We start from the raw sequence: 68,487 nt of genomic DNA on the forward strand, positions 1-68,487 counted from the left end.
GGTTGCCCCTCTTCCAGGCCAGCCCTCTGCTGTGGCCAGGGAGTGCAGTGGAGGATGGCCCAGGTGCTTGGGCCCTGCACCCCATGGGAGACCAGGAAAAGCACCTGGCTCCTGGCTCCTGCCATCGGATCAGCGCGGTGCGCCGGCCGCAGCGCGCCGGCCGCGGCAGCCATTGGAGGGTGAACCAACGGCAAAGGAAGACCTTTCTCTCTCTCTCTCTCTCTCACTGTCCACTCTGTCTGTCAAAAAAAAAAAAAAAAAAAAAACTACAACTAGTTGGTACCACAAACTTAACCATCAAATAATCCCATGGAGAAAAAAATAGTCTTTTCAACCAGTGGTCATGGAACAACCGGATATCCATGTGCAATAGAAGTGAACGAAGAAACAGACCTCACCCGCTTGTCCACGGAAACAATCAGGGTCTGGCAGGAGAATCAAAGCTGCAGTTTCTACAGTGAGTCACACTGAAGATTAAAGCCATAAGCAAGTAGCCAGCTGGCTGAGTCGGCTGTTCCACAAGCCAGAATGTGTTACAGGTTTAATACGTTTCCTTTTTTTTTTTTTACAGGCAGAGTGGACAGTGAGAGAGAGAGACAGAGAGAAAGGTCTTCCTTTTTGCGGTTGGTTCACCCTCCAATGGCCGCTGCGGCTGGTGTGCTGCAGCCGGCGCACCGCGCTGATCCGATGGCAGGAGCCAGGAGCTTCTCCTGGTCTCCCATGGGGTGCAGGGCCCAAGCACCTGGGCCATCCTCCACTGCACTCCCTGGCCACAGCAGAGAGCTGGCCTGGAAGAGGGGCAACCGGGACAGAATCTGGCGCCCCAACCGGGGCTAGAACCCGGTGTGCCGGCGCCGCAAGGCGGAGGATTAGCCTAGTGAGCCGTGACACCGGCCAGGTTTAATACGTTTCTTATGGACAGATGCTGAATCAGAATTAAACACGATTTATGTGTGGTTATCTGTCCTACTGAAAATTAAGGAACCCCTGGTGATAATGAACAGACCTGATTATTGATTACAGGAGGGTGCACTGCCTCCCCGCATTCAGTGTTGCCTGCGTGCAGGGAGAGGGGAACTCTGGGCTTACTCATCCTTCCTTTAACAGCCCTCAGACACAACGCTTGCATCTTAAAGCTCAGTGGGTGTTTCCTGGGGTCCAGCTGAGGTCCCTTGGAGGATCCTGTTACCTGGGAACTAGCTCCAGGGCGTCCTCACTGACCCAGGTGCCTGCAGTCACTATTCCATTCCCAAGTCCACACCCTTCACAGAATAAACTCTAAATGGATCACAGAATGCTTTCTCCCTAAGGTCGGAAGCTAGTGTGGTTATCACTGCTGCTGCTCTTTGTTTTAGCTGAGGTCCTAGAGTCGTAAGACAAGAAAAAGTAAAATACAGAAATATTGGAAAGGAAAAAAGCAACTGATCACACATCTAAATGCAAAACTATAAACTCCTAGAAGAAAATCTAAAGGATCTTGGATAACATTTTAGATGCACTTAAAAGCACGAGCCATGAAAGAGAGACTTGATAAGCTGGCCCTCACTGAAAATTAAATCTTTCAGCTGGAGCTGTGGCGTAGCAGGTTAAGCTGCCACTTGCAGTGCCGGCATCCCATATGGGTGCTGGTTTGAGTCCCGGCTGCTCCACTTCTGATCCAGCTCTCTGCTATGGCCTGGGAAAGCAGTAGAAGATGGCCCAAGTCCTTGGGCCCCTGCACCCACGAGGGAGACCTGGAAGAAGCTCCTGGCTCCTGGCTTCAGATCAGCTCAGCTCCAGGCCGTTGTGGCCAATTGAGAAGTGAACCAGAGGATGGAAGACTCTCTCTCTCTCTCACTCTCGCTCTTGCTCTCTGCATCTCCTTCTCTCTGTGTGTAATTCTGACTTTCAAATAAATAAATAAATCTTTTTAAAAAATGGGCCAAAGATCTTAGTACATCTCACCATAGAAGACAGGCAGATGGTAGAAAAGTCTATGAAGGTAAGCTTCATATCATGTACCATCAGTGAAGTACAAGTTAAAACAGTGAGGTGCCAGCATGCATATACCAGAGATGACCCAAACCCAGAACACTGACAATACCAGATGACAGCAAGCATACGGAGCACCTTAGTCATTGTTGATGAGGATAGAAAACCACAAAGCTACTTTGGAAGACAGCTTTGTGCTCTCTTAGCACTTAACATACTTTTTTTTTTTTTTGGACAGGCAGAGTGGACAGTGAGAGAGAGAGACAAAGGTCTTCCTTTTCCGTTGGTCCCCCCCCCCCATGGCCGCTGTGGCCGGCGCACCGCGCTGATCCAAAGGCAGGAGCCAGGTGCTTCTCCTGGTCTCCCATGAGGGTGCAGGGCCCAAGCACCTGGGCCATCCTCCACTGCACTCCCTGGCCACAGCAGAGAGCTGGCCTGGAAGAGGGGCAACTGGGACAGAATCTGGCACCCCGACCAGGACTAGAACCCGGTGTGCCGGCGCCGCAGGTGGAGGATTAGCCTAGTGAGCCGCGGCGCCGGCCATACTTAACATATAGTTCCACAGTCAAGTTTCCTGATGTTTACCCAAAGGAGTTGAAAGCTATGTTCACGCAAAAACCTGTACGTGGATGTTGATAGCAGCTGTATTTGTAATTATCAAAACCTGGCAGCAATGGAAATGCCCTTCAGTCAATGAATAAACAAAGTGTGGTCCAGTATCCAGTACTGGAAAGAACCGAGTGAAAGGTGTGGAGGAAACTTCAATGATATTAGTCTTTCAAATAAATAAAATAATGTTTAAAAATAGAGGTTTATTTATTATTTGAAAGTCAGAGTTACAGGGATAGAGAGGTCTTCCATTCGCTGGTTCACTCCCCAGTTGGCTGCAACGGCCTGAGCTGCGTCAATCCAAAGCCAGGAGCCAGGAGCTTCTTCCGGGACTCCCACACCGGTGCAGGGACCCGAGGACGTGGGCCATCTTCTATTGCTTTCCCAGGCCACAGCAGAGAGCTGGATCGGAAGTGGAGCAGCTGGGACTCGAACCAGCACCCATATGGGTGGGATGACAGCCCCAATAAATAAATCTCTAAGAAAATGTAATCCACATGGAATTTATAAATAATTTAAGCAGGGGAATAGGAATTTGCTGGACATGGTCTGTTATGGGAGGTGTAGGTAATTAGCCATTAAGGCTTTTCAGTTGATACGTAGGTGATACTGTTATTTACTGATTCACTAATCCAATAAATCATACATGTTTATGTATTTATTCAGTAAGCAGGTACTACCTTACACATCGATGATAGTGAATGATACAGACTACAGTCTCTACCTTCAGATCACATACATTATCTGAAAGAAATCATGTCAAGTTTTGTACGCAATAAATTTGATGGTTTGGGTGAAATGGTCAAATTCCATTAAAATTACTTTTTACCAAAGCTGAAAGAGGAGGAAAAAAAAAAAAAAACAGAAAGGTCACATAAAAGTTGTAACTAAAAGCCTTCCCAGAAAGAAAACCCAAGATCCAGTCGACTGAACTAGAGAATTGTATGAATATTTAAGATGTAACATCAGAGAGCAGACTCCGAGAACTCCCTTCCCAAACCCTTCTCAGAGATCACTATAAATTTGATGTAAAACCTGACGATGACATTCAAGGTAGGTACGTAGTAGAGTCATTTTTATGTAGACACAGAAACTCTGAAGAAATCCATTAAAACCAGTTTATAGGCCGGCGCCGCGGCTCACTAGGCTAATCCTCCGCCTAGCGGCGCCGGCACTCCGGGTTCTAGTCCCGGTCGGGGCGCCGGATTCTGTCCCGGTTGCCCCTCTTCCAGGCCAGCCCTCTGCTGTGGCCAGGGAGTGCAGTGGAGGATGGCCCAGGTGCTTGGGCCCTGCACCCCATGGGAGACCAGGAAAAGCACCTGGCTCCTGGCTTCTGCCATCGGATCAGCGCTGTGCGCCGATCGCAGCGCGCCGGCCACGGCGGCCATTGGAGGGTGAACCAACGGCAAAGGAAGACCTTTCTCTCTGTCTCTCTCTCTCACTGTCCACTCTGCCTGTCAAAAAAATAAAAAATAAAAAATAAAAAAAATAAATAAAAAAAACCAGTTTATAAGCACGTGAACTACATCACAACCATGAGTAGTTTGTTCCAGGAACATGAGGGTGCTTGAACACTCTAAAACTAGTCATTGTAATTTATGATGATGTACATAAAAAGAGTAAAATGGTATAATCCTTAAACAAATGTATTTGACAAAATCCAACATCCATTCATGATTTAAAAAAAAATAGAATAGAATCAAGGAAAACTTCCAGAGTCTGATTTTCTTTAAAAATTGCTACAAAACCCTGAATAGTTTACTTAATGGTGATAATAAAATAATAACTAACACAGTTTTTGCTGCTTATATACACTATCTTATCTAAGTCATAGAAATCCCATTATGCTTTCTCTTATGTCTGCTTAATCCAGGATCCGAGCTGAGCTCTGAAACCCAAAAATGACACCAGTGGTAGCACCATCGTCCATTTTGACCACCCAACCAGGGGGGCACAGAAGGGTTTTTCTAGACATTTTTCAACGTTCTCCAACACTTCAGCCACTCACACCTGAGTAACCCAGGGTGACTCACGACAAGATGAAGCTGGAACTAGGGTCAACTTGCAATGAGACAGAGCTCAAAAATGTGCCTGAGCCCCCTTCCTCACAGCACCTGTAACTCAGCCTCAGTAGAAGGTGAGGTGGAGTTGGCAGCTGTGTCATTTGCTGGGGCCGGGTCCTCACTCAGGGCCCTCTCCAGACTGGCGGGCAGGGAGTGGATGAGCCGCTCTCGGAAGTCCTGGCCCACGAAGACGTAGAGCATGGGGTTGAGGCAGCTGTTGAAGAAGGCCAGGGAGCTGGTTGGGTTAACCAGGACGTTGAGGATCTGGTACTTTCCAGCAAACAGCATCTCTTTGAGCCAGACCGTGCTCAGAAGGGCGATCAGTTGAAAGGGGAACCAGCAGATGAAGAAGGAAGCCACCACAGCAGTGAGGACCCGTAAGGGACGGCTGGATTTAATCATGCCTTTTTTGTGCATCCTTGCAGCAATGAGCCCGTAGCAGATAGCGACGATGGACATTGGCATACTGAAACCGATAACAAAGCGGATGATACCTCTGACCGTCAGTATGGTGGTGGCCACCGTCACTCTCTTTTCAAAGGTGTCACCCCAGGACTTAAAATTGAAAGTGCAGTATGTGTTCCCTTTCTCATCCTCAACTGTGGTCAAGAACATGAAGATTGGCAAGGTCAGGATTAGGGCAAGAATCCAGGGTCCAGCGATCATCTTCCTGGCTAGGTTTACAGTGCGGTGATTCTGAGCCCAGATTGGGTGCAACACACAGATGCAGCGGTCGAGGGCAATGAACGCTATCAGGAAGACGCTGCCAAACAAGTTTATGTCCACCACAATGTGAACCAGCTTGCACAGGAACAAGCCAAAAGGCCATTTTTCTCCCATGGCCATTGAGACGATGAGGAATGGTAGGGTAGCAGTGAAAGAGAAGTCAGCCAAGGCCAGGTTCAGGTAGCAGATGGTGGTGACTGTGTGTGCCATCCGGAACCCCGCCACCCAGATCACAAGCCCATTGCCCAGGATGCCCAGGACAAAGGTGACCCCAAGTACAATCAGCGGGAGGATCCGCAGAGCAGTGTAGCCGGCAGACTCATAGAGCATTTCTTCAGATCCATTCAGAGGGATGGAGATGTTGCTTTCCATCTTGCCCACACCTGAAACATTTAAACATTTATTGGTTGTGTAACCATCTTATAGAATTCCCACTCGTGCATCCACCATCAACCCTGTGGCCCGAGATACTATACAATTGGCAGTCTCTTCATTGTTCTTTTGGGAAGAACAGTTCTGTATATGCCCATAATTATTAAAGTGCATTCCACCTAGCCAGCTGATCACTTTACCAAGAGAATTCAAGGCTCCTTCCACCAGCAGAAAAACTGAACCGGCCGCATGGGCAGTGAGCATGGGAAGCTTTGGCAAAGTGAGGGAAGCACTAGACTCAGAGTCAGTAGGTCCAATTCTGTTTCTGCCCATGACTCACTGCAAAACTACTGGCCGTCTCTGCAACCTTTATTCAATGCCAGGTTCCCTCCCAGTCTCCTGGCTCCCGTTCCTCCTCACCGTGAGAACCCTTGATCTGTGATTTGGTTGGTGTTTTAGCTAAGTTTTCGGGTTTGGCTTGGGTTTTTAGTCGAAGAGACTCTTGGAAAGTGACTGTAATGAATAGTAATGTGTCACATCCTGTGCTACAGGAAGTCAGTAGAGAGGGAATCCTCTCTACTTTCAATCCAGTGTTCTCACTTCCCCCTGCGTGAATCAGAGTTCTTACCTTGAAGGCAGAGAACTTGTCCTTATTGTATAGTTCTAGTGTTCTGTGGGATTAAGAGTAGTAAAATTTGTTAATATTTGTGGGATTTATAGAGACCAGCATTGTGTTATTCCTACATGTGAGATCCTTTGCCCTGCATATCTCCTTAATGTTCATTATTTTATGCTTTAACAAGAATAAGTTGATGTTCCAAGTAATTATGAAATATGCCAGAAGCCAAGTAAGAAGTAGCAGAGGGAAGACTTCAACCCAACTTGGTCTAACTTCCAATGCTTCCTCCACTACACCAGTTGCAACAAATGTTGCTGGTTGCCCACTGCACATCTGTTCCCTCATTCCTGTCTGCCAACCAGATCACAATGTTTAATTCATTCATCCCTCAGGAAAGATGTCCTTTCTCTACCTTTGGAGTAAATCCTGCTTAGTCTATCCAGTAATTGGAGTTCCTTTGGTGATGGACACATAACTAAATTACGGATGAAAACACTATGGGAAGATGCTTGAGGGGGGAGATTCTGGGATGTATTTCCTTGCTCTGAAGAGCCCCTTCCTCTGGAGCAGGTCACACCTGTGGCTATTGCATCCAGTTCAGCTCAGGGGTCTCTATGACCCTCATGTCCATGCCACCAGACCACATTTCCTTTTACCGTGTTATATGGGCAACATCAGAAATATCTAGGGTGTCTATATTAAAATGCTTGTTCATAAGCCCCATTCTAGAATATTCTGCAGTGAAAGCAAGGATGGTTTTCTATGGCCATGAGAATTTAAGAATCACCTTAAACTATTCTTCCTCTTTAAAGGAAATAGTAATTCCTGGGCACATGTCCACAATTAATACTCAGAGTGATATTGTGAGACAGTCACCATCATCATCCTTCTCTTACCAGGAAAGCCATGGCCAGGGGTTTCAGTAGTTTCTCCAATATCATCTCCAGCCACTCAGTGGAAGCATCAAGCTTTGAAAGCCAGGCTTAACCAAGTCCAAGGCCACGGCTTCTGCTGCTCTAAGGTGCTTCCTTTGAAAAAGTCCTCCCAAGATTTCTTGAGGATGATCAGATACCAGAGTCATGATTTTATTCCCCCTCTCCCCTTCTCACTTCCTCCTTCACTTCCTGTCTTTACCCATCACTTTCGCTGAGGTCTTCTATGAAACACTGTTTCACATAAAGCAGGGTTTCTCAACATCGGCACTGTTAACATCTGTGGCTGGAAGATCCTTTGTTGTGGGCAGCTGTCCTACCCGTGCCTTGTAGCATGCATGTTCAGCAGCACCCCTGATGTTTGTCTTCTACATGCCAGTTAGGAAAACCGAAAGTGTTAGTACACATTGTCAAATGTGCCCCGGGTCTCCTACATGGGTGGCAGGGGTCCAAGCTCTTTGGCCATCTTCCACTGCCTTCCCAAGTGCATTAGCAGGGAGCTGGATTGGAAATTGAGTAACCAGGAATCTCCAACATGGGATGCTGGCATTGCAAGCGGTGGCTTAACCCTCTGTACCCCAATGCTGGCCCCAGTGACATCTCTCTGAGCCTCAGTTTCCTCCTCTGCAGAAGGGAGGCACTGTGAAGACCGACTTTCAGGGAAAAAGTAAATGAGGACGGGGGGAAATCTTCCAGGATAGACCACAGGCGTATCTAGCAAACAGGGACACTGGGTCTTCACCGGGTTCTGTGCTATGTCTTGGGGCTCCATGCTTGGCCATGCATGTAGAAGCACAAGGACGGGCCAAGAACAGTGCTCACGACCACAGTAACCACCACTGATGAATATTGTGCACCTGCCAAGAGCTGCTCTTTTAACCCTCACAACAACTCGTCCCACAGGCTCTTGTCAAGTGCATGCATTTGACATGCATACTCTGAGACATTGCCCATACTGAATAGTGTTAACTAGCTAGCATAACCATTGCATAGATGAGGAAGTTGGGCCGTACCCTTGCTACGTGCATTGTTTAAATTCCCCAGATGGAAAGAAGTAGAGCCCGAATCTGCGCTCTGACCGGTGTCTCCCAACCCCTGTTACCTCAACAGGCCCAGGTTGTCTCTACCTACCCACCAGACATCCTACAAGGCACTCAGAAGCTAAACCACCAATGTTAAAATGTCCATATAGAAAGGAAAGACAATGATAGGTGCACAACAGGTAGGGACAGGCAAGGAGGCAAATTATCAGGTTACCCCAGCTGCATGGTGGGAGCCACATCTGATGTCTGCACTGCCTATGAGGGCCACTGTTTGGTGAAACCCCGATGTGTGCCAGCCACTGTGCAGTTTGTCGTCTCTACTTACAACACCCTTGCTCTGGGACAAGTATCGTTGTGGTGTGACACAAGAGGAAACTGTGGCTCAGAGGAGGGAAATTACTTAGCTGATGTCACAATTGTTGAAGGGTGCAATTGAATACAGGACCACAGATTTCAAACGAAAGCTCAGTGCTTCCTTGCTAGCTCATTCTACTCCTCCAGCGTATCCGCTTTCTCATCTTCACAGCTGTGAAACAATCTGACATCCTCTATTGCTGCAGCTCCCAGCCACCGCTCTGGACTGATTCCGTAACAAGGAAATGGTAACAAGTAGACCTCTCAGCCTTTTCCTTCATAATCCCTCAAACCAATGGCCTCTTTTCAGTTCTCCATCCCAGTGACATAGGACCCATTAGACTTCTATTCCTTCCTTTAAAAAGCAATTTAAATTTATTTGAAAGGCTGAGTGACAGAGAGAGAGAGGGAGGGAGAGAGAGAGATTCATTCCCTAAAACAATGATCAGGGCTGGGCCAGGAGCCTGGAACTCCATCCATGTCTCCCTCATGGGTGGCAAGGGTCCAAGTACAAAGGCCATTGTCTTCTGGCCTCCTGGGCATCTTAGCAGGGAGCCAGACCACAAGAGAGCAGCTGGGACTTGCACAGGCACTCCTGTGGGGGATGCCAGTGTGTCAGGCCACAGCGTGACATACTTTGCCACACTGCGGGCCCCTCTTCCTCCCACTTAAGACACATTTTATGCCTCAAGATGGTAAAATATATACAATGCATTCCTGGTTGTCTTTAAAGCTCAGTCATCTACCCCTCTTTTCAGTCTGATTTGCTAGATTTGTCTCCCTAAATTTGAATCTAAATTCTGGGATGTCCCAGGACTGGTACCTGCTCCACCTCCTCACCCTCTCTGGTCTTTCTCTACCATGCTGTATCAGGGATTAAAACATTGTAACTCTCAATCTAAATCCTCAGCCTCAGCCACTCCCCAAAACCTTGGCCTAAATAATCAACTGACTTCTCAAACATCTTCCCAAGGAGTCCTAACATTGCCCAAGCCAGACTCTTGAATGGCCCATCCTCTCAGACCTACCACTCCATCAGTGTCCAGAAACAGCTGGGAGCTCAAACATTCCGTGGTTAAAGCTCCAAATCTAGGCCCCACCTTGGACTTCCATGTTCCTTACCATTCAAACCCAACCCAAACCCTCCCAGGTCCATTTCTAGGATAAGTTGAATGCCAGAATCACCACCCTGGCCCCTAGCCTGTGCCTGGCCTGTGCCTTTAACCTTGCAAATAGCTTTTTTTTCCCCTGGCACCTGCTGTCCCCTAGAGAGAAGCCAAAGGATGAAGGAGACCAGGACGCTGTCCTGTGAACACCCTCCACAACCTTCTACCCTCTTCACTTTCCAGACACACCTGCACCTGCCCTGCTGACCCTTCAGGCCTCCCAGGTCCACTCTTGGTGCTGTTCTCGGTCCACCTGGTGGCCTCTGGGTCCTTGGCCAGGCAAGCTCATTGCCGCTCCTCTTCTTAAGTTTCCCCCACCTGGCTCGTTCTGAATTTTCATATTTCAACTTCAATATTGCAGACCGCACAGAGGTCCAGCTTGGTCCACAATGCAAAACAAAGCAGTTGTGCCAGGCCCCGTCTATCTCACCAGTTTATGTTCCTGTTTAATCAATCCGTTCACGCATTTGTTCCCCATCCTGAACACCCTCCACACTAGGACGTAAGCTCCAACAAGACTACCCGTTTTCTCTGAGTCGCACCGTCCAATAGAACCGTCACACATGCCACATGTGACACTCAGAACGTTCGAGTACCCATGTTTCTGAAAACGTTTTTAGATTCTGGGGAGACCGGTTTCCATAACACATTTTATTTAACTCAACATATCATAAAAGGACACCATTGGAACCTTTAACCAAAATGCAAATCATTCGTGAGCTCATTTACATCTTTTCCTACTAAGCCTCCGAGTCTATGAAGTGTGTGTCACACTCCCAGCACACTCCGGATCCCACTGGAAACTTGGCCAGAGCTCAGGAGCTGTCCACGGCGAGTGGACCCCATGTGTGGCGGCCCTGCCCAAGCATACAGGAGGTGTCTGCCACATAATCAATGCTTGAGGATTTTCTAAGCTGTCAGGACCTCCCCCCCACCAGCACTCACCACAGGCTGAAATCCTTTTCCTGTGCTGGTGTCTGGCTTCCTGTGGAGCAACTCAGACCTGGGCACTTCTGCAGGGACTTTAATGAGGGGGGAGGGCCCGCGGAGCTGGGAGGGGCAACAGAGCTGGAACGAATCAGGTCACAGAAGCCCAGGGCTTCTAGCAATGTCCAGAGGCTCTGGACTCTTCTTACAGTGTGGCCGGCCGCTCCTCACCACCAGGCTTCCGTGGCAGATGGGAGTTTCCATCCTCTAAAAGTTAAGGGTCGTGGAATCTGCGTGCCTAGACCCTTCCTCCTTCAGAGATTTGGGAACATGAAAAAACAGTGACAGTGACAGAGAAGAATTGGTGGCAAGCCGGGAGAGACAGATGGCGGTCAAAGAAAATCCTGTTTTCTCTATGTATACACAATACTTCTGACACCAAGCAGTTTTTTAATTCTCTACAGACGCCAACTGGGTGGTCCCTACCCTGTTCAGAGTCTAGGGGAGAGGAAACAGACCCTATCTCTTAATGGGAGGAGTCTTGAGGAATTCTGGGTCCTTTTTCTTTTTAAAATGGTTTTACTTATTTATTTGAAAGGTGGAGCTACAGACAGAAAGAGGGACAGACAGTCAGAGAGAGGTCTTCCATCCACTGGTTCGCTCCCCAGATGGCTACAACAGCCAGAGCTGGCTGAACTGAAGCCAGGAGCCAGGAGCTTCTTCCAGGTCTCCAATGCGGGTGCAGGAGCCCAAGGACTCGGGCCATCTTCTACTGCTTTCCCAGGCCACAGCAGAAAGCTGGATGGGAAGAGGAGCAGCCAGGACTTGAGCCGGCGCCCATCTGGGATGCTGGCAATACAGATGGAGGCATAGCCTACTACACTGCAGCACTGGCCAGGACCATTCTCTTTAAAACCACATCACCAAGGCGACTGGGTAGATTTGGGCTCACTGGTGAGAAGGAACCCCAGAGGGGGAGCTGAGTGTTAGTTGTGTAGGGCTTTCAGACACAGCGCCATAAACTGGGTGGCTTACCTCACAGACATGCGGCTCACCACGGTTCTGCAGGCTGGAAGTTCCAGGTCAAGGGGTCAACAGGGCTGATCTCCTCGAAGGCCTCTCTCCTTGGCCACCTTCGGAGGTGACCGCCTTCTCACAGCGTCCTCACGGGGTCTTGTCTCTTTTCACGTCTGTGTCCTACTTGCCAAAGCTTTTCGTTCACATGAAACACTCTTACAATATTTCAACTTAATCTCCTATTCTTATAAGAACACCCATCGTATTGGGTTTAAGCCCACACTAATCATTTCATTAAAAAACATTTATTTATTGGAAAGGCAGAGCGATGGAGAGAGAAGAATCAAATCCTCCAACTGCTGGTTCATTCCCAGAGGCCAGCTCAGACACTTCCGCTACTGAAAATCAGGGGTTCCCCGACCACTCCCCGGCCAGCCCCGTGCCACTTCCCTCTGGGCTTTACCCAGATCAGGCAACAGGGTTTGCAGGACTGGAAGGTCTGGGGCCTTCCTCCTTTTCTCCAGCCTCGTCACGTTGGGCTACACACAATTGCCTCTGTCCACGTTTGCAAATCCTTGGTGACTCAGGGGACATCTGCAAGCAAAACCAAAACCTGCTCGTGCCTTGGTAGCGGGGGCTTGTGGGAAGCATGCGGGGTCGTCCCGAGGAGCCCAGTTTCAAGGAGAACAGGCAGATCAAGGGCTCAGAAGGTGTTCAGACAAGCTCCCTGTGGCGTCCCCTGTCTCTTATGCGCAGGGTATATGTGAAAAGTAAATAAGTTTAGTGTTAAAACTTGGTTCTTATCCCCCAAGATCATTAGGTATACACAAATATTCCACGATCTAATAAAATCCAAAACCTGAGACACTTCCCGTCCCGAGCATTTCAGGTAAGAGTTACTCAGCCTCTGTTGCTCACCTCCAAAATCCTTGCACAGTAAAACCAAAAATGTGGTCCTTGGTTTAATCCACTGCTCTGTGCCGTTGCGAATGTCTTATCACTACAAATACCCAAACCGAAACCTTGGGAAGAGTGGTTTTGGATGAAGAGTGTTTTTGGATTATCGTCCTCTGTCTCTGTCTTCCTTGGCTTCTCTATGTCACTCTGATACTCTTGGGCAATTCTTTTTTGTTTGTTTGTTTTGTGTTTTAAAGATTCATTTTATTTATTTGAAAGAGAGTTACAGAGAGAGGCAGAGAGAGAGAGAGAGAGGTCTTCCGTCCGCTGGTTTACTCCCCAGATGGCCACAACAGCTAGAACTGCGCCGATCTGAAGCCAGGAGCCAGGAGCCAGGAGCTTCTTCCAGGTCTCCCACATGGGTGCAGGGGCCCAAGGACTTGGGCCATCTTCTACTGCTTTCCCAGGCCATAGCGGAGAGCTGGATTGGAAGAGGAGCAGCCGGGACTCAAACCGGAGCCCATATGGGATGCCAGCGCTTCAGGCCAGGGTTTTAACCTGCTGCGCCACCGTGCTGACCCCTTGGGCGATTCTTACAGTCACCTAAGACTGCCTGGGTCAGAAACCTACAGGTGCGCTTGCCCAGGGGCAGAGGATTATGGGATTTACCTTGACGGTGGCAGCTGGGTGGAGAACATGCCTGTCTTGGCTGGTTGTCTCAGGTTCTCTGCCTCTCTTACCTTGCTCTGTGGTTCTGGCTTCTCTCTCTCTCTCTCTCTCTCTCTCTCTCTCTCTCTCCCTCTCCCTCTCCCTCTCTCTCATCTCTCCCTTTCAGTCCTTACTGCTGAGTCTTCCCAGCTCAGTACCTGCTCCTCCCTTTATCCTGATTCCTTGAGAACAGAGGCACCTGGACTCCCAAATTCCCGCAACCTTGATCTTGACAGTCATCCCACAGACCACTGAGCTGAGGGAAGTAATCCCCCCCTTCAAACCCTGTTCAAACAGGTGCCAAATTGGTGCCTTCCTGGGGCCTTTGCGTATCAGAAGGAACCCTGATATTCTGTTTCCTCTTACGCAATAATTTCAGTTCCTCTCCCCCTCCCCCTCCCCCTCCTGTCCCTTCCTCTCCCCCTCCCCTACTGTGTCTTCTCCTGAGACTATTAGAGCCACAGTCACTCTCCCAGGAGACCAGGACTTAGAACCACTCAGAGCGAGGACCACAGCTGGTGGCACGGCCAGGTGAGACACTGATATGCCAGGGTGCTGGGGAGCTGGACACGGGCACACGCCGCGGACTCCTGGGGAGAGCTGATTGTTTGGAGGGAGCCGCAGGGAACAGCAAGGCAGAGAACCGTGTGCAGAAAATGTCAACGACTCTTGCAGGATGCGCTTTTGGGCGGGAGAGCTGGGGAAGTGGTTGGAGGCTGAAGGAGGATATGGAAACAAAGGACAGATTTGGAGATGAGAGGTTCTGGACCGTGCTGGGTGCTTCTGAGAACGACGGAGCAGGGAGCAGATGGTGATGCCGCAGGAGGGTGGGGAGACCGGGAAGGAAGGAAACTGTTGAGAAAATGAGGGAGTGGAGTCCGGAGGACAAAGTGGAGGGTAGGTCCCGGGCAGGGTTCTGTGGTTTGTTGTCTTAGAGGTAAAAGCAGAACACGGCGGTCCAGGGGGAGGCGAGACGGTGTGGCTAGGACATCAGTTGGGAGTGGGGGTAGGAGGGGAGGTGGGAACTTTGAGAAGGCAGAAGGAAAGTGTGCTAAGAACGCAGCAGCCCCCAGGGCTCTGCACGAGGACCCGGATCCTGGGCAGTCCACGGAGCTGTCACTGTCACGGAGCTGTGCGCTCTCTGCATGTGACTTCCCCTGTCAAAGCCAGGGCTGCTCCTTCCCCACAGTGGTGGTGGTGATCTTGACTCAATACCAAGATTGTGGAGAGCAGAGACAGGAAAGGCGAGGTTGTGGGACGGTGACTCGTAGCAGAAGGGTTCTACAAACAGGGGCCACCAAGGTGCGTGTTCTTTGCAAATGACAGCCGTATCTCACAGCTTTTCCCACAGGTCAGCCATTGAAAACCCCTTCCTATTCACTGCACCGACCTTTTCAAGTGGTTGCCTCGGCAGTTGGGTGGGGACTGGGAAGTGGGGAAGGAGGACCTCTCCAAGTTGTTTGGGAGACTGTGGGGTATCAAGGAGCAGCAGAAGTACAAACCGCTTATGCAAATGTGGTTTTTAAATGTTCTTGATTTAATTAGGAGCCAGAGACAGAGCGAGGGCATGCTCCCACCTGTGCATCACTCCTCAAATGTCTACAGCAGCTGTGACTGGGCTGGGCTGAGATGGGAGCCAGAGACTCAGTCCAGGGGCTCCACACGGCGGGCAAAGACCCAAGCATTTGAGCCGTCTGCTGTCTCCCAGGGACTGCACCGACAACAGTCTGGAGTCAGGGAACACAGCCAGTACTTGAACCCAGGCCCTGTGCTGTGGGACGGCGGCCTCTTAACAACTAGGCTACATGCTTGCCCTACATGTATAACCTGAAGTTGTCTAGAGGCGGTTTTTTAAAAAAGGAAAAAATGCAATTAGTTTTAGTATAATATTTTTAAATATTTATTTATTTATTTGAAAGGCAGAGTTACACAGAGAGAGGAGGAGAGGCAGAGAGAGAGAGATCTTCCATCTGCTGGTTCACTCCCCAATGGGCTGCAATGGCCGGAGCTGCACCAATCCAAAGCCAGGAGCCAGGAGCTTCTTCAGGTCTCCCACATGGGTGCGGGGTCCAAAGACTTGGGCCACCTTCTGCTGCTTTCCAAGGCTGTAGCAGGGAGAGGGATCAGAATTGGAGCAGCCGGAACTCGAACCTGCACCCATATGGTATGCCGGCACTGCAGGCAGAGGCTTAGCCCACTGAGCCACAGCACCGGCCCCCATCCACCATTCTTAAAAAGAAACTCTGGTAAAATGCACAGAACACAGAATTGAGCATTTTAGCCATTCGGTGGTGTTAGGCACATGTACCATGTTTTGTAGCCGTAATGCTATGTAGTCCCAGAATTATCCTCACCCCAGCTAGAAAGTCCATATCCACTCAGCAACACCGCCCAGCCCCTGGCGACCACTGCGCTGCCTTCTGCCTCTATGTGTCTGCCTATTTCTGACATTTCATAGAAATGTGTGTAGCTCTTTCTGTGTTTTGTTTTGTATAATGTTTTCACAGTCCATCCATGTCACGGCATGTGTCAGTGCTGTATCCCTTGCAATATTCCAAGGTATGGATGCCCTGTATTGTGCATCTGTTGATGGAAAATTGGGTTGCTTGCACCTCTGGCTACTGTGGAGAGTACCACTGTGAATATTAGTGTGCAATCTTTGCCTGAATGCCTGTTTTGCTATCCACCTTTTGCCCAGTATTTTTCTCTTGGAGGGCAAAAATTATATTCTTTCTAAAAAAGATTTATCCTACTTATTTGAAAGGCAGAATTGCACAAAGAGAGGGGGAGCAAGATAAAGAAATTGATTGAAATTCCATCCACTGGTTCACTCCCCTCAATGGACACAATGGCCAGGGCTGGACCAGGAACCCCATCTGGGTCTCCCACGTGGGTGCGGGGGTCCGAGGGCTTGGGCCATCTTCTGCTGCTTTCCCAGGCTCATTGGCAGGAATGCTGAGTTGGAAGCGGAGCAACCAGTACTCCAACTGTTCCTGCGGGATGCCAACAGCAGTGGGAGTGGCTTGCGTGTTAGGAAGTGTGGGAATGTGTTGTAAAAATGCAACCTTGCCCAACAGATCTGTAGACGCTAGTTGACTTACAGAGAGTGTTCTGAATGGGGCGGGGTTGCGGGGAGCCTGGGGAAGCCGAAGGAACTGTGGATGGGAAAGCTGGCCGGGCGCAGAGTGGGGGCGTGGAGGGGTTGCCTGCAGGTTTGGAACTGACGACTCGCTATTCCTGAACTGTTGCAGGTGCGGGCAAGATGGACAGCAATGCCTCTCTTCCCCTGAATGTGTCTGGAGGGACTCAGGCCACACCTGCTGGCCTTGTTGTCCTGGACGTCTTCTCCTATTTGATACTCGTCGTCACCTTTGTCCTCGGGGTCCTGGGCAACGGGCTGGTGATCTGGGTGACCGGCTTCCGCATGACTCACACGGTCACCACCATCTCCTACCTGAACCTGGCCTTGGCCGATTTCTCCTTCACCTCCACGCTGCCGTTCTTCATTGTCACAAAGGCCCTGGGGGGACACTGGCCTTTTGGCTGGTTCCTGTGCAAGTTCGTTTTCACCATCGTGGACATAAACCTGTTCGGAAGCGTCTTTCTGATCGCCCTCATCGCTCTGGACCGCTGCATCTGTGTCCTGCACCCAGTCTGGGCCCAGAACCATCGCAACGTAAGCCTGGCCAAGAAGGTGATCGTTGGACCCTGGATCTGCGCTCTGCTCCTCACCCTGCCAGTTATCATCCGGGTGACCACGCTGTCTCATCCAAGGGCACCAGGGAAAATGGCCTGCACCTTCGACTGGTCTCCCTGGACCGAAGACCCTGCAGAGAAGTTGAAGGTGGCCATCAGCATGTTGATGGTCAGAGGGATCATCCGCTTCATCATTGGCTTCAGCACGCCCATGTCCATCGTGGCCGTCTGCTACGGGCTTATCGCCACCAAGATCCACAGACAAGGCCTCATTAAATCCAGCCGTCCCCTGAGGGTGCTCTCTTTCGTGGTGGCCTCCTTTCTCCTCTGCTGGTCCCCCTATCAGATCGCGGCCCTCATAGCCACGGTCAGAATCAGGGAACTCTTGCTAGGTATGGGCAAGGACCTCCGAATCGTGCTGGACGTGACGAGCTTCGTGGCCTTCTTCAACAGCTGCCTCAACCCCATGCTGTACGTCTTCATGGGCCAGGACTTCCGAGAGCGGCTCATCCACTCCCTGCCCGCCAGTCTGGAGAGGGCCCTGAGTGAGGACTCGGCCCAGACCAGTGACACAGGAACCAACTCCACCTCAGCGCCAGCAGAGGCTGAGTTGCAGGCGATATGAGCACTGGGCTGGACAGCACTCGGGAGCCCCCAGTTCCTGCTTCCTTCCAAGCTGAGTTGCTCTGAGCCACACACATGGCTACTTATGTTCACGTCACCCACATATCTCTTTGTGCCCTTGGTTTTGGAAGAAGAAGTAGACCCACGGTTAGCACTGATGTCTTGTTTGGCTGCTGCGCCTAAGCTGGGAGTGGTGGGAGGTGGGAAGAGATAGGGAGAGGGTGTAGCCGAGTTAGCCTGGGAGGACCCTCAATGCCAGCCATTGATTGCTCTGCCGTAATTCGTAGCGGCCACATCTGTTCTGAACAGCATCTTGCCATCTACCACAAACTAGGTGGTCCCCCTGGGAAAATGAAGAACACGGAGAAGTGTGACAGGGTATGGCTCCCGTTTAGACAAGAGGCAAAAGGGGGAGCTTTCTATAAAGTCCTTAGTCTTTTTTAATTTTATTTTTTTAAGATTTTTATTTATTTATTTGACAGGTAGAGTTACAGACAGTGAGAGGGAGAGACAGAGAGAAAGGTCTTCGTTCCGTTGGTTCACCCCCCAAATGATCGCTGTGGCCGGAGCTATGGCGAATTGAAGCCAGGAGCCAGGTGCCTTTTCCTGGTCTCCCTGCACGGGCACAGGCGACCAAGCACTTGGGCCATCCTCCACTGCCCTCCCGGGCCACAGCAGAGAGCTGGACTGGAAGAGGAGCAACCGGGACTGGAACCCGGTGCCCATATGGGATTCTGGTGCCACAAGCGGAGGATTAGCTAAGTGAGCTATGGCGCCGGCCCCAAGTCCTCAGTCTCTATCCATCAATACGTGAGTGAAAATATAAAGTTAGCAAGGTATCAGGCGAAGCCCCCTGGGCCCTGAAGCTACACTTAAGTCTGTCTGACCCCTGGGAGCTCTCCTATCCTCTCCACAGGAGCTGCGCTCTGGGTGGAGTTAATTAAGCCAGCGTGGAAGGCAGGCAGTTCAAGTTCTTCATCAGCTACTTGCAGCAGTGTGGAGCACAGTGCACGGAAATCCAGCAGTGTGGAAATGTGCATGAGTTGGCCATCAATGTGCAGCTTTCCAGTTAACTTTAGAAACCTTTGTTCTTAAAAGCCCGCCCTCTCCCTCCCCGCTCCCCACCCCGCACCTGCAGATTTCTGCCTTTTCACAGTGCAGAGAAATTTGCCCATCACGCCCTGGACTCTCGGGTTTCCTCTCTTCTGGGTCTCCTTTCCTAACCCAAGCCAGGGATCAAAGACGCCAGTTCCCTTAAGAAGGTTTCTGGGCACCAGATCTTCATGGGAGCACTCAGCCAACACCACAATCCTTGCCGCTTTATTATAAGTAAGGAAGAGAAGAGAAAGGGAGAGGGGATGGGCAGAAAGAAAGGAAGAACCAGGAGTGTCTGGGGTCAAGAGAGAGCTGATCACGCACTTTGATGAGGGACAGGGAAGTGGTGGCTGATTTTAAGCCGGTTCAAGGGCAAGTCCCTTGGGTTCTGACCACGTGCTGCAGCCCTCTGGGCTCCAGGTCTTCTCTGGCCCTTTCTGCACAGCCCCCAACAAGCTCTGCAGGCCTCGCCTCCAAGTTGCCAGTGCACCTGTACAGTTCTTCCCAGAGGGCGCTGTCTGACCTCTGCCTTCCACCTGCCTAGGAAACACTTCAATAAATGGTGCTTGGACTCAGCGTTTTGCCCCTGTAACTCTAACAGTTGCCCAGGGTATTTGCATATCCGGTAACTCTCCAGCTCACCAGCCCCCCTGGAGCCAGCTGAGCTCTTCTTCCTATTTTGACAAGTGGAGTAATTGAGAACGGATATGCACAGGATGTGCTAAGTTGGGGCCCAGTGAGTGGCCACAGCCCTGGCAAACAACTGCCCTGGCTTCTGATACCACCTGCAAGTCTGGAGGGTTCCTCCTTAATGGCCTGGTTTCAATAATTTTCTAGAAAGACTGAGAACAAAGAGATGTGAGTGCATGAGGGCCCAGGTTGCAAGGTGGAGACTGAAGCTACTTTGTAACCATGGCCTGGAAGTTCTTTCTGAAGCTGGCTCCGTTATGCCACCACGTTGCTCCAGTGAGCATTTTTAGCTTAAGCCAGCTTCAGTGGGTTTCTGTGACTTGCAATGGAATCATCGGTTCCTAAAGTACCCATGAATCTTGCCAGAATGGACACAGGTTGGGCGTGAGGAATGGGGATGAGACGTGGCTTAGGGGAGGTTGTTCTTGCCAGCTAACTCAGTGGGGACCTCCTGGTCTTGCACGAACCAGCAGAGGAAGAGAGGGAACAGCTTCTGCTGTGGTCTAAGATCAAGGGCAAGTGCCAGCCGCTATGTGCTCCCCACTCCTGGCAATATTCAAGCCCCCCCTGGAAGGCGCCACCGTGGAAAATAAACCCCTCTGGGAGAACCTGGAGGTTGAGCACTCCAGTGGCTGGGGTGAGCATTGTCAAGCTCTGGGTCAGGCCACCCTGGGGATGCCCGTGTCCCACACTGGAGTGTGGTTTAAATCCTGGCTCCTCCACTTCTGATCCAGCTCTCTGCTGATGGATGAGCCTGGGAAGGCAGCAGAGGATGGCCCAAGTCCTTGGGCCCCTGCACCCACATGGGAATACCTGGCTTCCAGCTGCAGCTTGGCCCAGCCTTGGTTTTTGTGGCCAGTTGGGAAACGAAGCAGAGGATGGAAGACAGTAGCCATAGCAGACGCTCAGCGGGTGCCGTCAGAGAATGGGGGATGGTGGTGGTGGTGAGAAAACCCACACGTTTGGTGTGAGAGGTGTGAATAGAGGAACAGGGTTTTCCTCTCGTCCTCTGATCAGATCATCACAAGTCAACCCCCAAAGTTTAGAGGGACATGAGCTTGGAGAAGGGAGCACTGGGCACTTGGGTTCCTGGGAGGCTCCAGCCCAGCCCCCACGGCACCAACACAGTGACACCTTAACCTAGGCCATTTGGAAACCAGGAGGAACCCTCCAACCCCAGTTCCTGTCACCCAAGAGGCCCCAACTCCATTTCCCCTTCTTGTTGAGCAACTCCGTTTGGAAATCTCTGACACTCGAGACATGTTCCCCAGATGTCAGCAACTCGGAGAAGCCCCGGGCTGAGAACCGCACAGGAAGTGTACTTGGGGTGGGGAATCCATGAGGGGTGGGGACTTGGAGCCTCAGCTCCTGGTCCCGAGGGGGAGTGCTGGGGACCCACATCCTAAGGACCGATGGCTTCCTCTCCTTGAGCCTCTGTCTTCTTCATCTGTAAAATGGGTACATTACGAATCCCTCCCAGGAAAGATTGTCTGTACAGCAGAAAGGCAAAATGCTTTACTCTTCTGTGGGAACAGGAAGGAGCAAGTTCTGACTACACACACAACTGTGGGTGCAGCTCAGGGACACAACATCGAGGGGCAGAAGCCAAGCACAGAAGACTAAAAATAGGGGATCTAACACACGGGTGGTGTGTACAGGGGTCTCCTGGGATGCTGTGCTGTTCGGTCTCGGTGCTGGTTACACGGTGAGCTACGTCGTGAGCATTTACTGATTCATACCCTTAGGATATACGTAATGTGCACGCTGATGGCGTTTTTGCTGAGAGAGAGAAGGAAGGGTGGGAGAGGAAGAGGGAGACAGATGGGCAGGAGACAGAAAACAGAGAGAGAGGGAGTGAGGACAGAGAGAGGGAAAAAGGCAGAGAGGAAGGAGGAAAGTGGGGGAGAGGTGTGAACACTGTGTTAGTGCGTGAGAAAGATGAACTTGAGACTTCTCTCCCAATGAGGGGAGCTGGCACCGGGCTCGAGACACTGGAAGTCATTTTGGGTCCTTCCCACCCTCCGATCCCACCCCTTCTATTCACACATCTGGAGATACAGGGCAGGGGGCGGGGGGAGGGCAGATACCAGCACCAAAGACAGAAATAGCCGGGCTCTGAGCACAGCCGTGCTGCTCAGCTGGGGCAAGGATGGAGCCAGTGGCAATTCTCGCTCTTTCCGATTTTATTCCCATGCTGTGGGGACAGCCTCAGTCTCCCGAGCCTCAGAGGTTCCTGAGAGTCTGGCTTGGTGGCGACCCCATGACTCTCCCCTATACATACAGGGCGGGGGGGGGGGGGAGTGAAATGCTGAGATAGCTCCTCTCAGCTCACAAGAGACAATGGTGATGGTGACAATGTCCACAATAAAATAAGCAACATTAAAAATGACCGTAGGAGTTCTTGCTTGCTTGACTTGACTCCCCGCTGCGTCTGACTGTCTCCGGGATCGGAAGGCTGGGGAACCGGCGAGCGGCGCACTTACCTTTCTTCAGACCCAGTCCATCCTCGTTCGGGTGGACTAAGACCCTGCATCTGGCGCCCAACATGGGGCATGACCAGTAGCTTTTCGGCCAAAGCTAAGCGGTCTCTCAGGGTAAGTGAAACCTTCAGTATGAGTGATGCAGTTTCGTCCCAAAAGGACCTGGCCTTAAAGGCCTTTCTCTATATGTTAAAAAGTGTCTGGGAAGCCGTCATAACCTTGGCCCTTTGGATTCAGGCGGCCAATCTCTTTTCTTGGAACGCTTGGTCACGGGTGGAAGAACTCACCCTTGAGAGGGAGAGACACTTTGATACCACCCTTAAAGCATCCTTCCACCCGGACGCTACACCCCCACCTTCCGAGGGCGAGAGGGAGAGAGGCAGCGCAGGACTTGGAGGAGCCTAAAGACTCAGAGGAAGATGGCGGGGAGAGGCAATGGGCTAAGTTTGATCAGGAACGCAGAAACCCTGTGGAGGCACGAACTGTTGAGGTAAAAACGAAAGTGAAAATCGTCCCGCCTAGCCCATCCGCCCCAGAAGGGCCGGGACCCCCCCTCCCCATACCTCCCGGAGGCAGAGGTGGCCTCCCCCTATGTAGAGCCGCGGAGGGAGCTGCGTGATGCGGCCCCTTACGATTGCCCAGTAGGGGAGAGGAGAAATGAGGTGAGCTTTGCGGAAGCTTATCCGGTGGACATAAAGCAGCGTAGGGAAGTGAACTCTGGGCCTGGGAACCTGCCGCCTCAGGCCTGCCCTGGTAATTTAGCTCCAGGCAGCAACAGACGTCTGGAGTGTTGTCCCTGGGAAGTGAAGGACTTCAAGGAGTTTCCCAAGGCAGTGGCGGAAGATGGGCCAAACTCCCCCTGGGCCCAAACCCTGCTGCAAGACATAGCTTATTACCCATGCATCCCCGAGGACTGGTTGGACATGGCCAAGGCAGTCCTCGCGAGTCCCCAGTTCATAAAGTGGTGCGCCTTCTTTAAAGAGGAGAGCCGGGTGAGGGCGGAAGCTAACCCAGCAGCCCTTCCAGCTATCCCTATTACATACGCTATGCTGGCTGGGACGGGGGAGGGATTCTCTACTGGGATCCAGCAAGCCGCACTACAGACATATGGCTGGTCCTGTAAAAAGTCGCCCCGGGCCGGCGCCGCGGCTCACTAGGCTAATCCTCCGCCTTGCGGCGCCAGCACACCGGGTTCTAGTCCCGGTCGAGGCGCCGGATTTTGTCCCAGTTGCCCCTCTTTCAAGCCAGCTCTCTGCTGTGCCCAGGGAGTGCAGTGGAGGATGGCCCAAGTGCTTGGGCCCTGCACCCCATGGGAGACCAGGAGAAGCACCTGGCTCCTGCCATCGGGCCGGCGCGGTGCACCGGCCGCAGCGCATCAGCCGCGGCGGCCATTGGAGGGTGAACCAATGGCAAAAGGAAGACCTTTCTCTCTGTCTCTCTCTCTCACTGTCCACTCTGCCTGTCAAAAAAAAAAAAAAAAGTCGCCCCGTAAAATGACCTTTTAAGTAATTGGTTGATCTTTATGCCCTGCCCCAGTAATCCTGCGGTCTTGTGCTTTAAAAGGCTTTGTTACGTGCACAATAAACCGAGTTCTTGCTTGCTTGAAAAAAAATGACCATAATGGATTCTTAAAATTCACCACTGCCTTGGAGCCAGTGCTGTGGTACAGCGGGTAAAACCATCACCTGCGGCACCCACATCCCTTATGGCACTGGTTCAAGTACTGGCTGCCCCACTTCCCATCCAGCTCCCTACTAATGCACCTGGGAAAGCAGTGGAGGATGGACCAAGTGCTTGGGCCCTGCACCCACGTGGAAGACCTGGATGAAACTCCTGGCTCCTGGCTTTGAATTAGCCCAGCTCTGGCTGTTGTGGCCATTTGGGGAATGAGGCAGTGGATGGAAAATCTCTATCTCTCCCACCTCTCTCTCTCTCTCTCTATCCCTGTAACTCTGCCTTTCAAATAAATAAACCTTTAAAAATTATTCCCCACTATTTTTGCTACATTTTGGTGAACAGAGTCCATTGTTGCAGCTTTCTCAGTCCTTTTATAATATTTATTTTTATTTATTTGAAACACAGAGTTACAGAGAGAGGTAGAGACAGAGAGAAAGGTCTTCCATCCATTAGTTCACTCCCCAGATGGCCACAACAGCTGGAGCTGCACTGATCTGAAGTCAGGAGCCAGGAGCTTCTTCCAGATCTCTCACATGGGTGCAGGGGCCCAAGGACTTGGGCCATCTTCTACTGCTTTCCCAGGCCACAGCAGAGAGCTGGATGGGAAGAGGAGCAGCCGGGACTAGAACCGGCGCCCATAAGGGATGCTGGCACTTCAGGCCAGGGCTTTAACCCGCTGAGCCACAGCACCAGCCCCTAGCTTTCTCAGTCTTAGGAACATAAACACCAACACAACACCAAGCAGCATCTGTCCTGGACCTACGCTTGGGCATCAGCGACACGAGGTGCGTCTTGGCAGAGTTGGATCTAGGCACTTCCTGGGCAGTCTGATATCAGGACACTATTGCTGGCAACAGTGATGTCCAAACTGGAACCGGATTTCCCAAGACAGAGCAAATCACCCCAAAGTTAACCTTGTATGGCGCTGGCTGTCCAGTGAATTGTACGTGAACGTTTGCAGGCTGTGAGATGTATCTCCTGTATAATCAGTAAGTTTGATCACAGACGTGGTTTTCAGACACAGAGTGCATGTTTTGGAAACTTAACCCCACCCTGATTCAGCAAGGCTGCGAGCGAGTCCTCCGAGGAGTGGCCAGTCACAGGGTCTCTGCTTTCACAAGTGAGGGAGTGGGTTCCTGAGAAAAGAGGGTTTGCTCTTGCCCTTCCTTTCTCTCCCTTTCCCCATTTCTCTCTCCCGCTCTTTCTCTCTCTTTTGGTTGGAGCTTATTTATGAAGCAGGCAGCACAGACCTAGGCATGCAGAGGGTCACGGTCAGCAGCTGGCCCCCTGCCCCTGGCGGAGACAGCCCTGTCTCTCTCTGCTTCCCCTATGCCAGGTGTCCTCTCTCCCGTCTCCCTTCCTTGTCGCACCGCCCATCGGCAATCAACAGATTGGTAAGCATCCAGCCGACTTCTGTCCAGAGTCCCTGGAGCTGGAGTTGCAGAAGAAGAAACAGCTTCTTCGTGTCTTGTTCTGGTTCTGTGCACCCCAGAAGAGGAAGTCCCCAGGGAGGTTCTCCTCCAGGGCAACCACACGCCGTAGTGCCCAGCGCTGGGCTGGTGCCTCAGTGACCTAAGGCCGCTGTGACTCATCGCCACAACCCGAGTGGCTTCCAACCACAGAACTGGATTATGTCACAGCTCGGGAGACTACAAGTCTCAAATCAAGGTGTCAGCAGGGTTGGGTCCTTAGGAAGTTCTCCTTTCCACACCCTGCTCCTAGCTTCCGTCTGGAAGCCTTGGGGGCCCTTGGGGACATGGATTACATTGTGTCCCCACCCCCTCTCCCAGGCTGAAGTCCTAAGCTCCCAGGACCTGAGGACACAGCCTTATCTGGATACAGGGTGACTGCGGATTGTTTAAGTTGAGAGCAAGCTGGTGTAGGGCGGACTCTCATGCAAAGGGGAAACCGGATGCAGGCGCGCGTGCACCGGGAGCACCGTGTGAGGAGGGCGTTAGAGATATTGGTGAAGCCTCCACCGGTCCAGGCCTGCCGAGACCTGCCATTGCCAGAAGCCGGCGAGAGGCACGGAGCACAGGCTGTGTCTCCACCCTCAGAAGAAACAGTGTGGCTGAAACGGCCCAGTCCTGCACTCCCAGCCTGCGGAGCGGTGAAGCAACGATTCTGTGGTTTGGGGTACTTGGTTACCATGGCAGCCGCAGGAAGACACAGGGCTGACTCACAGGCGCCTCACCCTCCAGCCCCTACACCTCTGTCTTCCCCGCATGTTCCCCTGCGACCAGCCACACCCCTCCCTGCGTGTCACACAGCGGCCCTGGGACACTCTGAACCTGCTATGGAGGTCGTAACCTCCTGCCATCAGCCAAGCCCACCTCTCTGAATCCACCAGTTCTAGGGGCGAGGGCCCGGACGTGGCTTCAGGGGCCACCAGGCAGCCACTGCAGGTGGGGACGCGCGCTCTCAGGGGTGCTAAGTGGGGGAAGCACACAGGGCAATGCGAGGCACGGGCGGGAGGCTGCGGTTTATTCCTGCACGCCCAGAGGCATCCCTTCTGTAAGAAAGGCAGAACACGCAGGGGCGAGGCCCAGCACCCAGATGCGCTGGGCGCCATGGGTCGCAGATCCAGCTGCGTGCTGACAAGCGCAGGTGCGGGGTGCACTTCCGGCTTGCGGCCCCGGGGAAGCTTCATCTCCCCACGCTGGGTCTCAGGGCCACTGGGCTGCGTGCCTCCTGGCTTGCATGGTGATGGTCGGTGGCCGTGAACCCTTCACACGGGGGTCATGTGTATGTCGAGTGAAGAGATGTCCTGGCTGCCGGCCCCGCCCACTGGGGCCTAGGGGCTGGGAGGCAGCAGAGGTGTGGCAGCCGTAAGGGACCAGGAAACCACCTGTGAGGGGGACTCCACCTTGGACAGCTGTCTGTCAGACCCAAGAAACCACAGGGCCAGGCCTCCTCTGCAGTGCGCATCAGTGTGCCCGAAGCCATTATCCAGACCAGGAGTCCAGGCCCCTCCTCCCTCAGACCCAGGGGTCCAGCCCCAGCCCTCCTCCCTCAGACCCAGGGGTCCAGCCCCAGCCCTCCTCTCTCAGACCCAGGAGTCCAGCCCCCTCTCCCACAGGGACCTGCTCTCGGTGCCCATGTGACTCGGTGACACCCGGGTTCTGTGACCTGATGTCTGCTGGCCCAGGCCGTGAGGCCCGGCCGGGGAAGTACTTTCCCCAGGCCTCATTATCCCTGTCTGCAAGCGGTCCAGGGCGCAGACAGAGCTGCTGAGACAGGAAGTCCCCTCTGGCCCTGCTCCCCTCCAGGCAGGGGCACAGCGATGGCGGAAGCTGGGTGCAGAGCGTGGCAGGCGCAGGGTCCCAACCAGCGGGTCCTCTCCTCCCTCCGGCTCCTCCCGCCTCCTCCCAACAGGCACTCGGGGGAGGCTCCGCCCCCAGTGCTGGCCTCCCGCCCAGGGCTTCTGCAGAATCTCAGAGCCCTAGGTGTTCCCAGATCGCGCATGCGTGGGAGGAAACCCCCCCACCCCTTACTCCTGCCTGCCGGGGCTCCCCTGGGCGCACAGTGATCCAAGCACTCCCGGTTCCTGGAAGTGCAGGGCGGCCAGCTTCCCGCCAGTCGCGGCATCCCTGTCTCTGGTCCCCTCCTGTCCCTCTCAGGCCAGGCCGGCCGGACCGCAGTGACTGGGGCGGGGCGGGGTCCCAGCTGCCTGGCTGGCTCCCCCCCCCCCCCACTGCTCTCCTGGCTTCCCCAGCCCCCTCCCTACTTTCTGAATTTCCTTCTGCTCTCCCCTCCCCTCCCCCGGCCCCTGCGGAGAGAGAAACCCGCAGTGTGACGACTTGAGGCAGACAGAGACAGAAAAGCAACTCAGGGAGAGGGAGGGAGGGTCAGAGAGACAGGGAGATGGAGCCTGGGGGAGAGACAGGCGGGGATGCAGACAGACAGACAGACAGACAGACATGGGCCAGAGAGTCTGGGAGAGCCGCAGGGAAAGCAGCGGGCATCACAGTGACAAGGGGATGGGACGAGCTCAGAGGAAGGGTCCCCGGGGCCCCCCATGCCTATCCCTGTCCCCAGAGTCCGACTGCACCTGCCGGGCTCATGCACAGCCCCCTGTTCCCGGCCTCTGCCGTCCTGTGGCTTCAGCTCCATCCAAGCGCAGAGCGCAGAGGGCAGAGCAGACCTGGTGTCTCTGGTGTGTCCCCACCAGCCTCTGCCGTACCCAGCCAGGAACCCCTGGTGCCTCTACCGCACCCGCCCCACCCACAGCCCAGAGCTGGCGCTGCACCTTGCCTGCTCTGTGGACGGTAGGCAGCTTCCCTCAGCCGTCCCACAGCATACCCACGTACCCAAGCGTGGCACTGAACACTGCAGATGCACAAGAGTGTTTCAAAGGCGTGTGGAAACCAGGAACTAAAAGCTATGAAACAGGCCAGCGTTGTGACATAAGGGGTTAAGCCGCCACCTGCAACACTGGCATTCCACATGGGCACCGGTTCGAGTCCCGGCTGCTCCACTTCCGATCCAGCTCCCTGCTAATGGCCTGGGAAAGGCAGTGGAGGATGGCTCAAGTGTTTGAGTACCTGCATCCACGTGGGAGACCTGGAGAAAGCACCTGGCTCCTGGCTTGGGGCTGGCCCAGTCCTGGCTGTTGCAGCCATCTAAGGGGTGAGCCAGTAGGTCGAAGGTCTCTCTCTCTCTTTCAAATAAGTAAATAAACCTTTAAAAATAAATAAGCCCCCCCTCCTCCCACCTTATACTCCCACCTCCTCGCTTCCCCCACATCCTGAACTTTCTGGACTGACCACATTTCTGGCCTTGGTTGCCTTGCGACCACGGCTAACTCCTCATTTGTCAGGATCACCTCCTCCACGAAGCCCTCCCTGACTCCCCGACTGGGTTGTGCATTCCATACTTGCATGTGGCTCCTTGTTTACACAGCTGTCTCCTCCACCAGATTGGCACCCCCCTCAAGGGCAGGGCCCAGGGCTGAGTCATCTCTGGGTGCCGGGCATCGTCTGGCCAGGAGCCCCACCCGTCCGAGCTCAGGAGATGGCCTCGCCGTGCCTTATCTCCCCTGCCCTTTGCTCCTCTGCCCTGGACCCTGTGAACCACACCCGGAGTCTCCCGGGTGGTCTCGGGAGGCCACTGTGGGCCAGGTATCGCCCAAGTGGAGGGCTCTGTGAGAGGGGGCTGCCGCCCGCGGGGGTGCGCTGACTTCCTCTGTCCTTGTTCTGCAATCCTTGTCTTGTCTGGGCTGCTCCAGCCTGGGCCATCTCTTCCTGCAAGGAATTTTGGGATATTGGACTCCTGGGTCTGGGGGAGGAGGCACTGGGGGCCTGGACCCTGTGCCTGAGAGAGGAGGTGCTGAGACCTGAACTCCTGGGTCTGAGGGAGGAGGCAATGGGGGCTGGACAGCTGAGTCTGATGGAAGAGCCACTGGGGGCCTGGACCCTCTGTCAGAGAGGAGGGGCTGAGACCTGGACTCCTGGGTCTGGGGGAGGAGGCACTGGGGGCTGGACAGCTGAGTCTGATGGAAAAGCCACTGGGGGCCTGGACCTTGTGTCAGAGAGGAGGGGCTGAGACCTGGACTCCTGGGTCTAAGGGAGGAGGCACTGGGGGCCTGGACAGCTGAGTCTGATGGAAAAGCCACTGGGGGCCTGGACCTTGTGTCAGAGAGGAGGGGCTGAGACCTGGACTCCTGGGTCTAAGGGAGGAGGCACTGGGGGCTGGACAGCTGAGTCTGATGGAAGAGCCACTGGGGGCCTGGACCCTCTGTCAGAGAGGAGGGGCTGAGACCTGGACTCCTGGGTCTAAGGGAGGAGGCAATGGGGGCTGGACAGCTGAGTCTGATGGAAGAGCCACTGGGGGCCTGGACCCTCTGTCAGAGAGGAGGGGCTGAGACCTGGACTCCTGGGTCTAAGGGAGGAGGCACTGGGGGCTGGACAGCTGAGTCTGATGGAAGAGCCACTGGGGGCCTGGACATTGTGTCAGAGAGGAGGGGCTGAGACCTGAACTCCTGGGTCTAAGGGAGGAGGCAATGGGGGCTGGACAGCTGAGTCTGATGGAAGAGCCACTGGGGGCCTGGACCCTCTGTCAGAGAGGAGGGGCTGAGACCTGGACTCCTGGGTCTGGGGGAGGAGGCACTGGGGGCCTGGACGTTGTGTCAGAGAGGAGGGGCTGAGACCTGGACTCCTGGGTCTAAGGGAGGAGGCAATGGGGGCTGGACAGCTGAGTCTGATGGAAGAGCCACTGGGGGCCTGGACCCTCTGTCAGAGAGGAGGGGCTGAGACCTGGACTCCTGGGTCTGGGGGAGGAGGTACTGGGGCCCTGGACCCTGTGTCAGAGAGGAGGGGCTGAGACCTGGACTCCTGGGTCTGGGGGAGGAGGCACTGGGGGCTGGACAGCTGAGTCTGATGGAAGAGCCACTGGGGGCCTGGACCCTGTGTCAGAGAGGAGGGGCTGAGACCTGGACTCCTGGGTCTGGGGGAGGAGGCACTGGGGGCCTGGACCCTCTGTCAGAGAGGAGGGGCTGAGACCTGGACTCCTGGGTCTGGGGGAGGAGGTACTGGGGCCCTGGACCCTGTGTCAGAGAGGAGGGGCTGAGACCTGGACTCCTGGGTCTGAGGGAGGAGGCAATGGGGGCCTGGACCCTCTGTCAGAGAGGAGGGGCTGAGACCTGGACTCCTGGGTCTGGGGGAGGAGGTACTGGGGCCCTGGACCCTGTGTCAGAGAGGAGGGGCTGAGACCTGGACTCCTGGGTCTGAGGGAGGAGGCAATGGGGGCTGGACAGCTGAGTCTGATGGAAGAGGCACTGGAGCACCTGGGCTCATGGGTTTGTGGGCGAAGGGGCGGAAGGCCAGGTCTCCCAGATTTGAGGAAGGAGAATGCTGGGGGTCTGGCCTTGGGGGTCTAAGGGAGGAGGCGTTGGAGGCCTGGGCCCCTGGGTCTGAGGGAGGGGGCTGAGAGCCTGGAGTTTACCGTCTTGGTCCCTCCTTCACACTCTGGTTTTAGAAACATCTGGTTTTATACAGCTGCTCCACCCAGGCAGGGTGAGGGCGTGGGGCTGGGCAGCCCAATGCCCAGCTCGTGGGCGGGGCCTGGGGTGCTCCCTCCTCCTGTCCTGGGCTCGCCTCTCCAAGGAGGATTCCCCCCAGCCTGACGCAGCAGACACCAGGGCGGCCAGGGCTCCGGCCTCTGCGTCAGACACCCAGGCCCCTCCTGCAACGGTGGGTGGCAGCGCCTGGCTCTGCTCAGCCTTTTACCTGACAGCTGGGCAGAGGCTGAGCCTGGAGCTGCCCCCCCACCCACCCGGGGGGAGGGAACCCGGAATGTGAGGACTTGGCTTCTGGCCGGGGGGGGGGGGGGGACAGCCCCAGGGCAGGTCAGGAGACATAGGAAGGCTGAGACAGAAAAACAGAGAGAAACGGGAGGGGAGGGATGGAGAAAGGCAAAGAGATAGTGCCCAGGGGACGGACAGACAGGACACACAGAGACAGACAGGCAAACAGACAGGTGCAAATACAAATACAAAGGGTAAGGAAGTCAGGAGTGCCAAGGGGCAGGCGTCTGGAGAGACAGACGCACATCCAGAGAGAAGCAGGTAGCGGGGGGGTGGGGGTTAGGGAGGGAGAGAGAGGAATGGAGGAGATCAGTCGCACATTCAGTTCGCAGACATGGAGAAAGACGCCATCAGACAATGAGATTTCTTAAAATCAAGGCAAGAGGAACTTGGTCTTTATCACAGCTCTGATCCTGAGGGGCTGGGGGCCCAGACATGCCAGCCCCTCCCCCTGGCCTCTCCCATCTCTTGGGCCTCAGTTTCCCCCACGGGCGGCCCACATCCGTCTGAGTTCACCCCCAGTCCTCAGGGAGAAAACCTCGGCTCCAGGCCTCTGTGCAGAGTGTGGCAGGTGCACACACACACACGCACACGCAGACCCGCGTCACTAGGGCACGGAACTGACACAGACATTCACTCAGGGCTCTGCTTCCAGGCAGCCGTGCCTCACACGCCAGCAAACGCACAGTCACACCCTCAGGCACGCACATGTGTGCTTTTCACTCCATTTGCCAGGGGCTGAGACACATCCCCAGGGGGACCCAACCCAGAGGCAGATCCTGGGGACAGGAGGGGTGCAGCTGTGGGGAGGAGTTGGGCTGGGGACGGGGAAAGGAAGAAGGGGGAGGAGAGCTGAGGATGGGAGAGAGAGGGAGCTGGGGGGGGGGGTGGAGAGAGGAATGCAGAAATTGGAAGAAACAGAGAGGGCAGGGAGAGGCGATGGAGAGGGAGAGAGAAGGCGGAATTCAGAGGAAGGAGAAGGAGGAGTGGGGGGAATACAGAGCCGGGGGTGGGGTGAGAGAGCGAGCAGGGGAACTTCCCAGAGCAGGGGGGCTGGAGGAGGAAGGGGGAGGACAGGCCAGGGGGGGCAGGGGAGAAGGAGAAGCCAGGATTGGGAGCAGCAGCAAGGCAGACCGAGCACTGGGAAGGGAGTCTGTCTGGTGAGGGGGTGGGAGGAATGGCGGGAAGTGGGTGGAGCTGCCTGGCTCCGCTGTGACCTCAGAGCCCCTGGCCCAGCTTAGCCTGACATCAGCCCCTGCTCCCACACCCGCCTGCGCTTGGTCTTCAAATGCCCCCCCTCTGGCTCTCTGGCCACAGAGAGACTGGGAGAGCACGCCGGAGAGGAGAGGAGAGGAGAGGAGAGAGCAGCTGGACCTGCGGCGATGACACAGGTGCGTGTGTGCGAGGGAGCGAGTGATGGCTGCCACGTTGTGACCATGGGGGGATCCGTCAGAGTGTGAGTGTACCCCGGGTGTGCGGGCGAGTTTCCCCAGTGCACTCTTGTGCAGCGCCATGCGTGGGAGCTGTCCCATGGCCTGACATGTGACACAGACCTGTTTAGTACATGCTAACCTGTCTCTAGATCTGTGGGTGCTGGCGTTCCCTGGGAGAGGGAGAGACAGAGAGAAAAAGAGTGAGCAAGAGGGAGAGAGGGAGAGAGGAAGAGAGGGAGAGAGGAGAGCCGTCTGCCTGTGACATGGGAGTCCGGGTTTCTGTATTCAAGTGGATCTGAATGAAATCAGCTACTCTTGATCAATGAACGGGGCAATTTCCTGGCCTTCAATCTCGTCTTAGCTGATCGTTTTTTTCCCCTGAAACTTCTCCTTGTCTGAGCCTTGGTCTCAGCCCCACAGTGGGTGCTTGTCCCCACACGGGCACCTCTGTGCCGCCACTTCCTGCTGACAGGCGTGTGGCTGCCCGTTCGCCCCGGTGTGGCCCTTGGCAGGGGTCCCGGGATCGCTGTGTTGAGCCCAGGTGTGTGTGTCGTTGGGGGTTGTCCCATAGAGGGCGCTTCATTCTGCATGTCACCATGCATGAGCACATGTGTGTGTGGGGGTTCCACTCATGTGTTCATCCGTGTCTCTGGAATCATGACCCTCCGGGTCCCTGCCTGGCTCTCTGACCCCTGGTGTGAATTAGGCTATCCCGGGGAACATGGGAGGAGCCAGGTTTTGAGGCAAAGTAGTAAGGAAGGAAGATTCTAGAAGGAAAAATACTGAGGGTTACTATGGAGCCATTAAGTGTCTGTAAGAAGCAGAATGTGAGCCCCGATGTGGGGGCACTCCTGAAGGTCCGTGGAGAAATGGAATTAAAAGATGAGTGTGGTGCTGGGGGTTGGGCGGTACTGCTCAGACACCCACGTCCATACACTGTCTGCCCTCGGCTCCTGACCCCAGCTTCCCGCTGGCGCCGTCCCTGGGAGGCAGAGTGGAAGTTAAACTGTTTGGGTCCCTGCCACCCATGTGGGAGCCCTGGCTTGTGTTCCCGCCTCGCAGGCACCCTTGGCTGTTAGCAACACTTGGGAAGTGGCCCTGTGGCTGGGACCTCCACTGCTTAAAATAAAAATGCTAGGCCGGCACCTTGGCTCACTAGGCTAATCCTCCGCCTGTGGCGGCAGCACCCTGGGTTCTAGTCCTGGTTGGGGCGCCGGGTTCTGTCCCAGTTGCTCCTCTTCCAGTCCAGCTCTCTGCTGTGGCCCGGGAAGGCAGTGGAGGATGGCCCAAGTGCTTGGGTCCTGCACCCGCATGGGAGACCAGGAGGAGGCGCCTGGCTCCTGGGTTTGGATTGGCATAGCGCACCGGCCATAGCGGCCATTTGGGAGGTAAACCAACGGAAGGAAGACCTTTCTGTTCTCTCTCTCAGTAACTCTGCCTTTCAAAAAAATAAACAAATAAAAATAAAAAAATAAAAATGCTAAAACATAGATTTACAATAATGAAAAATTCTTTAAAATGTGTTTTTTAAAAAGCCCTTTATTTTGGTGCAAAAAATTGAAATCCATGCATAGTTTTTTCATAACTCACATTTAAATGAGCTTTTTGAGAATCACTTCCTATGACTGCAAATTTTCTCGTAGTCATACATGTTGTCATGTAGCATCAGCCATAAACATGTATAAATCAATATTTATTTATTTATTTATTTAAAGACAGAGTTACAGAGAGGCAGAGGCAGAACCAGACAGATAGAAGTCTTCCATCCACTGGTTCACTCCCCGGATGGCCACAATGGCCAGAGCTGCGCCGATCCGAAGCCAGGAGCCAGGAGCTTCTTCCAGGTCTCCCACATGGGTGCAGGGACCCAAGGACTTGGGCCATCTTCCACTGCTATCCCAGGCCACAGCAGAGAGCTGGATTGGAAGTGGAGCAGCTGGGACTAGAACCAGCGTCCATATATAGCTGGCACTGCAGGTGGCAGCTTTACCCCCTGTGCCACAGCGCCAATCCCAGGGCACTAAAATTTTATTTTCATCTACCACGAAAAATTAGTCCTCTTATGATTTTTAAATTTTAAAATGTATTTATTTTTACTAATTTTAAAGGCAGAGAGACAAAGCCAGGCACACAGAGAGAGAGAGTCTCCGTGGTTCACCACCGCAAATGCCAACAACAACCAGGGCAGGGCCAGACTGAAGCCAGGAGCCTAGAACTCCTCTGGGTCGCCTGTGGGCAGCAGGGACCCAAGTATTGGAGCCACCACCCTGGATTCCCAGGACACACAGCAGCAGGAGGCTCGCATCAGGAGCAGAGACAGGAGTTGAGTCCACACACTCCCACGTGGGAGTGCTCCAGGCAGTGGCTTCCCCACTGCCCACTTTCTTTTGACTTAAAAGTTTGTAAAAACAGAAAGAAAAAAGAAAAGCAAAATCTAAGTTGGCAGGCTTTAGCAGTCCTTAGCATGCCAACCTGTGCTCTCAATTAAAAAAAAAAAAACTTCAATATATAATCAATACAAAGTGACTAATGGGATATGTTACTTGCTTTTCCTAATTCACACTTTTCCTAATTCACACATTTCCTAATTCACACTTATTTATCACACATCTTGGTCCACTGTGACATCTTCATTGGGAATATTTGATCTGGATTTAGATTTAGTAAAATTGTAGTTGAAAAAGCATCATGTGTGTGCAACTTGTTGCAAACTCCAATAGCTGAATGGGGCACCAGTTTCTAAATTCAGATTACTAGGAACAGGGACTTGGCACAGGGGCTAAGACTCGGCTCAGGAAGCCCACATCCCCGGCTGAGTGCTGGGGGGGAGGGGGTGGAGGGTCCTGACTCCTCTTCTGACTCCAGCTTCCTGCTACTGCCTATGCTGGGAGGCAGCACAGATGTCTCCAGTCGTCTCAGCCCCTGTCATCCACACGGGAGACCCCGATGGAGTTTGGGGCTCCTGGCTTTGACCTGTCCCAGCCCAGCTGTTGCAGGCATTTGGGGAGTGAACCAGTGGATGGAAGACAGCTCTCTGTCTGTCTCTCAACTGAAATTAACAATAAAAAAAATTTAAATGAGTTAAAATCAAAGTTTGTTAAGGGTTTATTTATTTGACAGGCAGAGTTAGACAGTGAGAGAGAGAGAGAGAGAGAAAGGTCTTCCTTCCATTGGTTCACGCCCCAAATGGCCGCTATGGCTGGAGCTACGGCGATCCGAAGCCAGGAGCCAGGTGCTTCTTCCTGGTCTCCCATGCGGGTGCAGGCACCCAAGCACTTGGGCCATCCTCCACTGCCTTCCGGGGCCACAGCAGAGAGCTGGACTGGAAAAGGAGCAACCAGGACTAGAACCCGGTGCCCAAATGGGATGCCGGCACCGCAGGTGGAGAATTAACCAAGTGAGCCATGGCGCTGGCCCCCAAATCAAAGTTTTTTTTAAAATCAGTTGCTCAGTAATTTCGGGCTGCGTAGCCACATGTGGGTGATGCCAGCCTTGGACATCAAAGGTCCACATCTGAGTGACTGCTTCACCCTACAAAACACCCAGGAGGCAGGAACTGGTGGCACAGGGGGCAGCTCAGCTAGCAGGGGGCAGGAGGGCCGGGAGCCCTAATTCCCGTAGGGGTACCTCGGGGCACCAGCTTCCTCATCTGCACCTGGAGATGGGAACAGTGCCTTCCTCACAGGGTGGCGTCTGGCAGGTGAACGGTGCTAACCACCCACTGGACAGATGAAAACCGCAAGGCACCCTTCCCCTCCCACCCAGGGTCCTTCCAGCAACACAGAGTGGGCACCTGGCCCTGCTGGAGGCAGGGTAGTGGAGAGGGTGAACCAGGCCAGGCCTCTGGGGAGTCAGAGAGGGGCCTCCTCCGCCCGGGAGCCGCTCTTCCTGAGCCAGCCACACCTCCTGTCTCACCTCCTCCCTGAGGGACAAAGTCCGTTATCTAAGGCTGCGGTTCAGCGGCTGGACGCAAGGTCCAAATCTGGGTTCCGGGTGGGACCTGAGCAGCTTGCGGCCTCTCTGTGTGACTCAGTTGTCCCACCTGTAAAATGGGGGTAATAATAATAATCCAAGTCCCTCCTTCCTAGATGCTGCCAGGTTAAAACGAGTTCATATAAAAGGCTTGGGACAGAGCCCGGGCCAAGTTCCTCAGCTGCTGTTTGTCAGATCAACCCTTATTCTGTGCGCCACCGAGGAGCAGGGTGGGAACCCCTTGCTGATTAACCCGTGATGCTCCGTTGTGGGTGAATTTTGCGCATGTTAAGAGGTGTCCAAAATGCGGGGAAAGTCGTTTGCATGAGACGGGATAAGATCAGCCATGGAACGCAGCTCCCTGCCACTATTAGAGGCGAATCTAGCAATGAAACCAACGTTTGTCCCGAAAAGAGACGTTACTGAGCGGCGGCCGGGTGGGGGAACCCAGGAGGTCTTCTCGGAAGAGGCGCTCAGAACTCCCCCTCCCTTCTCTGTGCCCCCCTGCAGGACGCACCCAAGCCCATCCCTGCAGTGCGCCGTTGCTCCGGCCTGGCCCGGCGGGTGCTGACCGTGGCCTTCGCTCTCCTCATCCTGGGGCTCATGACCTGGGCCTACGCGGCCGGCGTGCCGCTGGCCTCCGATCGCCACGGGCTCCTGGCCTTCGGCCTCTACGGGGCCTTCCTGTCGGCGCACCTGGTGGCGCAGAGCCTCTTCGCATACCTGGAGCATCGGCGTGTGGCGGCGGCGGCGCGGCGCGCGGCGGCGCGGGGGCCCCCGGACGCAGCCACGGCCCGCAGCGTGGCGCTGACCATCTCGGCGTACCAGGAGGACCCCGCGTACCTGCGCCAGTGCCTGGTGTCGGCCCGCGCGCTGCTGTACCCACGCGCGCGGCTGCGCGTGCTCATGGTGGTGGACGGCAACCGTGCCGAGGACCTCTACATGGTCGACATGTTCCGGGAAGTCTTCGCCGATGAGGACCCCGCCACCTACGTGTGGGACGGCAACTACCACCAGCCCTGGGAGCCTGCAGCCGCGGGCGCGCTGGGCGCCGGCGCCTACCGGGAGGTGGAGGCGGAGGACCCCGGGCGGCTGGCGGTGGAGGCGCTGGTGAGGACGCGCAGGTGCGTGTGCGTGGCGCAGCGCTGGGGCGGCAAACGCGAGGTCATGTACACGGCCTTCAAGGCCCTGGGCGACTCGGTGGACTACGTGCAGGTGAGTGTATTTCTTTCCCGCCCTCGTTCTTGCGCGCACGCGGCGATTGGCCGTGCACCCGGTAGAGGGCAGTCGCTCGTGCGCCCCAGGTAGAGCCGGGTCTCCCTTGTCCGCCCGTCCGCTGTCATCTTTCCGTTCATTCCATAGGGAGAGTCACTGGTTCACGCGTTCCGCCATCCACTGGCTCATTCCCCTTTCTGTCCTCTCTGCTTCCCTTCGCCGGTTCACCCGCCCATCCACCCACTCACCCAGCCGCGCAGTGCCTCATGTATCCGCTGGGGCAGAGCTGTGTCCCTTCCCTCTCTCCTCCCTCTCTCCCGTCTTGGCTTCCATCTTCGGCTCATCCGCGTCCCACCTTTCCAGAATAGAGTTTCTTTTATTCCGTTAGTCACTCATTCACCCGCTGGGAGTTGAGATTCATTTAGTTACAAGTGACGTTAGTTTTCTGTAGCTGCATAGCAAATGGCCACACCCTTGGCAGTTTTGAAACAAAACTCACCGATCTCACAGTTTGCCAGTGTCTTGGGGGCCCTCTGATAAGTGTATTCCCAAGCTGTGTCTTCCTCTTGCAAACCCGTTCATTGTTTTAAAAAGATTATTTAACCTGAAAGGCAGAGCTATGGAGACAGAGGGGTTTTCCATCTTCTGCTTCACTCCCCAGAGGGCTGCAACAGCCAGGGCTGGGCCAGACGGAAGCCAGGGGCTTCTTCTGGGTCTTCCACGTGGGTGCAGGGGCCCAAACACTTGGGCCATCTTCCCCTGCTTTCCCAGGAGCATGAGCAGGGAGCTGGATTGGAAGTGGAGCAGGTGGGGCTTGAACCTGAGCCCTTATGGGAGGCCGGCGCTGCAGGCGATGGTTCATCCTGCTGCCCACAGCGCCAGTCTCCCGCACAGTTTACTTTCTGCAGCCACTGAACTTGTGCCAAGGCTAGCAAGAGGAGCATGTGTGTCCTCTTTGCAAGGGCTTGTGGGATTGGGTGAGGCCTGCCCAGGACGACCTCTGAGCAACTTAGAGCCAACAGATCGGGGGCTTTAACAGCACTGCAAAACACCTGCACCGTGTCCACCTGGGGCAGTGCAACTGCTGTGGCCGCAGCCGGTCAAACTCGCCACATTCTCTGGGTTAGAATCGAGTGACAGGTCTCACCCACACACCGTAGGAAGGTATTAAAGGAGGGCAGGGGTCTTAGACCCCATCTGAAAATGTCATCAGACCTTGAAAGTGACTTCAGAAATTCCAAACGACGTCCTGGTTGGCTGCTCTCATCCCCCCACCAGCGCCCCACCCCCAGGCGTCTCCCCTGAGTGTGTGTGTGGGGGGGGGTCTGGCCTGACCTCGGCCCCTTCCAACTCCCAGGTGTGTGACTCGGACACTCGGCTGGACCCCATGGCTCTGCTGGAGCTGGTGCGTGTGCTGGACGAGGACCCCCGGGTAGGGGCTGTCGGGGGAGATGTGCGTATCCTTAACCCCCTGGACTCCTGGGTCAGCTTCCTGAGCAGCCTGCGGTACTGGGTGGCCTTCAACGTGGAGCGGGCTTGTCAGAGCTATTTCCACTGTGTATCCTGCATCAGCGGGCCCCTGGGTGAGCAGGCCGGGGAGCTGGAGGGGTGGAGGCCGTGGGGGGAAGAGGCTGGGGTAAGGGTGGAGGGTGGTGGGATGTGGATGTGGCTTGAGGCTGGGGTAGGATGGGGCCAGGGTCGGGGCTGGAGCTGGGTTTGGGGATGGGGCTGAAAATAGATAGGAGCTCAGGAGGTGAAATTGGGGTGGCCTGGCGGTCACAGTGGGTGTGGCTCAGGGACAGTCAAGGTGGGATGGGGTTGGGGTTGAGGACGCCCTGGGGCTGAGATCCGGATTGCGATGATTGAGGACGGAGTAGGGGCTGGCGCTGGGGACCTTGTGGGTGGCAGCTGAGGCTGATGGCCCTGCACTGCCGTCTGCACCTAGGCCTGTACCGGAACAACCTCCTGCAGCAGTTCCTCGAGGCTTGGTACAACCAGAAGTTCCTGGGCACCCACTGCACTTTTGGGGACGACCGGCACCTCACCAATCGCATGCTCAGCATGGGCTATGCTACCAAGTAAGCTCAAGGGGTCGGGGCCGGGGCCAGGGTCAGGGGTCAGGGGCCAGTGGTCAGGGGTCAGGCACCAGGGTGTGTGTGAGAGAAAGAGGTCTCCAAATTCAAAAGAAATCACAGGACAATGGGCCGTACCAAGTGAGACCTTATAGGACTTGAGCGAAGGGGTGACACGGGACACCCCCCCCACCCCGTCCCCGGCAGCTGTTCTGAACACAGACCACAGGAGGCGAGGGGAGAGGATGCCCAGTCACTCAGGAAGGAGGCTGGACACTGCCAAGTAGTGTCTTCGGGGAGAGGACACTCTGACCGCTGGCCAGATGGCTTTGCACAAAGGGGGTGCTGGAAATCGCACGGGATTGATTAGTGATGTCTGCCACAGCCCCAGCAAGGGCACCAATGGTCCCAGCCAGGAACTAGGCTAGGTCCTGTGTCTCAATGCAGAGTGTTACTAATACGTTAGCGCTAGCATTAGTAATGGCGTGGACGACCACAGCCCCCTGAGTAATGACCCTGGGCGTGAGTCACCGTGCAAAGAGCTGGCAGCTAGCACCACCGCGCAAGGAGTGCACGCTGGTCCTCGGCGACTGGCGCTTCCCTGTCCTGGGCGTCCCCCAGCGCGCTGCGGGGTCCCCGCCGCCATGCACACCGCCCCCCTCTCCGTCTCGCCCCCGTGCGCAGGTACACGTCGCGGTCCCGCTGCTACTCGGAGACGCCCTCTTCTTTCCTGCGCTGGCTGAGCCAGCAGACGCGCTGGTCCAAGTCCTACTTCCGCGAGTGGCTGTACAACGCGCTCTGGTGGCACCGGCACCACGCCTGGATGACCTACGAGGCGGTGGTCTCGGGCCTCTTCCCCTTCTTCGTGGCGGCCACCGTGCTGCGGCTCTTCTACGCCGGCCGCCCCTGGGCGCTGCTCTGGGTGCTGCTGTGCGTGCAGGGCGTGGCGCTGGCCAAGGCGGCCTTCGCGGCCTGGCTGCGCGGCTGCGTGCGCATGGTGCTGCTCTCGCTCTACGCGCCCCTCTACATGGGCGGCCTCCTGCCCGCCAAGTTCCTGGCGCTGCTCACCATGAACCAGAGCGGCTGGGGCACGTCGGGCCGCCGCCAGCTGGCCGCCAACTACCTGCCGCTGCTGCCGCTGGCGCTCTGGGCGCTGCTGCTACTCGGCGGCCTGGCGCGCAGCGTAGCGCACGAGGCCGCGGCCGACTGGAGCGCGCCCTCGCGGGCGGCCGAGGCGCGCCACCTCGCGGCCGGCGCCGGCGCCTACGTGGCCTACTGGGTGATGATGCTGACCCTCTACTGGGTGGGCGTGCGCAGGCTGTGCAGGCGGCGGTCGGGGGGCTACCGCGTGCAGGTGTGAGGCCCGCCGAGCAGCCGGGCGGGGATTCTCTGGACCTCATTCCCACCCCCCAACCCTCTGTGAAGTCAGGGGGGTGGGCGGTGACACCAGACTCCGCAGGCTGGACTGAGCTGGGGCTGGGACTTCTGGGTATTTATTGATCAGGTGTGTAGGGGCAGGGGGAGGGGGAAGGGCCTCGCTCTCTCCCCGGTCTTATTTGATCTCTTCTTTGTACTGTGTGTTTAGGACATTAATAAAGAATTTTATTTATTTTCTGCCAAGCCCTCCTTGTCCCCGACTTTTTTTTTTTTTTTTAGAACTGAGGTGGTATCATTGAGAACTGGAGACTTGGGGCTCAGTCTCGGGTGCTGGCTGCTGGGACCTGGACAGGGGACAGGGGTTACCTTTTTGGAAAACAGAGACACTGATGCCATGGGTGCAGGCCCCCTTACGAGGGTTACTCATTCAGACACCAAGAGGCACCTGCTCTCTGGGTGGCCCTGGGGACCCTGCTGTCCCCCGGCTCCATCCACTGGGGCACCCTCCAAGGGAGTGGGCTCCGGCCTTCCCTCAAACACTCACTCCTAGCTAGCTTCCTCTCTCGCTGAGAAAATGAGTTTCCCCAAGCCCATCTTCCCACTCGCTTGCCTCTGTGCCCACACACACCACTGCCACGTCCTGTTCCCAGACTGAGCCGTCTGTACTGCTTGCCAGGGCCAGCCTGTCCCCCAGGGCACCAGCCCCATGGCCTTTAGGCCATGCAGAGACGTCACCAGGCAGTTCTTCCCCCAGTCCTCCGTCAATGCTTCTCGCCCATGGGCACCCAAACGTGCTGCTGCTCTCCCACCTCTGTGACTGTATCCCCCGGGGCCACTTCTCTTCCTACTCACAGCAAGGCTCCCTGAGAACTGTGTGTCCATGTTCTCTGCCACTCAAAGTGCTCAGCTAAATGGTTCTCAGGAAGGCCGGAGATTCGTGCAGCCATATCTCCATCATCTTGGGGCTTCCAGCACCCCCAGAAAGGAATTCCCTACCCACCGATGGGCACTCCTCATCCTGACATTTCTCCAGAACCTAGGCAGCCACGTACCTGCTGTCTCTCTAGCTTTACCGATGGCAAGAGTTCACAGAAATGGAGCCACCTGATGTGTCTGTGGCTGAATGGGGGCACTATGCCATTGGATGTCACCCGTGGCTAAGTGATAGTCCACATATGGATGTATCAGTGTTTGTCCACTTACCAGGCAGTGGCCGTTTGGGATGGTCCCTCTTTTTGGCCATTAATGAAGGTGCAAGTGTGAACATTCGTGTGCAAGGCTTTGTGTGCACACAGGTTCTTCATTTTCCTGGGATTAAACCTGGGGGTGCATTGCTGGGTCTCTCGGGTATTTTGTTTTCTGGAGGAACCGCTGGACTGTCTTCCACACGTGGCTGCACCATTTTGCATTCCCGCCAGCAATGGATGAAGGTTCCAATTTCTCCACGCTTGGTATTAACTGACACTTGGACTTCAGCCATCCTAACTGCTGTGACAGGTATCTCGCTGGTTTTGATTTGCATTTTCATAAAGAACTCGGGAGACTGATTCTCATTGACTTGTTTTTTAAAAAAATATTTATTTATTTGAAGAAGGGAGAGAAAGGGGAAAGGGAGGGAGGGAGAGAGAGAATCTTCTGTCTGCTGGTTCACTTGGCTGGGGCTGGTGCAGGCCAAAGCCAGGAGCCCAGAGCTCCAACTGGGTCTTCCACATAGGTGGCGGAGCCCAGACACTTGGCCCGTCCTCTGCTGCCATCCCTGGTACAGTAGTAGCCAGGAGCTGGGTAGGAAGCAGAGCAGCCAGGACTTGGACCGGTGCTCCAACACAGGATGCTGAGTTTGTTGGCTGTGCCACATGCCAGCTCCTCCTCTTGGCTCCTACACCTACGCCAATCCCATGTTTGCACTCCCCCACCACCACCACCACTATGGTCACAATGATAGGGTTAGGGTTAGGGTCACTGAAATGAACCAGCACCTCTCAGGCCCTCCGGTCCATAACTCAGCAGCGCGGGACCGTGCAGTCCCTCTCTCTTTCACAAACTTCCTTCCTTCGGCTTTCAGAATGCCCGAGGGGTTGCTTTCTGCCTACCCCGGCTTTTTGTTCCCGGTTCCTCTCCCTGAGGCTTCTCACCACTGGAGAACTCTCCTCCCACCTTCCCCGCTCCCCGTGTCACCTGTGCACCCAGTGTTGGGGCTCCATGGAGACGGGACTCCCACCCTTGCACATCCCAATGCTTCCGGACATGTTCCCTTGGACACACTCCTCGTCTCTCCTCCCCCAGTCCCTGTGAGCCCTGCCCCTCTAACCGGCCCCCTATCTCAGTAAACACAGGTGCATCCCCCAAGCTGCTCAGCTCAAGAATGTTACAGTGTGACTGTCCATGAGGGCAGCCACCACCACGTGGGAGTATTTCATTCATTCATTCATTCATTCAGCCAATCATGTGCCAAGCACCTGCAACATTGTTCCCAGGCCAAACTGTGACCGAGTTAGGAAGAGTTAGGAAGACCCCAACGTGGGCTTCCACAACCGCTGGTGGCACAGAGCAGCAGCTATTTCAATGCTGACTGGTTGTAACTACCCAAGATTATCGGTTCAGACCCTCGGCTGCTCTGAGCACCTGTCGTGGGCTTCAAGGCCATGTGCGACTGGCATGGCCAGCGGGGACAGGCTCAGCACACCTGCACGGGGCACGCTTCTCAACCTTGTCCTGTGTGTGTCTTCCTCTGTCTATTCAACCAGTGCCTTTAGAAAAAGCTTTTATGACCCACCAGGACATGTAAGCAAGTGTTGCCAAGTGACATGAGTCACCGCTGTGAGAACCCCCGACTTTGGAACTATGTCAGAGAGACATGCGGGTGCCCTTGGAACCCACTACTGGGCACCGCAGCTAGCGTGAGGCCCCCAGACCTGTGGATTTGACACTGACCCCGGGTGGTTGGTTTCAGAGTTAAATTGAATATAGGACACTCGGTTGGTGTCTGGACAGCTGTTAAATCAGTTCATGGCAGGGGAAGGAGGGGACCTACCACACTTGGAGCCAGCAGTGCTCCTGTGCCGTCCACTAGAATCTAACGGGCGTGATGGTACCATTTTCTGTATAATCTGACTTCTGTTACAGCTCCTGGAAATGCCTGGTGGGGCCAGTGCTGTGGCACAGCAGGTTAAAGCCCTGGCTGTGGCGCTGGCATCCCATATGGGTGCCAGTTCAAGTCTCCGCTTCTCCACTTCTGATCCAGCTCTCTGCTATGGCCTGGGAAAGCAGTAGAAGATGGTCCAAGTCCTTGGGTCCCTGCACCCACGTGGGAGACCCGGAAGAAGCTCCTGGCTCCTGGCTTCAGATTGGCTCAGCTCCAGCCATTGCAGCCATTTGGGGAGTGAACCAGCAGATCGAAGACTGCTCTCTGTCTCTACCTCTCTGCACCTCTATCTTTCAAATAAATAAAATAAATCTTAAAAATACACACACAGACAGAGAAAGAAAATGCCTGGCAGGGCCGGCGCTGTGGTGCAGCAGGTTAAGCCCTGCCTGCAGTGCCAGCATCCCATACGGGCACTGGTTCGAGTCCCACCTGCTCCACTTCCAATCCAGCCCTTTGCTAATGTGCCTGGGAAAGCAGCAGAAGATGGCCCAAGTGCTTGGGGCTCTGCTACCCATGTGGGAGACCTGGATGGAGCTCCTGGCTCCTGACTTCAACCTGGCCCAGCCCTGGGTTTGTTGCAGCCATCTGGGGAATAACCCAGTGGGTCAAATCTCTTTCTCTCTCATTAAGTCTCTCCATAACTCTGCCTTTCAAATAATCTTTTTTAAAAAATGCCTGGCACACACTAAGTGCTCAAAAAATATTCTGTGAATGAACACATCGCCGAAGGGGGCGGCGTCAGCCTACAGGAGTGAGCAGATGCAGGAGGCGCTCCCCCTTTTAGGCAGGGAAGACAAGCAGCAAACAAACACCCAGTGGACAGTGGGTCTGGACAGAGCCTCACAAACAGGCCAAAAGGGGGTCAAACACTCACAAGCCCAGAAGGCCACAGGTGAGCTGTGACCTGGGCAAGGAGAGGAAGGTGGGTCCTTGAAGTTGAAGTTTAAAGCAGCAGGGAATGGCGCTGAGGTTTGCATGATAAAGAACCAAAAAAAAAAAAAAAAAAAAAAGGAGGTGGGGCGTCGAAGTAGCCAGGAGATGAGGCCAACGGAATAAACACAGGGCTGGCCTCCCGGAGTCGTTATGGGGATTAACTGGGTTAATGAATTGTGATGGCTGCTCCAGGGAGTTCATCATTGAATTAATATATATATACATATATATAAAATCCTAGGCAGGAAACTGTATCTGTCGGGACCCTGGAGAGAGAGCGCGATCCGGAGGAACCCCAAGGTGGAAAGGTCAGAGGCGACAGGGGCACTGACCGAGGCCAGGGAGCTCAGCACCCCTCAGGACTCACAGGGCCCCGAAGGCTGCGGCAAGGAACCCGATTCGGTTCCAGCGGTCACAGGGAGCCGCTGGAGGACGTGAGGCCGCGCCGCGCCCCGCCACAGGGGAGAGAGCGCTCCCGCCGCACTGCGCAGACCGGCCTGCAGTGGGAGGCGGCCAGCCGAGCGGCTGCCACGGGGAGCCTGCGCAGAGCTGGCCGCGGCTGGGCCCCGAGGGAGGGAGGGCGGCCGCATCGCAAGGGCTCGGCTTGGTGGAGCAGGAGGAATTAACCAGGACTCTGGTTGCTCCTGCTGGCAGGCGGGTCTTGGGGCGCCGCCTGACTCCCGCCCCCAGCCCCCGCCCAGCCACCACCTCCAGAGAAAGGAATCTGGAGCTAAAACATATCCTTTATTGGGGGGGGGGGGGAGGGGGGGCAGAAACAGAGACCTTTGTCAGCTGCCACTTAGGTACCACCGAATGAACACCCTGGGGAAACAAGCGGCAGGTGTGCGCGTTGGAGGGGGTGCGCGGGGGCCCGGAGCCCAGGGCGGCCGACCCCGGGAACTCACCACGCCAGCAGGGTCGCGCTCGCGGCCGCCACGGCCGCCACGGCCGCGAGCAGGCACAGGTTGCTCGGGGTCAGGGCCTCGGGCCTGGCCAGCAGCTCGCCCAGGCTGGGCGCCCAGGGCTCCAGCAGCTCGGCGTCCCGCGGGGCCCAGCGCAGCACCTCCCGGAACGCGACCTGCAGCTCGGTCTCGGCGCGCGGGGGCGGGCCGGTCACTGCGCCGGGGCGGTGGGGTGGGGTGGTGCGCGCGTCAGCCGGGGCCGAGCCCCGCGCGCCGCCCGGCCCTGGCCCCGGCCCCGGCCCCGGCCCGCAGCGCGCCCGCACCATTGAGGAAGAAGTAGAGCCGCGCCAGCAGGCGCTGGTCTTGCTTAATCACGCAGGAGAAGGTCCCGCTGTGCTTGGACTGCACCGGTCGGATCCGCGCCAGGTACCCGTGCGCCCCCGGCACGTCTCGGAAGTAGTTCACGTCCTGAGTGCGGAGCTGCGGGACCGTGGGGCGCCCGTCCTCGCCGGGTACAGACAGCTCCGCCCCCAGGGCGTTGACCCTGCCCCCAGCTCGAAGAAAATCCCTTCCCCTCGCTCCATAAATCCTGCATCCTCCTGAGCTCTCACGAAGCCTGAATCCAAACCGAGCGCCCCGCAGGTGCCATCACCTGCCGTGGCCAGACCCTCCCCGCAGCCGGTCCCGCCCCGACTCACACCTTCCGCGAACTTCCAGGAGTAGGCGATCTCCTCCTGGGGCAGCTGATAGTTCACGACGCAAGGGAACATGGCCTGATCCCCGCGAGGCACCATCACGTCCCGAACTGAGGACCGGCCCCGGGTCACGCCCAGGCCCCGCCCCCAGACCCGGACCCCGCCCCGGGCCACGCCCTCCCGGGGGCTCGCACCTGGGCAGTCCAGGGGGAGGTCGCAATCGCGCGAGTAGCACCCGCGGCAGCGGAAAAGCCGGGCGAAGTCCTGGAGGCCTGCGGAGCAGCCCCGCTGCGTGTCCCCTGCCTGGCCTAGCCCGCGGCCATGCGGTCACGTCGGCCAGGTAGCCGCTCCGCACTCCTGTGGGCTCGTGTCGGCCCTCGGGCCCGCCTCCCACAAGTTTCCGTGCGCTTTCTCCCCCGGGGCCCTGAACCCCACCCGCGCTCTCCCAGCTGCTGTCCCAGGTTCCTGCCCCCGACCGCCTCCCTTCCGTGCGATCCCGGGCTTAGGATTCCATCCTTACCGCACGGAGGGATGCAGGCCTGGGCTGGGGGGAGGGGAGGGGGGAGAGGGCACGCGTGACTCATCTGCGGGGCGCAACAGGGTCCCCACCTGAGCCCCGTGGAGGATGCAGGTAGGCCGGGTGCACCCCTCGCAGGGTCAGCCCTCGGTGGCCCGGGGAGGAGGGGCTAGACCCTAGGCGGCCCAGGTAGGGAGAAGGCGTGGCCAGGTGCCACGTGGTCCAGTAAAGGAGCGCGCAGGCCCGGCGGACCCCGACACCCAGGGCGAGGCCTGAGCGAGTCAGTCGGGAGCATCTCAAGTGGGGCTCCCGAAGGCGGGGAACCCTTCACCGCAGGGGCAGGTGCCACGCAGTCCACACTCGCCCACCAAGGATCTCGGATGGAATTAGAGGTGCGGGGAGCAGCCGTGGGGTTTTCTCATGTGTGTGTGTGTGCGCGCGTGTGTGGGCAGAGGCGGCGTGTGCCTTACCTTGTTTAAGCTGTAAAATGGCATTTTTCATTTTCCTAGCTGCACCAGCAAAGCCAATCCTGTAAGAGCCTGGAGGGAGGAGGGGGCCCCTGTGGTCAGGGCTCAGCGCCAGCATCCGTGCCCAGTCCCCAGGCCCTCTCCTCCGGGAGTGTCTCCTCCCCTCCCACCACTCTGTGTACACTGAGGGCTGCCAAGCCCCCCAGTCTCCAGTCTCTCTGACACAAAGCCTTCCCAGCATCTATCCAGTTGGGGAACCAGGAGTCCCTCCCCAAGGCCAGGCAGCCCTACCTGTGTGTGACCTAGCTCTCCCCTCCCCCGCCGGGGGGCTCCAGCCCTACTGCCCACCTTCTATTCCCTTAATACGCCAAGACCCACATTCCCGAAGGTCGGTGCACCTGCTGGCTTCCAGTTCTCCACATCTTTCCCCTGGCTCATCCTGAGGTGTGACACCTCGAGTCTCTCCCACCGCCACAGACATAACCAGGCCCCCTGTATCACTCACAGGCCTCCGTCCTCTCATGGCTCCTGCCAGTCCATAACTGCATGTATCTATATACGCATGTATCTATACACGCGGAAACCGCCCGGGTCTGTGTCATGAGTGTGTCCTTTGCTCAGGGCTATCGGCCTCAGAATCCAGGAGGCGGCCCCGAGGCTTCTTAAAAAGCACCCAGCGGGGCCAGCGCCATGGCTCACTTGGTTAATCCTCCACCTGCGGCGCCGGCAACCCACACCCTACTTCGGAGTCCTGCGCTTCAGACCCACTTCCGGACCGCAGCTGCAGACCCTGGCGGCAGCAGCTATGGCTTAAGAGACTGGGAGTCTCTCTCTCTCTCTGCCAGTTTAAAAAAAAAAAATGAAATTCAGCCCCCGGATGTGTTGTATTTGGCCTGGAAAGTCCGATGAACTTGTTGCCAACATTTAACATTTGGGAAACTCACAGAAAATGTTTGGTATCTCTTTTAAAAAAATTGGAAGAGCTGTCACACAGAGACCACATTAGCACAAGGCAGTAATTAGCTGGGGCTTAGTAACAGCCACACCCTTTAAATAGGACCGGCTCCCATCATCCGCCGGCCGCAGCCCCCAGCCCCCAGCCCCTCCGCGCTCCCACGTTCTGTCACTGCCGTCGCAGCCGTGACCATCGTAATGGCCTCCGGACGGTTAAGGGTCCGTGGCTTTTTCCAGCAGAGGAAGTGGACTTCTGGGTGGAAGTGGTTTTGGAAATCAGGGAGGTGGTGGGCTGAACGGCGCCCCCACCACACACACACACACACACAAGCACACACGCCGGGGGCCCCCGTCCTCAGCATGTATGTATTAGGGGGTCTTGATAGAGGAGCTTGGGTTAACACGAGGCCATGGGAATGGGCGCTCACGCAGGATGGCCGGACACCCAACTGGGATGCGCCAAGGGAAGAGCAGGGAGGAGCCAGCCCCGCAGCCCCAGGAGGAAGCGCCCCTGCGGGCACTGCTCCTTGCCTGTGAAACACTGAGTTTCTGTCTGTAGGCCACCTCACCAAAGCTACTTTGCATCAGCAGCCTGAGCAAACTAACTGGCAGGAATTGTCGGTGGCCTCCAAATACCGCTCTTTCACTTAAAAAAAAAAAATCCCCCACCCAAAAGACTTAAAGACTTCAAGTCCTGGGTTCCCTTGGTGCTAGATGTGGGCACGTGACCAAGTTGTGGCTAATGAGTAAGTGGGAGCGTCACCGGTGAGTCCCAGGCAGCAACGTAAAAAGGGAGGTAGTGCCATCCTATTCCTCCCTTCCCCTTCTCGAATGTGCAGCCTGAAACTTGGGTCTGATGGCTGGAGCTCCAGCAGCCATCCAGGACCGTGAGTGAGGACACAGGTTGTTCCCTGGGATGGTAAAGCAACAAAGAGGCGGGAGCTCAGGTTGCCCAGGAAGCTGGAGTTGCCGCGTTAGCCGTAAGCGTCTACTTCAAGACATATTTGACATGGAGAAGTCTGCTGACGCCACTGTGGGACTGGTCCCTCTGCGACTTAAAGCCACAGGTAAAAGGACAGAATGAGGGTCTTGGCGGGACAGCGGCTGAAGTGACAACTGTTTCTAGGCACCCGCTCAGGGAGTGACAACTGTTTCTAGGCACCTGCTCAGGGAGAGTGAGGCCGACAAGTGGCTTCAAACTGAGGTCTTTCCTTGGCCACAAAGCGGAAGCGTGGCCTTGGAGAGGGCAGGATGCAGAGGACGTGGCCAGAGGGTGCGGAGACCCTGCAGGAATCAGCATGGAACATCTGGGGGCCGACCCAAATGACTCACAGCGGGGGTGAGGGGGAGTGGGACATACCAAGTTGAGTGTAGGATAGGGGCGGGTGGGCTTATCTATCTTCAAAGCCGTGGGAGTAGGGATGGGATGGACAAGGGGTGTGGGTTACATCAAGGAACCGTAAGGGGAATGGTGGATATTGTGTTGCCTCCCCCCAAAACTAAATACTAATGAGCTCCGATTAACGGGACCCACTGCTTTGAGTACCGGCTCCTCCAATCACAAGCCCTCCGTCCTGTGTGGCCTTGGCCAAGTCACTTGACCCTCCTGACTTGGACCCTCACTCATAAAACGCGGCTGACAGCAGTGTCTCCGTCTCTGGGCGTGAGCGAAATGCCACACAAGGCGAAAGCATCCTCATCCGAAACCACGTCACGGCATCGTGGAGCGAGGGCAGGAGGTGGTGCGTCCGAGTGTTTGGAACAGTGCCTCGCAGGTAGCGAGCGCTCACCACGGCGGGCCATGACTATTGCCCCCTCCAGCTGGGGAAAGGCAAACTGAGACAGACACGGGGAGCTGGTCACCAGGCTCACATGCGAACCACGCCGGTGGGCTGCGGCGCCTGCACACCTGCCACGAGTGGTAGACATGGCAAGAGCCCGGGGGGACAGGATTTAAAAATGCTTAATTTGGCTCAAGAAACTTCAAGGGTGGGCCGGCGCCGCGGCTCAATAGGCTAATCCTCCGCCTAGCGGCGCCGGCACACCGGGTTCTAGTCCCGGTTGGGGCGCCGGATTCTGTCCCGGTTGCCCCTCTTCCAGGCCAGCTCTCTGCTGTGGCCAGGGAGTGCAGTGGAGGATGGCCCAAGTGCTTGGGCCCTGCACCCCATGGGAGACCAGGAAAAGCACCTGGCTCCTGGCTCCTGCCATCGGATCAGTGCGGTGCGCCGGCCGCAGCACGCCGGCCGCCAGCCGCGGCGGCCATTGGAGGGTGAACCAACAGCAAAGGAAGACCTTTCTCTCTGTCTCTCTCTCTCACTGTCCACTCTGCCTGTCAAAAAAAAAAAAAAAAAAAAAGAAAGAAACTTCAAGGGGCCAGTGCTGCGGGGTAGTTAGGCTAAGCCTCCACCTGTGGCGCCAGCATCCCATATGGGCGCCGGTTCTAGTCCTGGCTGCTCCTCTTCCGATCCAGCTCGCTGCCGATGCGCCTGGGAAAGCAGTGGAAGATGGCCCAAGTGCTTTGGCCCCTGCACCGGCCTGGGGGGTGCAGAAGAAGCTCCCGGCTCCTGGCTTTGGATCGGCACAGCTGTGGCCATTGCAGCCATTTGGGGAGTGACCCAGCAGATGGAAGACTTCTCTCTACCTCTGCCTCTCTCTGTAACTCTGCCTCTCAAATAAATAACTACTTTTTTTAAAAAAGAAAATAAATTCTGAGATCTCTGCAGCTTTTTCAAACACACACTCTCCCTGAACTTTTTGAAGACCCCTACAGGCCTGGATTTCAACAATCTTTCACAGTAAAATAAAAGTACCTGTTAACTCGATTCTTTGCGTAACTTTTGGAAGCTCCCCCCTCCCCCCCGCTACCCTCTTTTCTATACACACTGAGAATTCTCTTATCCAAAATGCCTGAGGCCAGAGTGTTTCGGAGTTTGGAAACCCCTGGATACACACAGGAAGACGTCTTGGGGATGGGACCCGGGTTTCCCAACAGAAGACGCGGTTATGTTTCATATACACCTTATTCGCGTGGCCTGAGGGTAATCTACACTGTCCTGGCTGTGAGCTGTCCCATGAGGTCAGGGGTTCAGTTCTGCAGGTGAGGTAGCACGCCGACGTCGGAGGTTTTGGATCGGGGAGGGTGCTATGGATTGCGTAGGAATGGGCTTCCCACAACTCGCACCGGTGTTTACACTGTGCGGTCTTTATGCCTGATGAATAGGGGTGGACTGCTGATCTCAGTATGGTGGATCCGTGCGAGGTCTGTGGGGTGGGGTGGGGAGGCGTGCTGTGCGGGGTGGGGGTCGAGAGAGAGAGAGAGAGAGAGAGGGTTGATCGGCCGGCATGAGCAGCCTCCTCCGATGCCAGGCTCTGGGGCCACTGCTTCGGAATTGTAGCCTCCAAACTGCAGGCTGAATGAAGGATTTTCTCCCCAGAGGTCCCCGTCGGATGTCCGAGTTGAAGCAATGAAACACGGGCTCACGCAGAGGACGCTGGGAGGTTCAGATTTCACTTCTCAACCAGGGGTCTCACCATGGCTGCCCACGCCACCTGCCGCCACCAGGAGGCAGCACTAACTGCGCCCTAGGGCACCTCTCTGGGCCTCCCGGGTCTGCCCAGCCCCTCACCAGGGTGCGCCCGTCCTCTGATGTCTGCTCTCCCTCCTTCCCGCCCCGCTGGGCTTCCACAACTGGCCCGAGCCACCTCTGGCCATCTTCTCAGTGGTCTCCCACCTTTGGCCTGGCCCCCATGGCTACCAGAAGGATCCTGTTACACCCTAAGCGGGATCCTGTCTCTCCGGGTAAAACCCTCCAACAGACTCCCCCGTGTCAGAAGCAGAAGATGGAGGCCTGGGGCTGCGGCATCCATTCCCGAAACGTGTTCCCGCATCACCAGCAAACTGGGCACTGAGTCCACGGTCAGGCCCCACCCCAGATCTCCCGGTCAGGAACACTGGGAGGGGGCCCTGCAATCTGCATTTTAACAACCTCCCAGGAGACTGTGCACCAGGGCTCAAGAAACAGGGATCTGCTACCTGCCGGCATCTGCCCTGGCCCCAGGCCCTTTGCACCTGTCCTCCTCCTCAGCTTCAAACTCCTTCCCCAGATTAGGGTCTGTGTGACCCTGTCACCCTTGTCCAGGTCTCTGCACATCTGCACCTCCCCTGCCCGCCCACCAAAAACAATGACCCCGCTCTCTTCCTGTTCCCTTTCTCTCCCCACTGAGCACCCATGACCAACTGACACAGCAACCAGCCCCCTGATCATGTCTGTTAGATGTCCCTCCCCAGCCCCCACCAGGCAACCCCCGGCACAAGCAAGCCGAGGGCAGGCGGTTGGCAGTGTGGCCTCGGCTGCGTCCACGCTCACTGCTACCAGCTTCTCCCAGCCTCGGGGTCTCCTTCTGGTGCGAGCTGCCCCTGCCCCTCCCCGACTCCCCAGCCAGCACCCTCGGATCCTGTTATACTCTAAGTGGGATCCTGTCGGCAAGGCTCCCGCCGACTTTCCAGCGCACCCAACACCAGGTATCCAGCTCCCCCCGCCCCGAGCCCCGCACCTCTCCCAGCCACCAGCCCTGCTGCATCCTGGCTGTGTCACCCAGCAACATCATCTCCCAGGTGGTCCACAGCCCCTCGGGGAGGAGCAGGACCCTGTGCACTGTCCTCCAACCCACCCAAAGAGCTCTTCAGTCCCCAGCGCCATCACTGCAGTCCTGCACGCCACCCTCCAGCCCTGCAGCACCCCCCCACCCCTGCCCCTGCCCAGGCCTCCCCACCCCCAACCCCACGGCTCTGGCCTGGACCCCTCAGCCCAACCTGCACTCTCTCCCTCTCCAAGACTTAAACAGCCAGACAAGACGGTCTACACAGGGAGAAAGGGCACTTCCCAAAATCCCGTGCGCCCTCTCTGGCTCTTCAGTTCTCCAGGTCTCCCCCTCTGGGGGAGGGAGATTCACAGCCCAGGTCTTCTCCACGTTGGGCCCTGGACACCACCCTGCACGGATGGGGCCATGTCCGTCCTACCACGGGGATCTTTGATGCAGAGTTAGCGGGCAAGCGCAGGAGCCTTCAAGAACAACCGCACCTGCGGGCAGCAGCCCTGAGCCGCTGCTGGCCCTCAGGCACGGCCAGTCCACCGTGAAACAGGTGTCTCGGGGCCTCCACCTGGTACTCGGCCCCTCCTACAATCCGGCACGCTGTCGGAGTGGGCGCCGCACGGCTGCGCTGGCTAGCATGAGGGCTGCTGGTGCTGCCCCTCGGCTACACCGAGGTCCCTGTGCACGGCCACCAGCTGAATGGCCCTCGATTCTTCTCACCTTTGCCCCCGACTATCCTCATGCATCCAAACGCGGCGTGGCTTCAGCCCGACAAGCACGCGTGTGCGGGTCTCACCCCTGGGGAAGACAACCTTCCAGCCTCTCTCTCTCCCTCTCTCTCCCTCCCTCTCTCTCGCTCTCTGCCATCCTGGCAGGCTGGGAGACTGTCCCACTTTGCAGCCGCGTAAGGTGACACTGGACACGGGTGACGACACGTCCAGAGCCTCACAGCAGTCAGAGCGGGAGCCACAGCCAGGTCAGAACCACCTGGGCCTGAACCCGACGGCGCGTGAGGTTCCGTCCGCCCCATCGGGTGGGCGCCTCTGCCCTTGGAGAGCTCCTCGGCCGGCCGCTCCCCTTCCGAGTGACCCGCTCCACCCGCACACAGCCAGCTCCCTGGGGGCCTCAAGCCCTGGCCTCCCGACCGGCTCACTCACCCCCGGCAGCGGCCAGCTCCTGGAGGGAGTGGGTCATCTGGGTGAACGTGTCATGGAGGTGGCTTTTCTCATCATAGTCTGGGGGAGGGCGGGGTGGGCAGGGGCTCCATCTCCGGGTCTCTGTACGTCCCCACGCCCCTCCCCGGGCCTGGGTCTCTCTCTCCCTCCCCCTGGGCAGTCCTCACTGATCTCCACGTCCGAGAGTGTCTTAAAGGCAGCCGTGAAGGCCGCCTCGCACTTGTCGATCTCGGGGCCCGGCCTCCCAGCAAACATGTGGCAGAGGCGGAGGCGCTGGCTGTAGGTGGTAAAACAGAGCAGACAAGCCCCCGCGGGCACACCGAGGGCCAGCAGGGCAGCGAGGACCCGGATGGCCATCCTGGACAGAACCTGGTGACCTCTGTGATGTCACTGCAGGGGGGGAGGGGCCTGTGGCCTGAGGTCAGAAGGCTTTGCGGCTGAGCCGGGCGCCAGGCTCCCAAGAACCTCACCTGTGACCCTGGACGTCCTCACAGGTTAAAGGGTCTCAGGGACCCAGAGGCCGGCAGCGCGGTGTTCGGTGGCCCCAGCAGGCCCGGGCATGGGGGCAGGCAGGCATCGGGCAAGGTGGAGATGGGCAGAGACCTCGTGAGCGCCAGGGGGCAGAAGGCAGCCCCAGGCAGGCCGGCAGAAACAGTCCCAGAGCCCCCAGGACATCAGGGACAGGGAATCCGGAAGTCCCCAGACCCGGGGGGTCTCAGAGACACGACCCCAGCAGATTCCTGGGAGCAGCAGAGGGGGGAGGGGTGCAGGGGCAAGGCCAGAGGGCAGGTCCCGGGGTCCCCGCCGGCCCCCGGCCCGTGCAGGGCGCAGCCTGGGGAAAGCTAGGAGGCCGTATAGTCATCTCCTCGGGTGTCCTCCTCAACTATACAACCTCCTACCTCAGCCCGGGGGGCGCGGCGGCCGGGGGGCCGGGGGGCCGAGCCGCGAGCGCGAGCCCCCGACACGGACCCACAGACACGAGCTTGTGTGCGGCGAAGGCCCCGCAAGGTCGGTTCTACGGGTGGGTGCCAGGACCCAGGATCCGGGCCCCCGGCCCCCTCCTCCCCGAGGAACCCAGGGGTCCGGGCCCCCAGCCCCTCCTCCCTCAGACCCATGGCTCCAGGCCCCAGCCCCTCCTCCCTCAGACCCAGGAGTCCGGCTCCCCCAGCCCCCTCCTACCCAAAGAACCCAGAAGTCCAGGCCCCTCGGACCCCTCCTCCCCGAGTTACCCAGGGGTCCAGGCCCGGGGCCCCTCCTCCCCCTCAGATCAGGGGTCCAGGCTGCCAGCCCCCCCTCCCTCAGAACCAGGAGTCCAGGCCCCAGGCCCCTCCTCCATCAGATCAGGGGTCCAGGCTCCCAGCCCCTCCTCCTCCCTCAGACCCAGGAGTCCAGGCCCCAGCCCCCTCCTCCCTCACACTAAGGGGTCTGGGCCCCCAGCTCCCTCCTCCCAGAGGAACCCAGAGATCCAGGTCCCCAGCCCCTCCTCCCCGAGGAACCCAGGAGTCCAGGCCCAGCCCCTCCTCCCTCAGACCTAGGAGTCCGTCCCCCGGCCCCCTCCTACCCAAAGAACCCATAAGTCCAGACCCCTCGGATTCCTCCTCCCTCAGACTCAGGGGTTCAGGCCCCCAGCCCTCCTCCCTCAGACCCAGGAGTCCAGGCCCCCAGCCCTCCTCCCTCAGGCTCCCAGCCCCTCCTCCCTCAGACCCAGGAGAGCAGCCAGGGACTTCCCTTCCTGGGGTGGGGGGAGGCACAGAGCTGGCTTCCTGGGTGCCCGCTGCCCTCCCTCCCTCCCTCCCTCCCAGTCCGTGCCATAGAGACTCCGGACCCAGGGCTGCGGCGGCCAGCACAGGAGCCGTCCCCAGCCTCTCTGGGGTGATAGCGGTGACCCCCCCAGCTCCGACATGGCCTTGGCACCAGGCCCCGGCAGGCTCGCCTCTGACACGCTCCTGCCCGGAGCGCCGCTGTGTGAGCATCCTCGCCTTGCGGGAGAGTGGGTGAGGCTGAGCCCGGCCGAGGGCCACAGCCAGCCTGCAGGTGGGCGCAGCGCGGCGCCCGCACCCCACAGGGGGCCCCCAGCCGGCCGCTGGCCAGCCCCGGGCGCCGCCGCGGCCTCCCCAGCCTCCCTCCAGGGCGGCTTTGCTTCTTACCTCGCCTGTTCCTATTTCTCTCTCCTGCTTCCTCAGTTCCGGGCTACCCCTGCCTCCGCGCCCCTCTCCCCGGCTCGGGCTCCCGCGCCTCGCCCCTCTCCCCGCCTCCCCAGCCCCTCTCATCCTCCCCGTCTCCCTCCCTCGGTCTTTGTCTCTCATTCTCTCTGACCTTCTCGGTCTCACTCTCCCTCCATCTCTCTCTCCTCCCTCTCGCCCCGTCTCCTCCTCTCCCTCCGTCTCTGTCTCTCCCCCCTTCTCCGCCCCTCCCCCATCATCCTCTCTCCCTCTCTCCCTCTCTCTCTCCTTCCCTCTCTCCCTCCCCCTCGCAGCTCCGAGCCAGGTCTGGAGCTGGGGGCGGGGTGGGGGCGGCTCGGGAAGGGGCCCCGGGCTGGGGGAGCGACCTGCTGAGGAGGGGGAGGAGAAGCGGGAAGGGGGCGGAGAAGGCCGGGGCGGGGAGGCGGGGGCCGGGGCCACCGTCCCAGCTCCCGGGCCCCTTCCCTCCTCCGCAGCCGCCCAGACCCTCCGGCGGGGGCGAGAGTCAGGCCAAGGTGGGGAGGAAGGGGAAGGGAGGAGGCCGCCCCCGTCCCCCCCCCCCCCCACCAACCTGGCCCGGAGCCCGGGCCTGGGTTCCCAGCATGCCCCGGGGCTGCCTGGGGCCTGGGGAGGGGGGAGAGGGGAAGCGGAGAATCTTGAAGATTCCCGGGACCCGCGCGTCGCCCCCGCCCCGCCGCCCCCCCCACCCCGGCCAGCGTCTCCTCGGGGAAACTGAGGCCCGGCGGGCAGGGGCACCGCTTGTTCAAGGTCACCGGACAGGCGTGGGCGGGGACGTGATCACCCCGGGCCGAGCGCTTGGCGCTGGACTTGCCCCAGGCCGGGGTCCCCCTCCCCCTCGCCGCGGACCCTGGGGAGCCCCCAAGGGTCAGAGAGCAGACCCAAACAGTCTGGCACCATGGCAACCGGCCGGCCCCGCCCCCTTAACCCCTGGAGGGCTGGGCTCCATCTGGGGCCGCGGCGGCGGCGGGGACTCCTGGGTTCGGGGAAGGCGCCCCCCACCCCCATCCTACCCCAGCCCCCAAATCCGCCAACCGCAGGCGGCGAAGGGAGGAGGATGCTAAGGGCTCGGACGCGGCTCTGCGAAGCCGGGCTTCGGAGGGGGTGGGGGCTGGGGGCGCGGACCCCCGGGTCCTGCGGGAGAGTGGGCCCGAGGGTCGGATGCGGGGCTGGGCGCGGGGGGCGGGGTGCCGGCCGCCCAGGGTTGCGGGAGCAGGGGGCCGCCGCCTGGAATCCCGCGTCGCCTCTACTCCGCCAGACGTCCCCTGCCCCCGGCGCTGACCCGGGCCTGTCTGGCCGCCCAGACAACCTCCCCCTCCTCCCGGCCCCCTCCCACCGGCACGGCTCACCCTTGACCCCGCCGAGCCCCGCAGCCCCATCCCTGCCCCTCCCCCGCCCCTCCAGCCAGACGTTAACCCTTCGGCTGCCGCCCGCACCTCCGCGACTCGGGCGTCTCGCCCTGCGCCGGCCCTCCCTCCCCCGGCTCCATCGCCGCTCGCTCCAGACCCCGGGACGTGCCCCCGGCCGTTCCAGCCTGGGGCCCGGGTCCAGGTCCCCGCTCCCCTCCTACCCCTCCCCCCGAACCCAGAAATGCAGCCCTCCCCCGCTGCCGCCTCTCTCGGGGACCCCGGAGTCCGGGCCCACCCCCGCCCCCGGCTCCGCAGACTCACGGCTCCCGCGGCTCCCGCGTCGGAGGACCGGGGTCCCCTCGCCAGCCCTGCGGGCGGCCCCGCGGCCGCCGCGTCCTCTCCATCCTCCGCCCGCCTCCGCCGCCCCGGCCGCTCCCCTTCCTCCCGCCGTCTCCGCCATCCTCCTCCGTCGCCAGCTCCCGCGCCCTGCGGCCCGCGCCTCCTCCCGGCTCTGCAGGCCGGGGCGCCCCCTCCCAGGACCCCGCCGCCGCCGCCGCCGCCGCCGCCGCGCGGCCTCGGACCGGCCCCCTCCCCAGGGGGCCCCCGCCCGGCCCCTCCCCGCCGCCCAGCCCAGTCCGGCCTGGCTTCCCCCCCCTGCCCCGGAGCTGGCCCCGGTCCAGGGGAAAAAATTCCATCCAGCCCCGGGGAGGAGGAGCGGGGCGGGGAGGGCGCGGGAGGGGCCGGGCCGGGGAGCGTGACGCAGGGCGCAGGGAAGGGACAAAAGGGCGGCGGGCGGCGGCGGGCGCTGCGCCTCCCTCCCCGGGGCCGCCCGGCTCCGCTCGCTTCTGCAGCCGCGGCTCAGCTCGCTCGGCTCGGTGCCGCCGCCTCCACCGCTGGCCTCCCCGGCCTCCCGGGCCTTGCTCCCTCTCCCTCTCTCTCTCCTTTCTCTTTCCCTCTCTCCCTCCCTCTCCGACTCTGTCATTCTTGCAGGATTTTGCTCCCTCTCCCCTTCTCCCTTCTCTCTGCCTCTCCCTCCCTCCTTCTCTCTCTCCCCTCTCCCTCCCCTCCCCCCTCTGCCTTCCCTCTCTCCTTCTCTCTCCCCCTCCCTTCTCCCTGCCTCTCCCTCCCTATCTATCTCTCCCCCTCCTTCTCTCTCCCTCTCTCTCCCCCTCTCCCTCTCTCTCCCCCTCTCCCTCTCCTCCTCTCCCTCCCCTTCCCTCCCTCTCCCTCCCCCTTCCCTCTCCCCTTTCCCTCCCCCTCCCTCTCCCTCCCTCTCCCCCTCTCCCTCCCCCTCCCCCTTCCCTCCCTCTCTATCCCCCCCATCTGTCTTCCTGTGTCCTCACTGGTGCCTGCAGCACTCTCTCCATCTCTTCCCCCTCCCCCTTCCCCCTCCCCCTTCCCCCTCCCCCCTCCCTCTCCCTTCCCTCCCTCTCTGTCCCCCCCCCCATCTGTCTTCCTACCTCCTCACTGGTGCCTGCAGCACTCTCCCCATGTCTTCTCTCTCTCCCCTCTCTTTCCTCCTCCTCTTCCTCTCTGAGCTCCTTCTCACCCACCTCTGTCCTTGCACCCCCAACCCCTTGCTGCTCTCACCCCTCCTCTCTACCTGGATCCCCCACCCCCACCTCCTGCCCTCCTCCCTGGAGCTGCCAGTCTGAGGGAGGAGGGAGACCCAGGCTCAGTCAGTCCCAGTGCTGGTGCAGAGGCTGAGAGACCCCAGGAGGGCAGTGGCCGCTTCCTGGCCTCCCAGAGTCAGGGGCAGTTAGAGCTGAACTGGCGGCCACCAGGGTGGTGCAGGCAGAGGGGACCCAAGGCGATGCCTTGGGGCAGGGGACGGCAGGGCCTTGGGGTCTGGCTTGAGCCTTGGAGACCAGGAGCCAAGGAGAGACTGGGAGAGCTGGGGGTAGGCAGCTCTCAACAGTCAAGGCCAGGCTGGGGACTTGGGCTAACAAGGGTGACAGGGGCCCACAAGACTCAAAGGAGTGCGACTGAAGGGACAGAGCTGTGCCCAGTAGTGACCCAGGAGGAAGAGGAGGACACAGGAGACAGAAGATGCTGCAGGTGGCTTAGGACTGGGTGGACATTAGGACTGGGAGGACATTAGGACTGGGAGGATTCAGGCTTTGGGTCCCCCCACCCCCGCCTCCAACCACCCAGTCCTCTCAGGGGACAACTTCACATTCACCGATTCTCCGTGGGTCTTTCTGGTGGAATTATGGACGCCTGGAGACAAGTGTTGTTCCATTCCCCTCTTATTTGCCCCCAGATGGAGTCACATTGGTTTGCACCTTGCTTTTTTAAAACACTATACCAGCCGGCACCGTGGCTCACTAGGCTAATCCTCCGCCTGCGGCGCTGGCACACCGGGTTCTAGTCCCGGTTGGGGCACCGGATTCTGTCCCGGTTGCCCCTCTTCCAGTCCAGCTCTCTGCTGTGGCCCGGGAGTGCAGTGGAGGATGGCCCAGGTGCTTGGGCCCTGCACCCACATGGGAGGCCAGGAGGAAGCACCTGGCTACTGGCTTTGGATGGGCGCAGTTTGCGCTGGCTGTAGCTGTCACTTGGGGGTGAACCAACGGAAAAAGGAAGACCTTCCCCTCTGTGTCTCTCACTGTCTAACTCTGCCTGTCAAAAAAAAAAAAAAAAAAAAAACACCACTATACCAGAAAAATCCTGCCATATGTTAATAGAATTAATTCATTCATTTTCATGGCTGTATAGTATTCTATTGCAACCATTTCTTTATCCATAATTCGTTCAGACATTTTCTTACTAATGTTCAAGCATATTCAAATGTTTCTTTTTAAAAGATTTATTTATCTGAAAGGCAGAGTTAACAGTGAGAGAGAGGGAAAGACAGACAGAACGTCCATCTGCTAGTTCACTCCCACAAATGGCTGCAACGGCCGGGGTTGGGCCAGATCAAAGTCAGAAACCAGGATCTCATTCCAGGTCTCCCATGTGAATGCAGGGGCCCAAGCACTTGGGCCATCCTCCACTGCTTTCCCAGGTGCATTAGCAGGGAGCGGGATTGAAAGTGGAGCAGCCGGGACTCGAACCTGCACCCATATGGGATCCAGCAGAGCAGGAGGTGGCTTTCCCCACTGAGCCAGAGCCGGCCCCATTGGTTCTTTCTTTTGGAAGTGATTTCATCTAATGCTTTTAAGCCTCAGAGTCCAGATACTTGATAAATACTCCTAGGTCTTTGAAAACCTGTTAATAATTGCTACCATAGTCTCCCCTTACCCAAAGTCTTCAGGTTCCGGGATTCCAGGTACCCACCATCGACTACAGTTTAAAAATACTAAGCGGAACGTGCCTGACGTGAACAGTTCATAGATACAAGTGGCCCGTCGTCCCGAGTCACGCAAGCAGCTCTCGAGCCATCCTGCCTGGGACGCGAATCTTCCCTAAGTGTAGCATCCGTGCTGTGCACGCCCCCGTCCCTTGCTCACTCCCCAGCCTTCTTGGGTATCAGCTCCTTCCCGGTCATCCACAGTGCTTCTGTTCACGTAACCCTTACTGCATGGAATAACCGAACCCATCAAGGGTGGCGATGGTTATGATATTCTGACTTTACCATTGCCCATCTCTTGCTGACCCTCGTTGATAAATTAAGCTTTATCAGGGCTGGCGTGTGGCGCAGTGGGTTAAAGCCCTGGCCTGCAGTGCCAGCATCCCATATGGGCACCAGTTCAAGTCCTGGCTGCTCTACTTCGGATCCAGCACGCTGCCATGGCCTGGGAAAGCAGTGGAAGATGGCCCAAGTCCTTGGGCCCCTGCACCCACGTGGGAGACCCGGAAGAAGCTCCTGGCTCCTGATGGGCGCAGCTCCGGCCATTGCGGCCATCTGGAGAGTGAACCAACAGATGTGAGACCTCTCTCTCTGTCTCTACCTCTCTCTGTAACTCTTTCAAATAAATAAAATAAACCTTTAAAAAAAAAAGCTTTATCATAGGTATGTGTGTGTGGGAAAAATGATGCTGATAAGTGATTAGGCCAACAGGAACTGTCGTAATGACGACACAGACCCTTCAGGGAAGGACTCCTGGGGGCCGGTTCCAGGGCTGGGTGTTTGCTGTCCATCATGTCACTTACCACACAGCATCCTTAGTGTTAGCAACTGCTGTGACACCTACCTGAGGATGAGGGGCTGAGTTTCTGGGTTGCGAGTCGCCCAAGCTCACACAATGAGTGTCAAAGCCAGGGGTTCCAACCAGGCCCCTCTGGCTCTGGGTCCCACACCCCTTCCTTGGGGATGGGCTGCCCCCATGGATTTTCTCAGGGTTGTCACGGGCCATCTTGTCCTGTTGTGCTCACAAATTCCCGCATGATGAGAAGGGACCCTTTGTCAAGTCCCGTCCTTTGCTCTGGCCTCTGGGATTGCTGTCACTCCCTCTTCACCGGGATGCCCTGCAGGTGGTCGGGACGGTGACCACGTCACGGTGCTGTCCCTCTGTCCTAACTCCAATTCTGTCTCGTTGGGGTTCTCTGTACTGGGGGCTGTCTTGGGCATTCACAGAAAACCTGGTCCGGCTCTGAGTCATCTGTGGCTCCAGTGTCACCAATACAGGCATGGCTCCCAGTGGGCACTCCGGAAAACATTTACTGAAATGGATGGAAGAATGGATAAATACGAGTGGCTTGTGAGATGGCCTAGGGTTTGCTCATGCTCCTGGGATAACAGAACGTAATTCCCACTAGTTCCTAAAACTTAGGAGATCAGTTAGTGATGACAGGGACCGTTACTCTCTGATAACTAATCTCTCAGCAGCTAAGACTCAGCTACTGCAATTCCCACAAATCCCTGGGACTCAGGACACACCATTCCCATCAGCCCCTGGGACTTACAACCCATGTTCCCATCAGCCCCTGGGACTTGCAACCCATGTTCCCATCAGCCCCTGAGACTTGCAACCCACCATTCCCACCAATCCTGGAGACACGGAGGCTCCTGTTCCCATCAGCCCCTGGGATTCCATCCGATATTGGCACACGTAACTCACACCCCTCACACACAGGAGCCATGGCTCTCCTCAGCTCTTGACACTCAAGTACCACCACTCTCATCTGTTGTTTCTTGCTTCAGCACTCTGGTAGGAATGGAAACTTCCTGTCCACCCCAAGGCCATGCTCATGTCCCCCAGATGGGCACTGCTAGACCCGAGCACCTGCTTTGGCCCACTCTGAGTCACCTGTTTTCCTACTGTAGAAATGGAGGAGCTGGGCTGTGCAGAACGTCGAGGCAGCCAAGACACCCTCGTGAGGGAGCAGCGCCCAAATCGAGATAATCCCCAGGACCCCCAGAGCGTTCTCCCATGTGGAAGATCAACCCCGACCCCCAGAGACCCCGAGAGGGACTCCTGGTCCCTGCAGGTGGGACTATCCTTAGCACAGAAACATCAGGAGATTCAAGGCAACAGATGCTCCCGTTGTCCCATTAAATAATCAAAACCAGTAACTTGCCCCTGGCAGAGTTGTAGGATTCAGGGACCATGTTTACACAGGCCTGGAGCTGGAGGGTGGGAGTGTGGGGACAGACAAACCTCGCTCCCACTATTAACTCTTTGGGACACGGGGCGTGCGAAAATGGGTGTGGTTTCGGGGGCGCAGCCTTTCTGGGCTCTGCCTGCTGTTAGTCTGATGAGTGAAGGGTGTTCAGTGTTCTGTCTTTCACGTCTAGCAAAAGGCAGGGAGGCTGTTTCTGGGGTTCAAGGACACTGGAGGGGGTGCCGTCAGCTGCCATGCTCTGCCCTGCCTCGGTGGCTGAGTCTCTCCTTCCTGCAGGAAACCCACTCCATGTGACTCTGACAAGAACACTTCCATCGCCCCTCCCTGCCCCCCGCCCTGAGTTGGTCTGCACCTAGGATGCAATGCAGACTCATGGGAAGCCAAGGTCATGCACTTGACCTTGACACCTTAGTTTGGTGTCTTCTGAAAGGTACCAGCGTTGCGTGTGCAGCGCCGTGTTCTCCACGCACAGGATAACACCACGTTAGCCAGCCTCGGGGCCGTCTCAAGCCAGAATAGTTGGTTTGACTCGGGCTCAGCCGCTTTGCTGGCTGTGTCTCTTAAGCCTGAGTTTTGCCATCAGTAAAACGAGTAGGATAATAATAGTGCCTATAAGACAGCGTTGTGACATGAGGATTGAAGGAATTAATATACATAAAGTGCTTGAAATAGCGCCTGGCACACGCTTAAACCACATAGGGGGATTACTTGATGATAGCCTTGCAAGCACATTCTAATTTCTTCATCCACACGCCCAGAACTTTATATAAACAAGGTAATTTCTAGGACGGGGGGTATTTTGAGTGCTTTCCTCTTTACTCTTTGTTTACTTTAAGGGACCCCCCCTCCCTTCCCGCCCACCCCCTAGGCGTCTCTCTTCCTGAAATCACCCATCAGGCCTGTTTCGGGTTGATTTGTGCCCTTCAAAAAGATGGGCTGGAATGGAAATCGGTTTCTCAGCACTTGTGAATGTGGTCTTCTCTGGGTTATTTATTTATTTTCCAATATAATCAAGTTAGGATGAGGTCCTACTGGGTTCGGGGGGCCCTGTCCAATGCCTGTAGAGAGGGAGGTAAGTCCGTTCCTCCTTCGTTCACGGTTTCACTCTCTGAAGTTTCATTTGCCTCTGGTCAGCCAGCATCATCCCAGCTCCAGCAACCGTCTTCCAACAGGAGGTCAACAGCCTGATGCAACACTGCGATGCCAGTGTCTGTGTCACTCACGTCACTTCGGCTCATCCCACGGGCATTTTATCACCTCCCATCGTCCTTAGAATGAGGAGTGCAGCACAGCGAGAGACTCGGATTGTGAGAGAAAGACAGGGAGGGAGAGAGCACGGTGGCACGGCTCTGATTACAGCATACTGCTATGATTGTTCTACGTTAACATCAGCTGTTGTCCATCTCTTACTGTGCCTAAAATTTTAAAAAGTAAACTTTATCATAGATGTGTGTGCATTGGAAAGAACATGATGCATTACAAAGAAGTGCATTCCAGAGAAGGTTCTGTCCCGTGCACAATTTCAGGACTCCGTGCTCGGAGTCCAGGGTGGTATTCACCATGGGGAAGACACAAGAGGTGACGCTCTGGGAACAGCACTGTGTGCAGGTGGGAGAGAGAGGCCAGTGATGGGTCGGCAAGACAGGGAGCACTGGGCACTGCGGGCGGCCGCCAGGAGTCGCAGCAGGCAAGGGAGGAGCCTGCAGGAGGAGCCTGGCCCTGCTGCAACCTTGACTTCCCAATGCAAGCAGTGAGGAAATAGTGTCCCCAGGAAAGCAATGTGTGGCGAGGAAGTCTGTGTGCCTTGCCACAATTGACTGCATGCTAAATCAGCGCAAACACACACACACACACACACACACACACACTGGGTTGCATTAAAATCCATCTTCAGCTTCACTATCCAATATTTTTTCTATTTAACTCCAGCCTTGCCTCAGTCTTTTTTTTTTTTTTTAGCCAAAATACGGACTGCCAACTTGAAGGTCAATTCTGGCATCCCTGAACTCGTGTGGGCTCAGTGGGCAGGGACTGATTGGGTTACCATTGTATCTAACCAAGGCAATAGCATTAATAATAGGAACAAATATTGGTCCCATCTGGTGTTAAGATCTTAATAGTTATTTCTATTTCAAAAATTCTTTAAAATAATTATTATTTTCTTGAAAGGCAGAGTTATAGAGAGGGGAACACTGGGAGAGAGAGGGAGAGAGAGAATACCTTCCATCCGCTGGTTCACTCCCCTAAATGGCTGCAATGGCCAGGGCTGGGGGTGGGGGGGCAGGCTAAAGCCAGGAGCCAAGAACACCATCTGGGTCTCCCATATGGGTGGCAGGGATCCAAGCACTTGGGCCATGCTTTCCCAGGAGCATTAGCAGGGAGCTAGATGGGAAGTGGAGCAGCTGGGACTCGAACCAGCACTCATACGGGATGTGAGCATTACAGGGGGCAGCTTACCCTGCTGCACCACACCAGCCCCAATGGCTACTTTCCAATTTAAGCCTTCTAATGTAATTTGGAGTGAAAATCTTGTGTGCTCAAGGCTAAAATTGTATCAGTGAGTTTAAGTATATTTGTGTGTGTGTGATTACGTCATTGTAGGAGTAAGAGGTTGAAATCATGATGATTGTGAAATCTTGGAGCCTGCAGGGCGGATTTCAGGAAATCCGTTAGGGAGCTTCAGCGATGAACACTTGTAGGAGGATGAGAGAAACAGGACCCGGCAGTTGTGGGCATCACAAAGGTACAGGGAGTGCTGGCGCTGGACGGCTCCACAAGGCTCTCCTGACCTGGGACAAGGGGACTGGCCTTTATGCCGCACGTTGACGCATTCAAATAGAAACCTGTAGACAGACCGAGTTCAACAGAGCTGCTTTAAGCAGAGAACAAATCGCCCGACCACAGAAACCAAGGAGAGACGGGACCTGATTGTCCAGCTAGGCATTGGCATTCTTTGGCCCTGGGCTGATCAGTGGGCTGTTTGTGATGAGTAGAAACCCAGCTATCTGTTGCAAAAACATATATTCTACTGTGTTAGTTGTGTGGTTTGAATGTGTCCTTCCTGTAGCATATTTAGAAACTTAATCCAAAAATGATTACTGTGTTACTATATGAGACATCTTCCAAAAGTTCCTGAAAAACTACTGTTGCAGCAGGGCCAGGCTCCTCCTGCAGGCTCCTCCCTTGCCTGCTGCGACTCCTTTCCATGAACTTTTTGTAGTACCTTTGTGCAGCTTAGGAAATAAGCTGATTGTTGGTTGCCATGATATGAAGCGTGCCTTCATTACTTAATTACGTACTATTAGGAAGAACGTGATCTCCTCTTGAACCAGCTGGTGGTGGTTGTAAAAATGTAAGTAATGGCACGAGACAGAACAGCAGATTAGCCAAGATGGAACTCCAGAGATCACCTGTGTGGTTGGCAGTTTTCTTTGTGGAATTGTTTGGTTTCTAGCATTCATATTGTGAAAGAAAATCATCTTTATAACTTTTTATTATTTTTACTTTTTTAGTTCCATCTAAGCCATACATCTGTCAAGAAAAAATGTTATTTGAACGTTCTTCACATTTGGGATGATGAATTCTACAAAGATTGACAAGTTTGCTTATTTAAATTTCTTGAAATGGACATGAAACCCTTTGAACTCATGTATAACAACTTCTCTGGTAGATCGTCTTTGCAGACATAATAACAAGAGCAAAGAGCATGAAAAAAACAGGAAGATGCTGGAAATGAGGTGCCCTAAATGCACTGTGTTCTCACTAATAAAACTTCAAAACAGCAGACTTTACAAGAATCCTTGGAAAAGATGAATTCTTTATAGTTGGGGTCTGTTGAAGCTGAAACCTTAATTCAAAGCTGTCAAATTGGCTGTGTAGCCCTGTCAATCATTTTCAGAAGCAGAAGATGAAGGATTTCCAAGATTTGCCCAAGATATGGTTTTTAAAAATTCTTTCCAGAAGACATCTTTTGAAAAAATTAGCCTGGACTGAATTAAACTATACACAGAATTTTTCTGTGTACTTCTTCTGAACCTTAGACATGAAACGTTTGCACACAAGTAAATCATCAGGTGTCTTTTAAATCTGATTTGTGATGAACTTAACCATATTTCTCCTCGGTTGCTGAGATATTTTGGGGACTTACAAATAGTTCGCCGCATACTGAGTATAAATTATGGAAGGTATGCAGAATGGGAAATCAGTCATTGTCACTGGTAACGGAATAAGAATGGTAAAGGTTATAAGGAATAAGAAAGTATAATCACACCACGAGTTGTTCGCACCTGCTAGTTGTGTGTCTAGAAATCACTAGAGCTCAGAGAAGGATTTTCGGCCGTACGCAGAAAGATGGTTGGGACACGCTTTCAGCATCCTTCTGTATTCATACAAGGTGTTCAAACAGGTGGGCAAAACGGCTCTTCCATGTTCAGGGTCCACTTCAGTGAAAACCAGATACAGTTCCGCACTCTGTGGACGACAGTCTCAGCACAGCAGGACTCGGGGCCAAGAAGAGCTGCTTGCAGAAGAAGTGGCTTATTTAGCGAAACTACTGAAGCAGCAGCCAGACCGGCCTGCTTGGAGAAGGGACATTTTTCACTTGTGAGACGTGATGTCAGACTTTCTATAAATGCTGAAAAACCAGCATTCTGCTCCTGCCAAGGTGTCGAAGTGGGGGGGGGGGGCAGCTGTTGAAAGTGGAGATGGGTGGCCGGCGCTGTGGCTCACTAGGCTAATCCTCCGCCTTGCGGCGCCGGCACACCAGGTTCTAGTCCTGGTCGGGGCACTCCCAGGCCAGCTCTCTGCTGTGGCCAGGGAGTGCAGTGGAGGATAGCCCAAGTGCTTGGGCCCTGCACCCCATGGGAGACCAGGAGAAGCACCTGGCTCCTGCCACCAGATCAGCACGGTGCGCTGGCTGCGGCGGCCATTGGAGCGTGAACCAATGGCAAAAGGAAGACCTTTTTCTCTGTCTCTCTCTCTCTCTCACTGTCCACTCTGCCTGTCAAAAAACAAACA

General features: G+C 56.4%; 4 protein-coding genes across 7 annotated transcripts; 2 read left to right on the forward strand and 2 right to left on the reverse strand.

Annotated features, from left to right (window-relative positions):
• Positions 1-4,208: 4,208 nt before the first annotated feature.
• FPR2 (formyl peptide receptor 2) lies at positions 4,209-10,854 on the reverse strand. Its single transcript, XM_051836621.3, has 3 exons — positions 10,801-10,854; positions 6,370-6,412; positions 4,209-5,752 (listed from the first exon to the last, which is right to left on the reverse strand). Exon 3 carries the CDS (start codon positions 5,739-5,741, stop codon positions 4,686-4,688), a length of 1,056 nt encoding a protein of 351 aa, XP_051692581.3. The 5' UTR covers positions 5,742-5,752; positions 6,370-6,412; positions 10,801-10,854; the 3' UTR covers positions 4,209-4,685.
• Positions 10,855-13,890: 3,036 nt separating this feature from the next.
• Positions 13,891-17,875, forward strand: FPR1 (formyl peptide receptor 1). Its single transcript, NM_001082314.1, is given in 2 exon segments — positions 13,891-13,935; positions 16,656-17,875. A coding segment is annotated over 1 exon segment (1,059 nt). The 5' UTR covers positions 13,891-13,935; positions 16,656-16,666; the 3' UTR covers positions 17,726-17,875.
• Positions 17,876-32,083: 14,208 nt separating this feature from the next.
• HAS1 (hyaluronan synthase 1) lies at positions 32,084-41,281 on the forward strand. Of its 2 annotated transcripts, XM_051836595.3 has the most exons (5): positions 32,084-32,360; positions 36,885-37,589; positions 38,947-39,172; positions 39,535-39,667; positions 40,346-41,281. In XM_051836595.3, exons 1-5 carry the CDS (start codon positions 32,352-32,354, stop codon positions 41,019-41,021), a joined length of 1,749 nt encoding a protein of 582 aa, XP_051692555.2. In that variant the 5' UTR covers positions 32,084-32,351; the 3' UTR covers positions 41,022-41,281. The 2 variants fall into 2 exon arrangements, with proteins under 2 accessions (XP_051692555.2, XP_089175485.1); XM_089319359.1 differs by lacking the exon at positions 32,084-32,360 and having other exon boundaries at positions 37,188-37,498.
• Positions 41,282-42,599: 1,318 nt separating this feature from the next.
• On the reverse strand, positions 42,600-58,343 carry SPACA6 (sperm acrosome associated 6). Of its 3 annotated transcripts, XM_070062563.2 has the most exons (9): positions 54,587-54,903; positions 54,402-54,479; positions 47,701-47,769; positions 47,234-47,257; positions 46,908-46,985; positions 46,717-46,823; positions 46,342-46,498; positions 46,022-46,232; positions 42,600-45,938 (listed from the first exon to the last, which is right to left on the reverse strand). In XM_070062563.2, the coding sequence occupies exons 1-9, from the start codon at positions 54,774-54,776 to the stop codon at positions 45,905-45,907; spliced, it is 948 nt and encodes a 315-aa protein (XP_069918664.1). In that variant the 5' UTR covers positions 54,777-54,903; the 3' UTR covers positions 42,600-45,904. The 3 variants fall into 3 exon arrangements, 1 of the variants encoding a protein (XP_069918664.1); XR_016224845.1 differs by lacking the exons at positions 54,402-54,479; positions 54,587-54,903 and adding an exon at positions 58,288-58,343 and having other exon boundaries at positions 42,600-47,257; XR_016224846.1 differs by lacking the exons at positions 54,402-54,479; positions 54,587-54,903 and having other exon boundaries at positions 42,600-46,498; positions 46,719-46,823; positions 46,908-48,253.
• Positions 58,344-68,487: the final 10,144 nt, after the last annotated feature.

This window comes from Oryctolagus cuniculus, chromosome 18, assembly GCF_051225735.1.
Source record: "Oryctolagus cuniculus isolate XC-2025 breed Fujian yellow rabbit chromosome 18, ASM5122573v1, whole genome shotgun sequence".
Lineage (NCBI taxonomy): Eukaryota > Metazoa > Chordata > Mammalia > Lagomorpha > Leporidae > Oryctolagus > Oryctolagus cuniculus.

Coding starts and splice junctions, on each gene's coding strand:
- FPR2 (XM_051836621.3), bottom strand. CDS start 5,741: ATGGAAAGCAACATCTCCATCCCTCTGAATGGATCTGAAGAAATGCTC.
- SPACA6 (XM_070062563.2), bottom strand. CDS start 54,776: ATGGCCATCCGGGTCCTCGCTGCCCTGCTGGCCCTCGGTGTGCCCGCG. Junction 47,258..47,700: donor CATTTTACAGCTTAAACAAG/GTAAGGCACACG, acceptor CCCTCCCCCCAG/CCCAGGCCTGCATCCCTCCG. Junction 45,939..46,021: donor AGCGCGACCCTGCTGGCGTG/GTGAGTTCCCGG, acceptor TTGTTTCCCCAG/GGTGTTCATTCGGTGGTACC.
- HAS1 (XM_051836595.3), top strand. Junction 37,590..38,946: donor ACTCGGTGGACTACGTGCAG/GTGAGTGTATTT, acceptor TCCAACTCCCAG/GTGTGTGACTCGGACACTCG. Junction 39,173..39,534: donor CTGCATCAGCGGGCCCCTGG/GTGAGCAGGCCG, acceptor GTCTGCACCTAG/GCCTGTACCGGAACAACCTC.